This window comes from Pezoporus occidentalis, unplaced genomic scaffold (genome assembly GCF_034315485.1).
Source record: "Pezoporus occidentalis ecotype Australia unplaced genomic scaffold, CSIRO_AGI_Poc_V1 ctg203, whole genome shotgun sequence".
Taxonomy (NCBI): Eukaryota; Metazoa; Chordata; class Aves; order Psittaciformes; family Psittacidae; genus Pezoporus; species Pezoporus occidentalis.
Genome location: NW_026913889.1, coordinates 571,844 through 643,932, shown reverse-complemented (window position 1 = coordinate 643,932; position 72,089 = coordinate 571,844). Strand labels below are relative to the sequence as shown.

The 72,089-nt window shown below is 39.7% G+C and overlaps 1 long non-coding RNA gene across 1 annotated transcript; it reads left to right on the top strand.

Annotated features, from left to right (window-relative positions):
* The first annotated feature begins 35,347 nt into the window (after positions 1-35,347).
* On the top strand, positions 35,348-67,216 carry LOC134163687 (uncharacterized). The gene is made up of 3 exons (XR_009964794.1): positions 35,348-35,406; positions 66,438-66,554; positions 66,905-67,216. It is a non-coding gene; the product is annotated as an uncharacterized LOC134163687 (long non-coding RNA).
* Positions 67,217-72,089: the final 4,873 nt, after the last annotated feature.

The window sequence follows — 72,089 nt, the reverse complement described above, 5'->3', positions numbered from 1 at the left end:
TATGGAAGACCATATCAGTCCCAGTTTAAAGGAGAAAGTCTTCAGGAAGTGGGGGAAGGCTATCTCCAACAGTTTCTGATCAATCTGGGAAAACAATTGGAGGAGATAAATAGGAGAACAGTAGGGACAAGAGCAAGAGGTTTGGATTATCTGATTCACCCTTTCAGATCTGGAGACTGGGTTTATGTTAAGAATTTTTCAGAGATCCTCTACAGGAGAAGTGGAATGGACTGTACCAGATATTACTGACCACCTTTACAGCAGTGAAGATAAAGGAACAACCTGCTTGGACACATTATTCAAGAATAAAGCAAGCACCAGAGCCAGAGAAGACATGGCAGATCGAGCCTTCAGGACCCTTACATATGAAATTGTGTCAGTCATAATTTGGACTCATATGATAACTGACGCACATCTTGGGACCAGAATTTATACCTGAAATTTGTGCAGAATGTTACTAAGGTTTTTAATTGCAGTGACTGTTGAGTGCATGCACAGTTGCCTAAATCAGGAGAAAGCCTGGATCTCCCATTAATTAGAGTTCCAATTCCTAACACTGTTTCATGGACAAATTTTTGGGTGAACACTAGCAATCTGTATTCGAGGGAAAGGTTAAAATTTGGAACAGTTAATCCTAATCCAGGTAATAAATATACCTGTGCATAAAGATGTATTACACCAGGAACCAGGGTAGGAGATCATGCTTCTTTAAATGCCACAGATGTAGGTCACCATTCAAATTGCAATCATACTATTAATATAGATGGTATCATAGTTCAGTGGTGGCCTGTTCCTAAAGGGAAAGGATGGTATTGGTTATGTGGAAAAAATGCTTATAAGACTCTACCCCCCAACTGGAAGGGGTTATGCACCTTAGGTGCTGTAATACCCAATTTTACTATTATTGACAGGTATCCTGTGGGGACCTGGATTAGGAGTTTTGCTAAATGGATTAAATGAGGGTTTAACCCTATTATTGAATGGCACACTGCATTTCATAGTTTTGTAAGAGGGCTAATTCCATTTTTGGGAGTAAGTGAATTAGAGAAGGCAATTGTAAATATCTCACCAACCATAGAGGAAATGGAAAGTAAAAACATTGATATAATCCAGGCAGAACAACAAGAGATAACTAGCCTGTCTAAGGTGGTATTACAAAACCAAATGGCTCTAGACATATTATTAGCATCACAAGGAGGGGTTTATTCCATAATCAATGAAAGTTGTTGTTCCTATATAAACCAAAGTGGCATAATTGAAACAGATCTGGAGGAAATTTGGAAATTTCATGAAATGGCCATGGATGACACCTCCTGGGGTTTTGAAGAAATATGGAAAAAGTTAACTTCATAGTTACCTAATCTCTCCTGGTTGAGGCAACTGGTTGCAGAAATATTGATGTTAATTATTTTAATATTGATTACTTGTGGCATGATACAATGTTCCCTCTGGTGTTGTAAACAATCTATGATAAATTATGAAGATTGGAAAAGGAATGAAATTGAGCACCAAGTAGAAACGGGAAATTATTTCAAAAAGGCTTTCGATAGTAATGGTAAAATGTTGCAAAAAAAATTGCAAAAGGACAGAAAAAGGGGGGATTTGAGACAAGGGGGCACAAAATCACAAAATGGAATATAGAAACCTTTAGAATTAGTTTTAAGTACTGTTAAGTTTGATGGCTTTGTAACAGTAGCAATGGAAAATTACTGACAGGCATGATACATAGAGAAAAAAAATAGAGTACAGCTAGAGAACATACTGAGAATTCTTGTTCAAGATAAATCGTTATAGGTGACATAGTTTTAAAGAAAACAGTCTAGAAGAATAGGACGCAGGGATAAGGAATATCTGGGAACCGCAGGTGTCCAGGATGGGCTACAGTAAAGCTAACAGGTAAGTAAGAGGATAGGAGTATTATTATGTCTCTGGTGCTAACGAACCAATTAAACTGGTATGAGCATCTACTGCACGTGCTTCGAAGGCTGCCAGAAGTGATGAAGATTGTTGGAAGAAGTAAACGACCCTCAAAGACCACCACCACAATTCTGTATGCATGCGGGGAGCTTTCTGGAAAATTATGTAATCCATATGTAACCTCATGAATATGTATGTATGCCCAGTGGCTATATAAGGACGGCTTGTGTAGCAATGTGGGCACACAGGTTAGGAGGAACTATCCCCCGTGTCTCCTGGCACCGCAATAAAGAATACCTGCTTGTCAGCTTGAAAACTTCGTTGGCAAGTTTGTTCCTGGAGTTTTCTCTGAATCATACCTACATTCTAAGTGTTTTAATAATTTAGTTAATACTTTAATGGCGTTTTATGACACAAATGTCATTGTCAGTATAATATTTTAAATGATAAAGCAGGATTATTGCTACATTGCTCTGTATAACTTTATGTTAATTGTTGCGAATTTTGAACAATACTCAAGAATTTCCCAGTGCTTCAAGTTAACTATGTATGTAATTATGCTACTGTGAACTCCGCCTTGTAACATAAATATTCATGCAATTACTCCAAAGGTATACAATATTATAGTTACTATGTGCACACACACTTACAAGGTTATAGCTATCAATCTAATTATTTAATGTTTCTGGTAGCAGCTGGAAACTGTAAACATTCATTCTCAATTACCCTTTTTAACATAATGTGAGGATCTGGGCCCAGGTAAACAAAATATTTTATATGTTATTTTTGGGAGGTATGTTTTGTCTGAAGAACTTTCAGTATTTTAAAACTCTTTAGAGTATTTGTGTGCTAAGTGCAGAACTGGCATTAAAAGGTCAGAAAGCAGGTGCATCTGTAAAATTGCAGGAGTTCCCTTGCATTGGCATTTTGTGGATGTTCAAAATAAATAATGGTAGGGGAGAAAGAAAAGGAATTTGTCAGGCACTGTATTCAAAGATTAAGTAGGTTTTTCCCACTCTATTTCTCCTTTGTCCTCTATTAGATTCTTTCCTTACATGTATTTTAAAATAGCTTCTAAACATCAGATTGGTTTTATACCAAATAATAATTTAGTATTTAAAAAAAAAATTAAATCCAGTATGGAAGTAGTGCTATCAATATTGCATTACCATAAATGTTTCCCTGTTTACGTTATATCATATCATATATCAGGAAATTTCAAACATTTATATCTTAATGAGTGTCTTCAATTTTAATAAACATATTATTTATGGTTGCATAACATCTCTTGGTATTAAGTAATAAAACCAACTAGAATTCCTCCACAAAGAATATATTTTTCAGTTAACACATTATCATCAACTGTCAGAATTCTAGCAGCACTTGGTGTAAAACTTCTTAAAAAAGGATAATCACACAAAACCTACTTTATCCATTATTTTCATAATCTTTTTTAACATCACATGCTGCTTTCAGCCAAAGTATGAACTTCTCTCCAATAGCCATGTGTAATGATGAAAGAACAGTATTTGAAATTGATGTGCCACTGATTGCATGCTAAACTTAAGCAGGTACTTCTGTGGCTGGACACTGTTCTCCACAAAAAGTGCTTAGGGAGAATCCAGCTTCTTTATGAGAATACTTAACTAATGACCAAAAAACTTGATGTCCTTCACAGAAAAGGTTGCTTCTTCAGAAAGATTATATGCTAATTATAACTTCATTAGCCAGTCAGGAAAAAAATACAGACTTGATTCTCTGTGGTTGTGCAGCAATAAGCATGTTAGGTGCATGCGTCTAACCACAGAGGATGTAAAATCGTTTTGCAGAAAATAGGAACTGTCGTTGTAATTCTGTGCAGTTATAGAATGCAGGGAGAAAGCTGTGTGGTGATTTTGTTCATGATTCCTTTTTTGCAATTTAGTTTATATGTAAATTTTTTTAATGCAAACTGTAACACAGAAATCATGTTTTTTTTATTAATTTGGTTTTAGAAATCCTGAGGTCTTGGCTAGACTTCTCTGAAAACTTTCTTAGTTCTTGAACTCATTCTCTTGATGCAATGAAATATATTACTCAGTTAGGATGGAAATTGTGCAATACTTAGTCTATCTAGATAGAAAACAAATATGCAAACTTTAAGGACATTCTCATTCTGTCTAAGAACAAAATAAGAGATAGAAAATAACCAACATTTGCAAAAATTCAAGAATCACTACAAGAATAGAACTGAAGACTTACTTATTTTTGCTTTGTGTCAGAGGAAGCTTTCCTTTAGATAGGATCATAGTCCTGAGAGATCTATATATACAACCAGAGTTCACACAGAATAACAGTACATAGATACAAAAACTGAATGAGCTCCGAGTTACATTTCTAAAATAACGCAGTAGACAAGAAAAATTTCAGACTGCAGAACCTAAAAGAGTACAGTGCCTTCAGTTTGTTCAACAGTAAGTATTATTTTAGAATGTGTGGTCTGATTTAACAAACTGACTTATGGAGCAGTACCCTGTATAGGGAGAAATAAAAATGGTACATGAAACAATTCTTCTTTAAGCAACCCTAAGAAAAAAACAACCATAAAAACAATTCTGACAGATAATTAAAGAAGTTTAAAAAGAAGTATAAAATAATACGTGGGTAAAGAACACATTGTAAGATATCAATCATCTTGTGAGACAGGTTAGTTTTACTCTACTGATGATGTGTTGTTGCAATTGTGATCCTGCTCAGTACGAGAGGAACTGCAGGTTCAGACCCCTGGTGCGTGCACTTGGCTGAGGAGCCACTGGTGCAAGGCTGCCATCTGCGGTCTTATGACTGAATGCCTCTAAGTATCCCGCCTAGACGCTTGTTGTGCTATTGCATCATTGGCCACTTGTGATTGACCCAGGAGATGACAGTCTTGCTGAGAATGCGTGGTTAAAGGTCTTCCTGAATCTTTGTTAGCGAAGTCAGGCCTCCCTCATAGGAGAAGGAAAACTCCTATCTTCAAACCCACGCTGATGGAGCTCATCTAGCCTTGTATGGTGTTCCATCAGAGAAGGACACTCTTACAAAACCTATGACCTGTGGACTTTGCTGTCACCATCCTAGCTAACTAGGCCATGGCAGTTAAACCTGAGGTTTGAAGGGTGGGGCCAGTTCTGCACAAGTTGCACTTCACCTAAAAAATCCACTATGCAGGCTGGAAGGGCTTACTCTCACTTGTCTGTACGGACAGGCAAGGGTCGAAACAGTAGGTGACAAGGTGCATGGGTAGCTGCAGATCCAACCTTGCATGCGAGCGAACGAGCACATGGGTAGCTCGAAATCGCTCAGGAGATGACAGTCCAAGTAGGACACTTCCTGATTACCTAAGCACCCTTTTTTCCAAACAGATTTGAATATCTCACTTGCCCTTGGTCATCGTGCTTGCAGTAAGTGTGGTTAAAGCCCTCCCCAAATCTTCGCTCATGAAGCCAAGCCATCAATAGAAAAAAAAGATGCTCTTTTGAGCATTTAGATTGTTAAACATTAAAAAATAATCTATCACTCAGCACCATTTAAATATAAAATCTTCAATAAAAAACCTAATTTTCTCTTGTTCACTGACAACTCTGCACCATCAAAGGTTAAATTTAAAATATTGTATACACATTTATGTTCCACTGCCCTCAACTAGGTACAAAAATGTAACCCCACCAGGTGGACTGAGATAGAGAAGGCAGGAGAACAAGGAACTGAATAAAAACAAACCAGATCTTGTTCTTCGTGCTACAAATCATCTGGTATTAACACTGTGTACCACTGCATATTCTAGAATAAGATTTTATACAAAATTTTTTTTACCAGTATGAAACAGATCTTTTAGATGTCTGTTTGCAGGGTCACTGGGAAGAGTATGTGTGCTTTTTTTTTTTAACATGACTTACAGGGCTTTTTTAGTGTTTGAAATCTATTTTTCATTCCAGTTTGAGAATACTACGATAATTTGTTCTGAATAAGTAGGGAAGACTTTCAAAGGCCATAATGCTCTATGAAGATAATATCTAGATACTAACTGTCTGGTATTAGGAGTAAATTTTCTTGTTCATGAACCTGTTTCAGAGATTTTATCTTTTTTTTTTTTAATATGCATATATATACACTGTTCATTTTTGGAAATAAGATACTAAAACATTTTAATCTCATGACTAACTTTCCCTTGTTACTTTATATGTAGAAAATGACCACTTTAAAATTTAGTATCATTTAGCATTCCTTCTTTTAATTAAAACAAACAAACACAACCGAGACAAAACAACAACAACAAAAAAACAAAACAGGCTATAACTGTGAAAGGTTTCTGTTTTCAGAACATTCATGAAAATTCTACATAATAGCTAAAGGTGGTAAAGGCCACAAAATTCATAAAACCATGGAAGTTTTCAAAAGTTTTGTAAAGTTCCTCCTTCAAACTTTGTTGTTTAGTCTCTAAATTTCCTATATTATTATTTTGTAGCTTACAAAACCTGACATATATCCTTTCTATTTTGCTAAGTAAGAAAATAATTAGGTCTTGATCAAAGTATTGGCGTATGTCTTTTTCATTTAGTTGTGTAATACTTCACTCTAGACTGGGGAGAGAGAAATAATCAGTAGCATGTAGTGTTTTGTGCAGGGCAAGCTATTCGGGTGAATTACTTTGTTGTTAGGAATGATACTTTGCTGTTAGAGAGTTTGGTATGATCTAGGAGAACGGAGCCAGAAGTTTCTTATGACCCTTCCAAGTTTGACTGCACCTTGACAGTAGTGACCATGTGCAAGTCTTGCGTGATTGGATTGCTTTTATTTGCCATCTGAAAATACCAGCAGAAGTTGAAAGCATTCACAGAAGAGAAAGAGAAGGAAAATCAAAACACCGCAGTGGAAGACTAAAATATTAAACAGCTCTGTTACATGCCAAAGGATTAACTGTACTATACAGAATCACACTCCTCGTTCTGTTCTTCTTCACCCTCACTGCACACCTTATGGTTAAATGTTAAATAAATGAAAGCAACAAATTGGAAAGTCTATCACTATTTGTATTGGTTGCTTAAAGAATTCCGTTTTTCCTGATCTGATTTCCTGATTTCCTTCTGCTTGGCAGGAAAGGAAATAAGAAATCTGACTATCTTGATTGACATAATGAAAACATATCACCTACAAGTGACTAAATGAAATCTTATTTCGCATAAGCACCAAAGTATTAGAAAACTGATTTCTCTTTTATGAAAAGTTATGTTAAAGGTTATTTTATTTCTTTAACAGTCATAATATACTCAATTCACTCCTTCTCTATGCTGCACATCACGTTACTCTCAGGACTTCCATTACTTCCTACATTCTAGTGTACTAAGTTTTCCATAAACATAGGCCAAATCCTCCTCATTTATGATGCTCTCATTCTCAGACAATAATGTTGTAATTGATAAAATTACTTTCAAAAACCAAGTTTTAGAAGCATAATTATAATTACACATTGTTGCTTGTAGCTGAGACTTTGTTTCATAACGCTTTACATCTTCTTTGCTTACATCTTCTTTGATTTACTGTCAAAATCAATTTTGTTAATATTTAATCTCAGGCATCAAATTGTTTCTTTTTATACTGTGGTCTTCCTTGTAGAATCTGATACGAGCATGTGTCTTACACAAGGATAAAACTTTTTAACAAAAATAGCTTATTCTTTTCTATTTTCAAAATTCAAAGAAGATGCACTTTTCTGTACTGATCTAATTGGACTGATAAGGCTTGAAGAGTTCACAAACTAAAATTTTGCATTTAGCTTAAATCTTCTGTTCCCTGTCTTCATATATGGGAAGCTACTGCCCATAAAGCTTATCACAACACTGCACTCTTAATATCTATCACACTCTGTGGCAAAACTATAATCAGGGACACTAATGCCCAAGTAATGCTACAATAATTGCAAGTGCAGCATGCCTGAATTTTGTCTGCTTCTTCTGATTTACTAGTATGATGGCATTCAGAGCAGTATATAGAAATAAATGTCATGCATGCAAAAAATCTGTAACATACTGATCTCGAGAAAAACATGATAAAAACATCTGAGTAAACAAATGCATGACATAATAGAGAATATGCTGGTAAAATACTTAGTTTGAAAACTATTACTTCAGGATTTGAAGCAATCCATAATAACATTTAATTAACAAAATGGTTATTTCATTAATTTTGATGTTTCCTCCTCTTTTTCTCATTCTTTCCCTCTCTTTCCCACTGTTTTGATCTTTCTTCATACTTAAAAATTTTAACTTATAAAAGATACTTTAAGAGACTACATTTGTTTTTATTTAATTTAAACAAGGAAGCTGTTTCTGTTGTTTTGAAATCAATATGTAATATCTTTAGGGAAATAGTTGCATTCCAGGTTGAAAATAAAGTGGTTTTTGGGGAGGAGATTTTTGCACTATCATGCCTTTTCTTCTTGTGGTACTGAAGATTCACTCCAGAGAATTTGCTAATTCTTATTACTTTACTCTTCACCACACTCAAAGATCTCCAAAGATGACACTTATTACTTCAAATGGCACAACACCTCTGCACAGATGAAATAAGTTTAAAGGTAATGACAACAAATTTACTGTGACAGTGAAGTTCCTCTGAAATAACTCTGCAAATGTGTTTTCATTTTTTTAATAGACAGTATCTTTCTTATAAGAAAGGCCAATATACTGTAAATCTTATGGTAAGTCTAGACAGTTTCTTGCTTTTTTTAAAAAAGAAACTAATATGGGAAAAAATGTGCAACAAAGCTACACACAGTATATAGGGAACATGCGCAGAGGAAAACATGGGTTACTAAAAATAATCTGTTATGAAGTTTCACGATGTCAGATATTCTCTCAGCATATTCAAAAACATTAATCCTGTTTGTTGGTTTACTTATTTATGAGCTTTTCAAAATGTGAAATCACTGCTGGACAAAGAGTTTTAAGAATCAAAATGCACAGTTGATATAACACCAGGCTTTTACAGTTTTATGTGCATACTTTTTTTTCCATCTTTTTTATCAACAGCATGCTACTCCATTTGCATGGAATTATATTAATACATATTTAAACTAACTTCTCTTGGCAGCATAATATGGAAGTGTCATTAATCCTGTAAATTTCAGATAGCAAATGACTTTTTCTCACCTAACAGTAGCCATTAACATGGCAACAACACTGAATTCATTTTTCCTCAAATACTGCTGTGCAGTAACCACCTCAATGTTCTGAACTGATATAGTATCCTGCACTGAAGCTTTATTAGAGAAGAGTTTGAGGGCACCTCCTCTCTCTCATCTGCTCTCTGCCTCCCATGCACTTCTACATTCCCTTCCTGTGTCAGGGCAATTCAGAGGCTGGATGCCAATATCCGTCACAGCTCCTTTTCTGCATGTCTGAGTATCTTGTTTAAAGCCCTGCAGCCCTATCAGTGGTAGGACTCCTTTTGTCCAATCAAGTAGGAATAGAGGATAAACTGGGAGAAAAAGAGGAAGTTGTTACCGCCTCCTAGCCTATACCAGTTAAGCCAAGAGTACCCTATAACTGAAGAAGCAGAAAGAACTGGCATCAGGAACCCAAGAAGCTGTCTCGTCACTACTGGAAACAACTCTTTTCATCAACAGTAATCCTTGGTATGCGCTCTCTTTCTTTCAGTTTTATAGACAACTGTGAAAGGAGAGAGCAAGTTATTACTCTATCATTTACCATCAAGAACATGGGCAGGACTTTTGCAAATCTCTAAGAAAGTAAACAACAAAGAAATGAAATTTTTAGAATATGAACTAACACCTTCTGAGAAATGCACTGGCTGAATTCTATTGCAAATCCAATTTGCTAATCTACAGATCGAAAAATAGTATAAAAAATAGGACAGGCATAAACTTTTTTGTGTAATTTTGTGACAAAAATGTGAGCAGATTCTCTTCCTGGACCCATCTGTTCCTCCCAGTCTTTTATTTTCCAGTAATTCTACTTCCCATGCAATCACACATTCTCTTCTTCTACTATACTCAACTTGCTCTCATCTTCTTAGATCCCATTTCCATCTTGCATGTCAGTTATATTGGCTCTTGTGATTGATAGAACAGTTTGATAATAGCAACAAATATTTAATAGCACTTGTACTTAGCTACAATTGACTGAAATATTTCTGTTGGAGCTTTTAACATTAATACTCAGTCCACTACTGCCTATCTGAAAAATTATCCCTATCTAAGAGAAATGGGGCGAAAATCAGTAGTGTTTCTGCAGTGATCCTGCAACACCTTAGAAGTACACATTTCAAGCTGCCCATCATGTCCAAAATTCAGTCCCTGCACTCCACATGGTTGGACACCTTCAGGCTTTTAACTTAGGGAGTGACTGGCATGCCAGCTACCCTAGTAGATATAAACATGTCTTCTGGAAAATGGTTGAGGTGGACCTCTATGGCAAGGGGAACTTCTGGCTGACTACTAAGCAAGGGCACCACTGAGAAGGCAGCCATTAGGAGAAGTTTCTCTTTGCTTCACATAGATACTCTTCTGTATGTATGACCTTAGCTTGGCCTTCTGCCCCTCTTCAACCTCATAAACAACAATTCAGTACATAGGTGGTCAATGAAAGTATTGGACTAGGACCAGGAATAAATGGGAGTTTGCGTAGCGCAGATGAAGTGCAACAGGAATTTAGGGAAGCGCTGTTATCGGTGAAAGCAGATGCACTTGAGATGTGATGTGCTTGAAACTTATTTTGATGGAATGAACTTCCATAAATCAAAGCCAATAGCGTGAATGGGCTGCAGGATAAAGATGCTCAAGCCAGACAGAGGACTTGCATAAGTGTGTGTCCTGGGTTCCACAGTAGCAGTCATGTTTTTCCTTTGTGTTAACTGGTGCAGTGCTGTGTTTTGACTTCCAGCTTGAGAACAGTGTTGGTGAAGCCGATGTTTTCGGTTGTTGCTAAGTGATGTTTACCCTGACCAAGGACTCTGTGAGGCTCATGCTCTGCCAGGGAGGAGGGGAAGCTGTGAGGAAGCAGAGACGGGGCGCCTGACCCGGGCTAGCTGGGGAGGTATTCCATACCACAGCACGTCATGCCCGGGGTGAGGGGTAACTGGGAGTTACCCGGAAGGACAGGGGCTTCCGGGTGGAACTCGTTTTCTTGGCCGGTGGTATCGTATTATCTTCCCTTGTTATTTTCCCTTATCATTGTTTTAGCTGATAGTAGCGGTGGTGATTTGTTGCTGGACTGTTTTTGTCTCAACCCGTAGGAGTTGCACTCTCTCGATCCTCCTCCCCGTTCCTCCGGGAGCGGGGAAGGGGAGAGCCCCGGCACGGGGAGGCGGGGGGGGGGGGAGGGACACGGACCTCGATTGTTGTCAGCTCGGCACCACTCACTGGGAGTGAGTGAACAAGCTACCTGACTGGGTTTAAACCACGACAGTTCTTTTTTGGCGCCCAACGTGGGGCACGAGGGGTTGAGATAAGAACAGATCTGACTGGATTGATAGTCACGCGTCACAATGCTGATTTATTGGCTCTCAAGTTTGTTCCTCTTGATCTCACAGTTTCAGTATATGATATCTTACGTCCATCCGGTACTTGCTGTATTAGTGTTTTTCAAGTGTGGGGCTTGGGCTAAGGTTTTTGTCCCATTGTACTTTATGGTAATGACTTGTAATACAATAGAATCATTGATCATGAAACTGATCTGGCTTATGTTCCCAGTGTGGTCACCACCTTTATACTTTGGGAGGTATATGATGGAGGTGCTTAGCAATTACACATCTTTTTTCTCCTTCTCAGGTGCTCAACCTGTGAAGGAGACATCCTTTTACCCTCCTAGTCGTCCCCCCAGACCATTTACATTTGAGAGTTTTGAATTTTTTGAATGGCCTTTTAATGCTGTTGAGACTTGTTTGCTGATGGTGATGGGAATCACCATGCTAACACGCATACAGAGTGTGTTTTACCCAATACTGATTTCAAGAGTTAAGCAGATTCAGGTTTGGGTCTTGTCTGGGGTCAAACGACGATGTAGGAGGACCGAGAGATTTTCCCTGAGGCTGGACAGCCATGAGTGGCAGGGTGTGTGGGATAGTATGGGCAAGTATCTAGGTCAGTGGGCCCCTCCAGTACTTTGGAATTTCACTACCGAACAACTGCAAAATCCAGAAGAATTAGTAAAACACTTAAATGAGGTGTGTGGTCATTCTGGCCATACCAGAGATGGACAAATCACGGCAACGTGCTGGGGCTTGGCCTATGCTTACAGGGCCTTGTTCAACACTATCCAGCACCTTCAAAAGGAAAAGAATGTCGACGGATCTGAGGGCAAAGCGACAGTCTCTACTCAAACTTTGGCTGCAATGAACAGCACAGCTACCCCAGTGGCAAGTACAGCAGCTGCTCAAACTTCAACTGCAACAGACAGCGCGGTTACCCCAGCTCCAAGCACAGCAGCTACACCACCCCCAGCAACAAGTACAGTTGCTACTCAAACCACAGTGATAATCACTGCAGCCAAACCAGAGGACCAATTCGTACCAATATCAGTTGCCCCTGCACCCAAGAGAACAAGCAAAAAGGAGGCAAAAAGGGTGAAGTGAGATGAAGAACCAATGAATTCACCACCCGGTCCAGAATCTGATCAGGAGTCATCATCACATGACGAAGAAGAAGAAGAAGAGGTAACTTCTCGACCTCGGACCTCAACCGAGCTGCGGAATATGCGAAAAGATTTTACCCGTCAACCAGGGGAGCACATCATCACCTGGTTACTCCGATGCTGGCACAATGGGGCCGATGGTCACAAACTAGAAGGTACAGAAGCCAAGCAGCTGGGATCACTTGCTAGAGAAGGGGGAATTGACAAAGCAATTGCAAGAGAGAAAAAGTCCCTCAGCCTTTGGAGGAGGCTCTTGGCAGCTGTGAAAGAAAGGTTTCCGTACAAGGACGATGGTACGAGTCGTTCGGCCAAGTGGACTACTATAGACAAAGGCATCCAGTCTCTGAGGGAATCAGCCATCGTAGAGATGCTCTATCACATCAAGCCGAATAACGGGGATACACCTATAGATCCAGATGAAGTTGAATGTACACGACCCATGTGGCGAAAACTTACACGGAATGCACCGTCATCATATGCCCATTCATTGGCAACAGTGACCTGGAATGACATAGTACCACTAACAGTGGATGAAATGGTTCATAAACTCCGAGAGTTCGAAGACAATCTCACCCCTTCCATCATCTCAGCTGTGAAAAAACTGTCCCAGGACCTCGAGCAATTGAAGGACAATCTATCTGATTTATCCTGCTCCTCACGTGTACCAACACACGTCTCAGCTATTAACAAAAGGCGTCCTATTGTTCAAGAGAGCAGACACAGAAGGTATACGCCACGGGGTACCCTATGGTTTTACCTGCTGGATCACGGAGAAGACATGACAAAGTGGGATGGAAAACCTACTTCAGCTTTGGAGGAACGGGTGAGTGAACTGAAGAGGGGAGCAAGGGCCAAGACTGATCGTCCCATGAGAGCTACGGCTTCAGTCTCTGGTGAGCAGTTTCCCAGATGGAATGGAAGAGCTGATTTTACTCCAGCTCCTGTGATAACGAAGAATAATCCCTTTCAACACGACTTAAGTGTCCAATGCTGTGACGACCATTAGAGGGGCCCTGCCTCCAGCCAGGTGGAGGTAGGGGACAATCGGATTTACTGGACTGTGTGGATCAGATGGCCTGGCACATCAGTCCCACAGAAGTATAAGGCTCTAGTAGATACCGGCGCACAGTGTACCCTGATGCCATCAAGCTGTCAAGGGGTGGAACCCATCTATATTTCTGGAGTAACAGGAGGATCCCAAGAGTTGACTGTGCTGGAGGCTGAAATCAGCCTGACTGGGAGGGAATGGCAAAAGCACCCTATTGTGACTGGTCCAGAGGCTCCATGCATTCTCGGCATAGACTACCTCAAGAGAGGGTACTTCAAAGACCCAAAAGGGTACCGGTGGGCTTTTGGTATTGCTGCTTTGGAGACTGAGGAAATTGAGCAGCTGTCCACCTTGCCTGGTCTCTCAGAAGATCCCTCTGCTGTGGGGTTGCTGAAAGTTGAAGAACAAGTGCCAATCACGACCACAACAGTGCACCGGCGGCAATATCGCACCAACCGAGACTCCCTGATTCCCATCCATCAGCTGATCCGTAGACTGGAGAGTCAGGGGGTGATCAGCAGGACCCGCTCACCCTTCAATAGCCCCATATGGCCAGTGCGAAAGTCTAATGGAGAATGGAGACTAACAGTAGACTATCGTGGCCTGAATGAAGTCACACCACCATTGAGTGCTGCCGTACCGGACATGCTAGAACTTCAGTATGAACTAGAGTCAAAGGCAGCCAAGTGATATGCCACGATTGATATTGCCAATGCATTTTTCTCAATTCCTTTGGCAGCAGAGTGCAGGCCACAGTTTGCTTTTACTTGGAGGGGTGTCCAGTTCACTTGGAACCGACTGCCCCAGGGGTGGAAACACAGCCCTACCATTTGCCATGGACTGATCCAGAATGCACTGGAACAGGGGCAAGCTCCAGAACACCTGCAATACATTGATGACATTATTGTGTGGGGCGATACAGCGGAAGATGTCTTTGAGAAAGGGAGGAAAATAATCCAAATCCTGCTGAAAGCCGGTTTTGCCATAAAACGGAGTAAGGTCAAGGGACCTGCACAGGAGATTCAATTTCTGGGAATAAAATGGCAAGATGGACGTAGACAGATCCCCACAGATGTGATCAACAAGATAACAGCAATGTCTCCACCAACTAATAAGAAAGAAACGCAAGCTTTCTTGGGTGCAGTGGGGTTCTGGAGAATGCACATCCCAAATTACAGTTTGATTGTAAGCCCTCTCTATCACGTGACCCGGAAGAAGAATGATTTTAAATGGGGCCCTGAGCAGCAACAAGCCTTTGAGCAAATTAAACGCGAGATATTTCATGCAGTAGCCCTTGGACCAGTCCGGACCGGAGCAGATGTAAAAAATGTGCTGTACACTGCAGCTGGGGAGAACGGTCCTACCTGGAGCCTCTGGCAGAAAGCTCCAGGGGAGACTCGAGGTCGACCCCTTGGCTTTTGGAGTCGGGGATACAAAGAATCTGAGGCCAGCTATACCCCAACTGAGAAAGAGATACTGGCAGCCTATGAAGGGGTTCGAGCTGCTTCGGAAGTGATTGGCACTGAAGCACAGCTCCTCCTGGCACTCCGGCTGCCCGTGCTGGGCTGGATGTTCAAAGGCAGGGTCTCCTCTACACATCATGCAACCGATGCTACATGGAGTAAATGGGCTGCACTAATAACACAACGAACTCGAATAGGAAATCCCAGTCGTCCAGGTATTCTACAAGTCATCATGGACTGGCCAGAGGGCAAAGATTTCGGAATGTCACCAGAGGAGGAGGTGGTGCGCGCTGAAGAGGCCCCACCATATAATAAACTGTCAGAAAGTGAAAAGCAGTATGCCTTGTTTACTGATGGCTCTTGCCGTATTGTGGGAAAGCATCGGAGATGGAAGGCAGCTGTATGGAGTCCTGGACGACAAGTTGCAGAAACTGCTGACGGAGAGGGTGAATCGAGTCAGTTTGCTGAGGTGAAAGCCATCCAGCTGGCCCTGGACATTGCTGAACGAGAAAAGTGGCCAGTACTTTATCTCTATACTGACTCATGGATGGTGGCAAATGCCCTGTGGGGGTGGTTGAAGCAATGGAAGCAGAGCAACTGGCAACACAGAGGTAAACCCATCTGGGCTGCTGCACTGTGGAAAGATATTGCTGCCAGGGTGCAGAACCTGGTGGTGAAGGTACGTCATGTAGATGCCCATGTACCCAAGAGTCGGGCCACTGAGGAACACCAGAACAACCAACAAGTGGATAAAGCGGCTAAGATTGAAGTGGCTCAGATGGACTTAGATTGGCAACATAAAGGTGAATTATTTTTTGCCCGGTGGGCCCATGACACTTCAGGCCATCAGGGCAGAGATGCAACATATAGACGGGCCCGTGACCGAGGGGTGGACTTAACAATGGACACTATTGCCCAGGTTATTCATGAGTGTGAAACATGTGCTGCAATTAAACAAGCCAAGCGGTTAAAACCTCTTTGGTATGGAGGACGATGGTTGAAGTATAAATATGGGGAGGCCTGGCAGATTGACTCTATCACACTGCCACCAACCCGCCAAGGCAAGCGCCATGTGCTTACCATGGTGGAAGCAACCACTGGGTGGCTGGAAACATACGCCGTGCCCCATGCCACTGCCTGGAACACCATCCTGGGCCTTGAGAAACAGATTTTGTGGCGACACGGCACCCCAGAGAGAATTGACTCAGACAATGGGACTCATTTCCGGAATAACCTTATAGATATTTGGGCCAAAGAGCATGGCAATGAGTGGGTATATCACATCCCCTACCATGCACCAGCCTCTGGGAAAATCGAACGGTACAATGGGCTGTTAAAAGCTACACTGAGAGCAATGGGTGGGGGAACTTTCAAGCATTGGGATACACACTTACCAAAGGCCACCTGGTTGGTCAACACCAGAGGATCTGCCAACAGGGCTGGCCCAGCCCAGTCAGAACTTTTACATATTGTAGAGGGGGACAAAGTTCCCGTGGTGCATATGAAGAATTTGCTGGGGAAGACAGTCTGGGTAATTCCTGCTTCAGGTAAAGGCAAACCCACTCGTGGGATTGCTTTTGCTCAGGGACCTGGATATACTTGGTGGGTAATGCGGGAAGATGGGGAAGTCCGATGTATACCTCAAGGGGATTTGATTTTAGGGGAAAACAGCCAGTGAACTCAATTGTATGCTGTTGCCTGCTGTGTAATGCTTTTATAGCCCATCAACTAGATGTCTCCAGGTCACCAGCTACTGGCCCTGACTTCCCTCCAGCCATCATCCCAACAGAGAATGAACTTTGAACATCATGGACCGAATGGACTCTGCAGCATTATAGGGATTGGTCCATGCACTAAGAAAATGATTTTTTCCTCTTGGTCTGTATGTATATGGATGTATATATGTGGGAGAGCGATGGTGTATTGAAAATGTGGGATCTGAGCACGACGTGAATGGTATGGAATAAGGGGTGGATAATGTCCTGGGTTCCGCAGTAGCAGTCATGTTTTTCCTTTGTGTTAACTGGTGCAGTGCTGTGTTTTGACTTCCAGCTTGAGAACAGTGTTGGTGAAGCCGATGTTTTCGGTTGTTGCTAAGGGATGTTTACCCTGACCAAGGACTCTGTGAGGCTCATGCTCTGCCAGGGAGGAGGGGAAGCTGTGAGGAAGCAGAGACGGGGCGCCTGACCTGGGCTAGCTGGGGAGGTATTCCGGGTGGAACTCGTTTTCTTGGCCGGTGGTATCGTATTCTCTTCCCTTGTTATTTTCCCTTATCATTGTTTTAGCTGATAGTAGCGGTGGTGATTTGTTGCTGGACTGTTTTTGTCTCAACCCATAGGAGTTGCACTCTCTCGATCCTCCTCCCCGTTCCTCCGGGAGCGGGGAAGGGGAGATCCCCGGTGCGGGGAGGCGGGGGGGGAGACGGACACGGACCTCGATTGTTGTCAGCTCGGCACCACTCACTGGGAGTGAATGAACAAGCTACCTGACTGGGTTTAAACCACGACAGTATGGACACACCCTGAAGGCATTATCACTTTCTGGAGTACTGAGATTGCAATTTTTATTCAATTTTCCCCACTTTTCTTAGCAAGACAAACATCCTTTTCCCTCACTCTGCGGTTTGCACCTAAAGATCAAACATCCCATTTGCAACCTCTCACACTCTAGATGTGTAATTTAGTACTATTATTTTCTTAATAGAATTCAACAGAACACTTTTACAAATAAAAGTTTAGAAGGAAGAGCTCTCTGATGTGTTCCTTTTGAATCCTTTTTTCCAGGGAGAGAGGAGAACAAGCCTTAGGATAATTTAGAAGGATACTTCCTGGACTTTTTGCAACTTCATTTCATGAATGTGCAAGCCCAGCAATATTGACTTCTGCAACTGTTCATTCAGAGTTAGAAATTCAAGCATTCTGAGCAGATGCCTCAATAAATACTAAAATATATTTTAAAAGTATTTCTGGTTTATAGGCTAGGCTAGATGTGGTGCTACTCCCTTTGTGTGTTCATAACTTAAACAAGAAATAAAGTACTAATTTCTCTTCAGTTTTATTCTTTAAACTACCATGTAATATAACATTTTTCAAAGCAATTTTTGCCCAGCACATCAGAATTTCAGTATGCTTTTCATGAAAAGAAAATGTTCTTTTTATTTAGAACAAAATATCAAGACTAACTGATCTGAACAGGACAGTGCAGTACTTGTTTCATTAATGCTTTTCATACCCCCCGCTCCCCCCCCGCATCCCTTATAGTAATATATTTAATATTTTTTTTCCCCTAAGGGAAGTGAGACCTTAATGAATTTATACAGGCTAGTTCAGAAATAATTTGAAACTGAATTTGCTTGATACTGTTTTATTAATATCAATTTTAATCTAGACCAGTAACTTAAAAGTAAACTTAACTAGTATGCTTAAAGCGTGAATAAATTTTATGAGTGAACAATGCTACCATTTGGCTTGAATACTGCATTTGAACTCATGGATTCATTTAAACACTGATTCTGCTAAGCAGATATTATATAAGTGGTCAAAACCAAATGACCAAGATATTTTTTAACCAACAACTCTTGGAAGCCCTTATTACTACCTAGAAAATGAGCAAAAATTCAAGACAGCTCAATTAGGAAAAAAAAGGAGGAGGCTCTTGACTTTAGACTTCTATGTCTTAAGTTTTTACCCTGATCAGTAATTACTTAGAACTGGTCGATCATATTGTTCCATACCTCTCTGTGTGACTAGAAAATACTTCAGCACATAGCATCATCTGAGCAGCTAATAAGCAGTGGCCAGATACACTAACTCCAATTGATTCCAATGCATCTTGTCTTTGTGGTTCTCTTCCTTTCTCTTTGTTATATCAGACTGACATCTAGAAATCAAGTCAGAGTCACTCAGTCCTGCAGAAATACTCAGGAAAATGTCTTCCATATTCGGCAGAAATCCTACAGGAAATGCACTTGTGAATACTTTGTTTATCAAATACTGCTGGGAAAATGGTGTTTTGTGTACAGTCTTCTTTGCTAGGTGTCATGAGTTCAGCAGCAGCAGTCATTTTTTTCCTTCTTAGTAGCTGGTGCAGTGCTGTGGTTTTGACTTTCAGCCTGGGAACAGCACTGATAACACCAATGTTTTTAGTTGCTGCTCAGTAATGCTTAGTCTGACCAAGGACTTTCTGAGTCTCATGCTTTGCCAGGGAGGAGGGGAAGCCAGGAGGAAGCAGAGACAGGACACCTGACCCAAAGTAGCCAAAGACGTAATCCATACCACAGCATGTCATGCCCAGGATGTAAAACTGGGGTCAGTTACCTGGAAGGGCTAGATCATTGCTCGGGTCAGGATGGGTATCAGTCAGCGGGTGGTGAGTGGTTGTATTCTCTCCCCTCATTATTTCCCTTATCTTTATTATTATTGGTGGCAGCAGCAGTGGTTTGTGTTATACCTTAGTTACTGGAGTGTTCTTATCTCAACCTGTGGGAGTTACATTCTTTCGGTTCTCCTCCCCATCCCTCCCAGAGCAGGGTGGAGGAAGGGGGGGAGTGAGAGAGACTGCGTGGCTGACTGAGTTTAAACCACGACGCTAGGTAAACAGGAGTTTTATTTCAGCTACCTCACAGAAGCAACACCACCTCCTGTGACTGAATTATACCAATATATAAAACAAAAGATGTACACTGGTAACTATAAGTTTTAGCACTCAAGAGAAGATTCTTGGGAGAATTTCAAGTAAATGGAACCACTTGTGTAGTTAAGGCTTCTAAATTCCAGGATCAGGCAGGGTTTATTCTCAGCATCCTGTTATAGTGTGGGCATTCCTGCTTACAAAGTATGCTGTGTGTATCAGCCTTCTGAGGTACCATAAATTTCCCTATTTCTGGTTGTCTTCCAGAAAGCCTTAGATAACTTCTGGTTTGTGACTGCAACGTCATTACTAGATGCTCATTTAAGCATCTACTAAATAGTGCTTTGAAGACTCTCAAATCCCTTACTCTGTCTAACCACTTGTCCATGAGGCCAGAGATCAGTGTTGGCTTTTTGGGGTGTTGTGGTTTAGCATGTTTAGCTCATCTCTTCATTTTTCTTATGGCATTACTATTTTTTTTCCCTAATGACAACTTAAATCCAAACAATATTCCTTAAGTTGTGTGCCACTACCTCCTTCTAAATGGATTGTTTTTCTTTCTTTTTTTTCCATTTCCTTTTTTCTTTCTTTACTTATACTTCTAAAGTCTATAGTTAATCTGAAACATTAGAACTGAGATGGATAATTCCCATTCCTGTTAACAGGATGTTTAATGTAGATGCACTCAGGGATTCATATCTGTCCACTTATTGCTGCTTTGTAAGTTTCTGTTTAGAAGGATTTTAGAAACATTCCATTCCACTGCTGTTGAAAATACAGAGTCTCTATGTGATACTATGGACACAGGTTAAGTGAACTAAGAATCTCTTTTCTCTCACTTTATAAGATGAAAAGAAAGGGACACTGTAAAGCTTCTGAAAGATTTCTTTGTGAACCCTTCCCCACCCCCAGCTCAATCTACTTCATAAAGATCCACAGCCTTTTGTGTAACTCACTGCTGACATTGCTGTAGATCTCACTCTGTCCTGGCCTGCTACATGGCCTACTTGAACAATTTGTCTTTTTCAGAATATGGGTTTTACCAGTTCTAGAGGTATACCAGGTTTTGGTTAAAAGCTAACTATAGAAATTCTTCAGTCTACTTTTTTTTATGTCTCCTATTTACGTAAGAATTAAAGTACCTTGATGTTAGAAATACTCTGGCTTTTAGTAGTGCCCTGCAATATTAGAGTAAGAGAAGTATCTATTATGGATATGAGCAGACGCAAGCAGCTTTTTTCTACTTGCTGTTTACCAGAAAGGTAGAAGACTTCAGCTGAGGAGCAGCACTACTCTGGGGAAAGAAACACCCATGCCTTCTGGTACAAGATTAATTTATGTTTAGACAGTTTGGACTTTTGGACTACAGCTATCCAGCTTGTAGGTATGGTTTGTTTCACACGTACTGGAAATATACCTAAACAGAAAATTTTGTATTTAATCAATTAAAAAAATAAAAACAAAATTAAAAATAAGGAATGCTCAAATTTAGGGTATTCTCTCCATCTGGATTGCTCTTACAAAGTATAGCTGCTTTTAAATTAAGCTATGACAGCTTTCCTTAAGTATTCTTGACCTGTATTTCAAAGTGTTTTTGTAATAGGTGCAACTGAACTTTTATTGCAGTGCTTTAAAATTTGAATGTCTGAGAACACATTATTTTTATTTTTTTCTGTTAGTACCTTTTAATTATATGCTCAGTTAAAGTTCAGTGTACACACCTGCATGTTTTCAAGCAAGCTAAAAGTTTCAGATATTCAAAAACTTAGCTGTATTAAGGCATTTCTAAATTAACTAAAACAATGTCTTGGGATACCTTGTGATTTAACTGTTACTTGATGCTTAATGTTTCAATGAATCTTACAAATCTGGTTGGCTATGGCCAACCAGAATTAATTTGCAATTAGTGTACTAAGGTGTATTAGTGTTACAGTAGGTATAAGAATCGGCTAAAATATAGCTATGGGAGACATTATTGTGGGGATCTGTTACAGACCGCCTGATCAAGGAGAACCTGCAGATGAAGCACTCTATAGACAGATAGGAAAACCCTCACGCTCGCAGGCCCTTGTTCTCATGGGGGACTTCAACCACCCTGACATCTGTAGGAAGGGCGGTACGGCCCAGCACAAGCAATCCAGGAGGTTCCTCGTGCTCACGAACAGGGAAGGGCTTCTTGGAAATGTGATGCTTCAGGGCAGCCTTGGATGCAGCGATCATGAGATGGTCGAATTTGAGATCCTCAGGACAGTGAGAAGAGCATGCAGCAAGCTCACTGCCCTGGAATTCAAAAGAGCAGACTTTGGCTTCTTCAGGAACCTGCTTCGGAAGGTTCCATGGGATACAGCCCTAGAGGGCAGAGGGACCCAAGACTGTTGTTTGATATTCAAGGATCACCTGCTGCAAGCTCAGGAGTGTTGCATCCCAACTAGAAGGAAGTGCAGCAGGAGGGCCAGGAGACCTCCTTGGATGGATAAGGAGCTCCTGAGGAAAATTTAATTGAAAAAAGAGGCTTATAGTAAGTGGAAGCAAGGACAGGAGATATTGTCCGAGAAGCTAGGGACAAGGTTAGGAAAGCTAAGGCTCAGTTAGAATTAAACTTTGCTAGAGGTATTAAAGATAACAGGAAGGGATTCTACAGGTACATAGCAAATAAAAAACAGACTAGGGAGAATGTAGGCCCCCTCAGGAAGCTCTCGGGAGAACTGGCTACACAGGATTTGGAGAAGGCTGAGGTTCTGAATGACTTCTTTGCTTCGTTCTTCACTGCCAAAGGCTCTGACTGCGCCACCCAAGTCTTGGAAGGCAGATGCAGGGACTGTGAGAATGAAGACCTTGCGCCCACTGTAGGAGAGGATCTGGTTCGAGACCATCTTAAAAATCTGAACGTGCAGAAGTCCATGGGTCCTGATGAGATCCATCCACGGGTCCTGAAGGAGCTGGCGAATGAAGTTGCGAAGCTGCTGGCCATCATATTTGAGAAATCATGGCAGTCAGGTGAAGTTCCCGATGACTGGAAAAAGGGAAATATAACTCCCATTTTCAAGAAGGGGAATATGGATGACCTGGGGTATTACAGACCAGTCAGTCTCACATTTGTGCCTTGCAAAATCTTGGAGCAGATTCTCCTGGAAGGCATGCTAAGGCACATGAAAATCAAGAAGGTGCTTGGTGACAGCCAGCATGGCTTCACTGAGGGGAAATCCTGCCTGACCAATTTGGTGGCCTTCTATGATGGGGCTACAGAACCAACGGACAGGGGTAGAGCAGTTGATGTCATCTACCTGGACTTGTGCAAAGCATTCGACACTGTCCCACATGACATCCTTGTCTCTAAATTGGAGCGACATCAATTTGATGGATGGATCACTCGGTGGATAAAGAACTGTCTGGATGGCTGCACGCAAAGAGTTGTGGTCAGTAAGTCAGTGTCTGGCTGGAGAGCAGTAACGAGTGGTGTCCCTCAGGGATCGGTGTTGGGACCGGTCTTTTTTAACATCTTCGTCGCTGAGATGAAGAGTGGGATTGAGTGTGCCCTCAGCAAGTTTGCTGATGACACCAAGCTGTGTGGTTTGGTTGATACACTGGAGGGAAGGAATGCCATCCAGAGGGACCTTGACACACTTATGAGGTGGGCTGATGACAACCTCATGAGTTTTAACCATGATAAGTGCAAGGTCCTCCACCTGGGTTGGAGCAATCCCAGGCACAGCTACAGGGTGGGCAGAGAAGAGATTCAGAGCAGCCCTGCGGAGAAGGACTTGGGGGTGCTGGTTGATGAGGAAATGAACATGAGCTGGCAGTGTGTGCTTGCAGCCCAGAAAGCCAACCGTATCCTGGGCTGCATCAAAATGAGCGTGACCAGCAGGTCGAAGGAGGTGATCCTGCCCCTCTACTCTGCTCTTGTGAGACCTCACCTGGAGTATTGTGTGCAGTTCTGGTGTCCTCAACATGAAAAGGACATGGAACTGTTGGAACAATTCCAGAGAAGGGCCATGAGGATGATCAGGGGACTGGAGCACCTCCCGTATGAAGACAGGCTGAGGAAGTTGGAGCTGTTCAGCCTGGAGAAGAGAAGGCTGCGTGGAGACCTCCTAGCAGCCTTCCACTGTCTGAAGGGGGCCTATAGGGATGCTGGAGAGGGACTCTTCATTAGAGACTGTAGTGACAGGACAAGGGGTCATGGGTTAAAACTTAAGCAGGGGAAGTTTAGGTTGGATATAAGAAGGAAATTCTTTCCTGTTAGAGTGTTGAGGCACTGGAATAGGTTGCCCAGGGAGGTTGTGAATGCTCCATCCCTGCCAGTGTTCAAGGCCAGGTTGGACGAGGCCTTGGGTGTTATGATTTAGCGTAAGGTGTCCCTGCCCATAGCAAGGGGGGTTAGAACTAGATGATCCTAAATTCCTTTCCAACCCTAACGATTCTATGATTCTATGAAATACTACTCTCAGGAGAGTTACTTGTTCCTATATTACTTCACTTTTGCATACTAATTGAATTGTGTTTTGTTTCAAAAGTAGAGACAACTTATTTACCCTGAGGATACATTTTATTATCATGTAAAATACAGAATGTTATTTTGCTTTAGGAGATAAAAGCAATTTTCATCTGAATCCCTCTAGAAACTAGTGCATCAGCTTACCTACTCATCTGTAACATCTGTGAGGGCTATCTTTCAAAAATAATTCTTCAGCATTATTAATTTGTGCAAGGCTTGTACAAACTAAATGTTTCATGAAGATGCTTTTTATATTTCTGCTAGAGTTAAAGAAGACTAAATTGCAGCTGTTTTGAATGGATCTTGTCTCACTGGATTTAAAATGATAACATCTTGTGGTAGGTTTTCCCTAGGACAAGCTCCCACTGAGCTGCTTGATCCCTTCTCCCCTTCAGTGCGGCAGAGGGAGCAAATAGGAAGAACAGGAAGAAAGCTTGTGGTTTGACATATGACAGGAGATTGCTACCATCATGGGCACTGCAGGCTTTACTTGGGGAAAATTAACTGATTGCCATCCAAAATAAAAATGTAATTATTAATTCAGGTAGAGGGGAAACAAAAGGGCAAACATTAAAGTGACACCATTTCTAGCAGCATTCCGAGGTTTAACTTCACTCCCAAGTCACCTGCCTCCCCTCTCCCTGTCCATCCCTCAAACCACACAGGGAAAGGGAGCAGCAGTCAGTCCATCAAAGCTCATCTCTGCTGCTTCTCCTTCCTCACACTTTTCCCTCTGCTCCAGTACGGAGTATTTACAGGCTGCAGGGAATAACTGCTCTGATATCAGCACCTTCTCCTTCTTCCGACCTTAGCATTCCCTCTAACATTTCTCCCCTATTTTCTGCCCTTTCTCAAATGCCTGTTCCCAGAGGCACAACTTGTTTGGCTGCAGGGCCCAGCCATGCCCTGTGGTGGCTCCATTGGATCTGCCTGGAACTGGCTGTGTGCGGAACCGAGCCTCCCCGGCCTCTCCTCACAGAGGCTGTCCTGCAGCCCCCACTGACAGCACCTCCTCACAAGCTCTCTAGTTTAAAAAAATACATTAGGAACAGTAGAAGTTGTACAAAACCACAGATATTTCTCACTAGCCTGATTTCTAGCCTGTTAGGGTTTTATTTTCTAAATGCCTGGTATCTTCTGTGAAAAGTCCTTTTGACATTTAAAAAAATCTTATCTGATTTCCAAAGTTTTCATTAGCTTCACAGTCCGTGTGGACCTTAACCAATCATAGCTCATTGCCTAATGGTGTTAATGGTAATTCATTTCTTCTTTTAATTAAACACAGATGTAGATCTAAACTTTAAGAAAATAGGAAAAGCTGTATTCCCTTGCCAACCTCATAATTTCCTTTTTCTACCTCACTGCAGGGTCACTGACAGTACTCCAGAGTCTACCACAGATGCACATTAATTACCCGTTCTCTAATTACTAGGGTACCAGTATAACTGTTCAACCATTCATTAAGCTTTCTTCTCAACTTTCCAAAGCCCCAGAGACGTGTGCAAGAAGTGCACAACTTGGCAATGTTAAATGAACCCTATTAACTCATAAAATGTACAAAAATTGTTAACTATAATTAAAAAATCCTTTTTTAGTTTGTCCACTAAGCCCACAATATACAATCATTTTTGGAGCAATCTATTTGGACATCCAACAACATCGCTGCTCACAGATTAATTATTGGCTGTACATCAACAGGATTAGGGAAGAATCTGGGCTGTTAAATTACCAGTCTAATTCTCCACTGAAGACTTGAAGGAAGGCAGCTAGCTATATAAGCAAATCTAAGTAAGATGATCATCTAGAAAGTTAGAATATTACAAGACACAGCCTGTGAATTAGACCAGAAAAAAAACCAAACTGTTCTGTAATTTATTTCCAGGATCTAACGTGAAGTTCAGTTTTAATGTCTTAAAACATTTTTGCCAACATCATTCAGTATTTAATATGACTGAAAGAAGCACTGTGATATGAATGAATCAGTCACAAAGAATGAAGTCTTGCTTTTAAATATCTGTATTTTTTTCCTGTATCTGCTACTCCTTTGATTTTTAAGGTTCCTTTGTCATAAAGATGTCACATGTAAACATTTTTAACACACTTCTGAGACGTCATGGCAATTCTTATTTGCTGTGGTTTTAGTTTCACTTGCTCTGCACCAGCAGCTTCAAAGTTTATTTTTTCTTCCACCTAATATAGGAACCATTATTACCTGCTAATACAGTTAGTATTTCTTGATAAATATATATTAATTCATTAATAGTTGCTTGTAATCTACATGTTGTTTTCCAGGAGTCAGAATCTGCTAATGGGTTCTTAGAATTTCTTAGCAAATTCCCTAAGTACTCTGATGTCTTTTCAAAGCTCTTATCAATATATGCAGCATGAATATTATGCACCTAGGCAAATTTTCAGTACAGCAGCAATGAAGACCTGGTGTTGTTATTACAGCTATAACAAATAGCCCTTAAAAATTTACAGTTACTTCTATTTGTTAACTATGCTAGAGTAGTCAGTAACTCTTTCTTTCTATTTAGTTAATCTATTAATGCATTTTTAAAGCTTTGAAGTTTTTTAAAGCTTCATAGAATTCCAAGCAAGGAAATTTTAGACCTAAATATTCTGGTACAGGCAATTAAGTTAAACAGTGGACAATCTGAAATACATGCATGAATACTCTGTCTTTAAAGTTATAGTAAAAGTAACTGTTGAATAATTGTCATTAAAATAGATGCCACATCACCAAACTAATGTAAGTGGTTTTCTAGAACTTAATCTTGCAGTAAGTGTAAGTCAAAGCTATAATACTAACACTTTTTACAATAGGTATTCATGTAAATGTGTCAGAAATTATTTTTTGCAGTCTATAACAATTAGCTTAGGAAATCCTTAGGAAAATTGTATGAATTACCATTTAAAAAGGGTATAGAAAATACAAAGGGAGATTCTTCTCTGTGTAGCCTCTATCTGGATACCAGACCACCATGTAGTATCAAATGAGGATCAACTGAACAGTTGCTTTGTACTAATCAATAGAACAGATTAAATCCATGCAGCTGATTCAACTTAAACAAGCATCTGATGCTTACTGCAATTAATCAGGAGAAAAACAAAAGAGAAGACAAAGTATGTTGATTGAACCTGTCTAAACTCATGCAAAAACCTCACCTATCTTTTGCATTTTGAAACAGCACAAGAAATGTGGCAGTGAACTGCTCAGTCTCCTCTCTGGTGTTTAATATTTACTGTTGCTTGTTCAGGGATTTCTTTTTTTAATTTTTTTTTTTCTTTCCTGATCAGCTAGCTCAGGACTACACCTGATTACAGATTAACTTCAGGGTAATCACACTGCCTTTATTAGACTTTTGCTTGATTATTTAAGTGCTAAGATTATTACAAATCTATCCTGTCAAAATGAGTTTCCTTTGCCCTTCATAGTGAAAAAAAAAAACACCCAAACCTGACAAATACATATATTTAATAACTTAAATTGGATCTGTGATTACTGTGAGAATAAATAATAAAAGCACCCTAGTAACAATCAAAATGCTGAGATAATGAAAAATACCAAATAAAATTACACATATACCAGGCAGGATAACAAAAATGGCACATTAGAAAATGTACCAACCAAACTCTAAGCCATACTGGAGCTTCTATAGCAGGTAACTCTGCAGCCAGCATAAGCACAGACCAGGTTTTGGGGAGTATGCCTACTTCTGGCCTCCATCCACCCAGGCCTATATTCCGCCATGCTGCTGTCTGCACGTGAACTGCAACCCGCCCCGCACATTGACCATGTGTGTCTGCATCCCCCAATGGCCGGGCTGCAGGGTAGCTGCAGGGTAACAGCTGGCCTGGGCCAGAGTCTGCCTGAGCCACAGGCTGCCCGGGGGGCTGCGAGGGGTCTAGGCCCACCCTGCCTAAGGTGCGTGCGGCCGAGTCGCTGGCGGTCAAACACTCCCAGAGTAGTGGTCTCACCACATGGCAGCCCAACCTGTGCTCAGCTGTGGCTGCTGAGCTGGGCCCATGCCCCGACCCGTGGCCTGACTTCCCGGCCCAGCACTGGCCCATCCCCAGGGAGGTTCCAGATGCCTGGAGGCTGCCATGCTCCCTGCCTGGGGCAGTGGGAGAGGCCCTGGCTGCAAGGCCCAGCGCTGCCTGTCCTCACAGAAGTCCTGAGGTTGCCGCCGGTTCTTGCTGCGCCCTGCCAGAAATTGGAAAACAAGTACCGTCTACCTGTTTGGGAATACTGTGGAGCTAGACAGACAAGTTCCACTGCCTAAAGGTAGGTAGTACATCTGGTAATTCAGTACTATACACTGTTTCTTACTTAGCATACTTTACTGTTATTAAAATAAGGGGAGAATTCCAACATTTTGAGTTGCTGGAGCGGGTTAGGGAAGGGTAACATAACTGGTGAAGGGCCTGGAGAACAAGGCTTATGAGGAATGGCTTAGTGAACTGGGTTGTTCAGTCTGGAGAAGAGAAGGCTCAGGGGAGGGAGGACCTTAATGCACTACAACTATGTGAAAAGAGGATGGGGCAAGGACGTGCCTGGTCTCTTTTCCTATCACTAACAGGTGATAGGACAAGAAGTAGAAGCCTCAAGCTGTGTCAGGGGAAGTTTACATTAGATATTTGGAAAAATTCCATCACTGAGAGGATGGCCAAGCATTGGAACAGGCTGCCCAGGAAAATGGTTGAGTCACTGTTCCTGGAAGCATTTCGAAACTGTGTAGAAGAGGCCCTCAGTGACATAGAATCACAGAATCATAGAATCGTTAGGGTTGGAAAGGAACTTAGGATCATCTAGTTCTAACCCCCCTTGCTATGGGCAGGGACACCTTACGCTAAATCATAACACCCAAGGCCTCGTCCAACCTGGCCTTGAACACTGGCAGGGATGGAGCATTCACAACCTCCCTGGGCAACCTATTCCAGTGCCTCAACACTCTAACAGGAAAGAATTTCCTTCTTATATCCAACCTAAACTTCCCCTGCTTAAGTTTTAACCCATGACCCCTTGTCCTGTCACCACAGTCTCTAATGAAGAGTCCCTCTCCAGCATCCCTATAGGCCCCCTTCAGACAGTGGAAGGCTGCTAGGAGGTCTCCACGCAGCCTTCTCTTCTCCAGGCTGAACAGCTCCAACTTCCTCAGCCTGTCTTCATACGGGAGGTGCTCCAGTCCCCTGATCATCCTCGTGGCCCTTCTCTGGAATTGTTCCAACAATTCCATGTCCTTTTCATGTTGAGGACACCAGAACTGCACACAATACTCCAGGTGAGGTCTCACAAGAGCAGAGTAGAGGGGCAGGATCACCACCTTCGACCTGCTGGTCACACTCCTTTTAATGCAGCCTAGGATACGGTTGGCTTTCTGGGCTGAAAGCGCACACTGCCAGCTCATGTTCATTTCCTCATCAACCAGCACCCCCAAGTCCTTCCCCGCAGGGCTGCTCTGAATCTCTTCTCTGCCCACCCTGTAGCTGTGCCTGGGATTGCTCCAACCCAGGTGGAGGACCTTGCACTTATCATGGTTAAACCTTATGAGGTTGTCATCAGCCCACCTCATAAGTGTGTCAAGTTCCCTCTGGATGACATTCCTTCCCTCCAGTGTATCAACCAAACCACACAGCTTGGTGTCATCAGCAAATTTGCTGAGGGCACACTCAATCCCACTCTTCATCTCAGCGACGAAGATGTTAAACAAGACCGGTCCCAACACCGATCCCTGAGGGACACCACTCATTACTGCTCTCCAGCCAGACACTGACCCACTGACCACAACACTTTGCGTGCAGCCATCCAGACAGTTCTTTATCCACCGAGTGATCCATCCATCAAATTGATGTCGCTCCAATTTAGAGACAAGGATGTCATGTGGGACAGTGTCGAATGCTTTGCACAAGTCCAGGTAGATGACATCAACTGCTCTACCCCTGTCCGTTGGTTCTGTAGCCCCATCATAGAAGGCCACCAAATTGGTCAGGCAGGATTTCCCCTTAGTGAAGCCATGCTGGCTGTCACCAAGCACCTTCTTGATTTTCATGTGCCTTAGCATGCCTTCCAGGAGAATCTGCTCCAAGATTTTGCAAGGCACAAAGGTGAGACTGACTGGTCTGTAATTCCCCAGGTCATCCATATTCCTCTTCTTGAAAATGGGGGTTATATTTCCATTTTTCCAGTCATCGGGAACTTCACCTGACTGCCATGATTTCTCAAATATGATGGCCAGCGGCTTCGCAACTTCATATATGTATAGAGGCATCTGAGGCGAGCTCCAAATGAAGCCGGCTCATTGGCTGGAGCAGGTGGGATATCTCTACATTGCTCCAAGCATTTATTATAGGTTCTGGCAACTGGCTGGGTGTGTTGGAATGGAATGATGCCCCCCTCCCCCAGCACATCTAGTTTAAAGCCTCCTTGACCAGCCTGGCAAGCCTCCTACCAAAACTGCTCTTTCCCTTAGAGCAGCTACACCAGCCCCCACTAGACCTGGCCTACAAGCTTGGGTCCCATGTTCAAGACACCCAAACCCCTGACTATGACATCACCCTTTTAACCAGTTATTAACCTGGCTAATCCTCCTAGCTTTTTTAAGGTCCTCCCCTGTATCCTGGAGAATTGACAAAAAGACTATCTGAGCTCCAGAGCCCCTAACCACCTCCCCCAGGGCTCTGTAGTCCTTCTTTATGTTCCCCAGACTACTACTACCTATGTCCCTAGCACCCACATGTATCACCAGGAGTGGGTAATAGCCCATGGGACTTACTAGAGCAGGCAGCCTTTCTGCCACATCCCTGATCCTTGCCCCTGGAAGGCAACACACCTCCCTTGAGACAGGGTCTGGCCGGCAGACGAGTGCTTCTGTCCCTTTCAGTGTAGAGTCCCCTACTACTACAACCCACCACTTTTTCCTGGCAGCACCAGTAGAGATCTTCTTTAGCAGTGCATCAGCCGGCTGTTTCTGGCTTGAGTGCACTTCCTCATTAGCCCCCTGCAGGACAGCAAAGCGGTTCTGTGTGGAGACAAGGGATTTAGGGGGAAGCCCCTTGCTTTTGGTTGTCCTTTTCTTTTTTTTTTTTTGTTGTTTTTTTTTTTCTCACTAATTCCCAGCTTCCCAGGTTAACGGCCTCCTTCTTTCCTTCATGAGGTAGAGGTGAAGCTCGAGGCCCCTGCACAGTTTGGGCAGGAGCAAGCATTCCTGCTTCCTCTCAGCTTCCCTGACATCTCGCAGTCTATTAACAGCATCCCGCAGCTCAGCCACCTGCTGCAGGAGCACCTCCACCAGGGAGCACCGAGTGCAGCCCTGCCCATTGTGCCCTCCCCTCACAAGACCAGTGCAAGCACTCTCTACACTCAGAGCTCTGCACTGCAGCCTCCCCTCTCATCGGCTCTGTCTGGGTGCCTACGCTGGCCACCGCCGGGGCAGCCAGAGCAGAGCTCCCGGACAGGGTCCTGGTCAGACGACGAGTGCTCACCATCCCGCTCGCCTGCCCGAGCAAACTGCCTCGACCCGCTCTGTTAGCAGCGCTCCGGGTCGCTCGCTCTCCCTGGGGCAGGTTTTCAACCAGTCAGGGTGGGTGCTGCTGCTTCAGGCTCCGCCCCGTGTGAGTCAGCTGCTCGCTCGCGTCAGCTGAGCTGCCGGCTCCTGGGCAGGTCCTGTCGAGGACTTGAGGCTCCTGGACGCTGATCTCCCCCCAGCTCCGGTGTTGAAGGCGTCCTCTCTCGAGCTACTCACCTCAGCAATTGACTGACTCCAGATCTGCTGCTCTGAGGAGGACCAACTCCACTGGCCGTCTGTTTGGCCCCATTTATATACTAGTCTGATCTGTCATGTTAGCCCTCATCATCTGGGGGCCTCACCTGATGCCACACAAGAGAGCCCATGTAGACCTGGCAAGGGTTAGCTCTACACAGGGGGCAGGCAGTGTACATGACCATTTCCAGAATTAGGCATGCTCACATTTGGGTCCTGTAATCTCAGGTTTAGTGGTTGCCCTGGGAGTCCTGGGGTAATGGTTGGACTTGATCTTAAAGGTCTTTTCCAACCTTGTTGATTCTGAGTGTAAAGACCTGGCAGCTGAAATGTGTTTAAGATTTGCTTTGTAAGTAAATGTTTTCACAGTTCATATTGTATTTATATGTATTTATATTTTTCCATTTTTCTTTGGCAGCAAGCTTCTTTAAGGTTTACAGTAAATTTCTCCAAGGTTTACAACCCACCATCCAGTATCCCATTCCTTTGTGCAGCCTAGCTGTGTGACAGACAGTGTCTTAATACTGTTTTCATAGGATTGCCACTGACCACAGCAAATTTAAAAGCATGTTTGAGCCTAAAATTGGGAGGGAATAGAAAGATGGCAAGAAGGAAGGGAAGACCTATTTAATATCTTCAGTTTCTGATTAATGCTGCAGTGAACTATGTGATATCACTATAGATGTTTTGATGTGAAAACCATCTTTTAATTAGATATTTAGCTGAGCTGTTTTATTATTCTTATTAAATTATAGCTGTATACATCACTTTATGTGTTAACATCCTGTACAAGTTCTTCATTTGCATTTAATTAGTTTCTGTCTAAAATGATTTCTGTTTTTGAAATTATGCTTTTTTATATTACAGAACAGTCAAATTATCAGCCTCACTGCCAAAGATCAGTTTGGAACTCTCAGAAGTGTGATGAGGTAGGTTTTCCATCATTAAAATTCCTTACAAATTCTTCAGCACTGTCAAAATGTCAATGGCTATTATTTGATTTGTTTATGACCAGCAGGAGTAAATGGGACTGTTTAGTAAGATGGAATTTTCAAGGAAGTTAATATTTCAACAAGTGGAACGTTTTGCTGAAAGTCTAAGAAATCACTGGAATAAATGTCTGTATTTTTTATAAGTCTTTGCCTCCCTAAAATGCCTAGTTTTAAGATAGGCATACAAATGTTACAGGGATTCTAATTGAAACCTGATGGATTCAAATATCAGTGAAGTTTACCTTTAGTGTGCTGGATTGCAAAACAGAAAATGTTGAGAAAGGAAGGTTGAAGCTTAATTTTGCCCCCTGACTCTTATGAGGGCATTGCTGAGGATGGCAAACTGAGACTAGCATATTGGAATAGCTGAGTGGTCTCTTATCCTTTATGAGTGGAACACAAATATGCAAACATAGATCAGTGAAATTACACTGTGACTGCTTTTCACACACATATTTCTGTCAGAAGTGCTAAGATATAGTTCTTAACTACTGAAAATACCATCATATCCCCTGCTACTTTCTGTATACTGGGGGACAAGAGGAGAATTTCTCTGCCTGATTTCAGAAGATGCTGCAATTCTGTCATTTTTTCAGAGAGCTAGAATACAAACAGGCAATGCTAGAAATGTGTTAACACTGATTTGTAAGCTTAAGTGCGTCTTCCTTCTCAAGGGAACAGTTAGGAAGTGTTGCTTGTAACGGGCATATCCTGAGCTTCTGCAGTCTTAAATAGCTAATACAGATCATCATATTAACCTAGTCTGGAGCTGTACATGAGTATTACTGCAAAACACAAACTATTAATGACTAGCATGTTTATGCTGATTGCAGAATGAAGTAAATGTGAATCTCACGCTTCCTGGGGAAATAAAAAAGTTAAAAGAGAAAAAACTCTTGCCACTGCCTTTTTTTCCTGGACAGTGGTTATTGCATTCCACCATGCAAACCTAGATTTTTAGATCAGGAGACTTAATGTCTTTGTGTCTTAATAAAAACAAAAGCTTAATTCTGAGAGGCAGCAGCTCCTGGCTCTCTGTTCTGTTGAGATTAGAGATTTGGGAGTTGGGAGCTCAGAATCTGCCCACAAACCTGAGATTGCTAATAGGGAAATATGCCTTTGATTCTTTTCTCTTGCATGAAGAAATTACTTATTCTCAGGATATCTTTACCAATAACGAACCACTTAGAAATACAGTGGTGCTGGAAATTGATGTATTTAGGATTTCTTCCAGTGAAGCTGAACTGGATGGACACTATGAGGAAGAACTGATTTTACAGGATTTAGCTGATAGACACTGATGGTCATACATACAGCTTGTTCATGTCTTGTGACAGGTAACATGGTCCCACTTTTCATCTTCTTTGCCTTTTTGGTGGTTACTCAGATACTTGGAAAAGAAGTTATTTTCAATAACATTTTTAGCTCATTTTGAGCACACCCCTTAGTAAATGGTTTCCTATGGATCTTTACTGTTAAAAATTATGCCTTATTTATAGGTGGATTTTTTTCTAATTTCAGCTTACAGCCACTGGATATTGTTATGCCTTTGTTTAGTAGATTAAAAACCCTTGCCTTTGAAAAGTTAAGCAAATAGAGCTTTTTAAGTCTCAAACACCAAACCTTGAATCAGTCTTCTCAGGCTTGTCTGAACCTTTTCCAATTTTTTTATTTAAACTTTCTGGAGACTTAGTCAGACTAATAGTCTCTCTAGTGATGTATTCAGAAGAGATACTACCTTTGTATTTCTTCTTATATCCATGCATACTGCAAAGTACCTCTTCTGATGGGATTTATTTGGATTTCTGTTAACTCTTAATGTGACTAATGCTGTTTACCCTGTGATTTTGAGCGCCAGTATTATGATACAGGGTGCTTCAATGACTCTTTGAATGACTTACAACAAACATAGGAACATGTAAGAAAGGATTTACTTGGGCAACCTAACCAAATTCTAGTTAATTAAATATCTGCAAACCTATTAGCTATATTTTTTTTCTCAGCTAGGTCAGGTTCATTATAATGTCTGAGAGCACAGAACTGAGGGTTTTACCTTGCTCATACATATTTTTGCTTCTAGTATTAATGGGTATTCTAGAGTTTACTTCAAGCAGTAACAGCATGGTAATTTTATAAATTGGCTGCACTAGTGTGCAAAGGCAGTGGGGACAGAGGATGGTAAATATTCTGCTGATAGCTCATGTGGTCATTCAAAAGTACAAAAATCTGTTTGCAGCATGAAAATATCCCCGTGCCACCCCCTCCCCCCCCCGAATTGTAAGGAACATAGGGAAATAGTTCTCCTTTGTAATGTAACACTGAGTAAAACAGGCTATTGTCAGCTTCCTACTTCTCCTTTGAATCAACAGACGGCAGAAGGCAACTTGCTGTGCTGGTGGCCTGATCTCCTAGGTCAGCCAAATCAGGTATGTTCTCATTCTTAGAACTCCAGAACTATCTTTTTTCAGTCTTACTTGTAATCAGGTCATCTTCTTTGCCTATTTTCAGTGATTTATGCTTGTTTAAAGAATAGATACTTGTATGCTCCAATATCTTAAAAAAGTTATGTATCCATACCAGCCAGATAACTTATAAACATGGAACAGCCAACTGCAAAGTGAATTGAAGCTGCAGCATGTGCTTCTGGGAACTGGGAATTAGCATTGAAGAGGCAAATGCAGGCAGATGGCCAGCTGGTCTGCTGGCTGGAGAGTGCTGCATGATTCCAACTGGGAGTTTCTGCTTAGAGCAGATAGGGCCCAGCACATGGAGTTTCAGGTCTCCCTGAATGTTCATTTTAATTTAAGAGAAGATTCTTTGACCTGGGGTTGCATGGGTTTGTATGGCCTTTAAACAATTTTTCTGCTGGGTGGGGAAGACTTTGCAGTAACAAAATGGGACTTTGTGATAGTTTGTCAATGGAATTTTAGTAAAGCTGTTTCTGCTTTTACTTTTGAGAAAGAAAGTGAGGAAAAAAAGCAGTAACTGCTGCATTTGCTGCAAGTGATCTGTGTTGATTAATCCTTTCCTCATGATTATGTCTTTTCCCCTTTGTTTTTAATGGAGAAATGAATGGTCAGAGCAAGAGGATTTTATTCCCCGACAAAGTATAAGCTGTAACAAAGTAAAGTTACTGCAATAAAGGCTTTTAAAAGGAGATACTGAATTTATTAAGTCTGTGGTTGAAACTGTCTTTGTAGATGGTAAATCTTTAATCAATCATATGGCTGTATTTTAAAAGGCTCCCTTTTCAGTTCTGTTGTCAAGAGTGGAAGCAGTCCTCAGATGAGGAACTCTCACCTCTATACCTTTTCTTGCTGAAGGACCTAAGATAAAGCAGATTGTTGTATGATACTCAGCCTTTTTCATTTAGCAGAGTGCACTAGTGAATTATGCTGGTGATGGCTTGACTTCGCGAACGAAGATTTGGGAAGGGCTTTACCCACGCTTACTACAAGCATGCTGTTACTAAAAAGGCCAGTGTGGGATAGGCAAATCTGGTTGCAAAAAGCACAGCAAAAAGTCTCCTTGGGTGGTAGAGATGAGATACAATTCTTTCCATGTTGTCTTTTCTCCTTGGGACTAATTCTGTATGGGTTCTCAAAGGAGACAGTATCATTATGTATGGTGTGTCTCCAAGTCTCCCAATTGGAGGCCAGGGTGGACCACTGATGGTAGTCAATATGGCCAAGGCTGAGGTATTGTTTCAGGGAGTCCTTAAATCTCCTTTTTGGGGCACTTCTCTTGTGGCAGCCAGTGGCGAGTTCACTGTAAAACACGATCTTAGGGAGGCGGTGATCCTCCATCCTGGAGACGTGCCCTGCCCAGTGCAGCTGCAATTTCAGCAATATGGTCTTGATACTGGTGACCCCTGCCTGTTCAAGGACAGTAACATTTGACACATAGTCACTCCAATGGATGTTTAGAATTGTAAGGAGGCAGTGCTGATGGAAGCATTCGAGGAATCGCAGGTGATGGCGATAGATAACCCATGATTCAGATCCATATAAGAGAGTAGACAGTACAATGGCTCTATAGACACTAATCTTTGTACTTTTCTTCAGGTGTTTATTGCACCAGACTCTTTTATGGAGTTTTCCAAAGGCTCTATGTACCTTTGCTGTTCTGTTATCTATCTGTCGATTGTGGCATCTGAGGAAATAATGCCAGATAGCTGAACTGCTGAACTGACTTAAGCTCTGACTCGCCAGTGGTAATGTGGGGATGATGGCTATCTTCTTGTCGTGCAGGTTGGTAGAGAACTACTGTCTTCTTCAAGCTGACTTCCAGCCCAAATAGCTCAGCTGCCTCTGCAAAGCAAGATGTTAAGCGCCGCAGAGCTGCTTCTGTGTGGGCAATGAGGGAGGCTGCGGCGGCAGCAAAAAGCAGTTCACAAACAAGGTGATTTAGGGTCTTAGTGTGGGCCTTCAGTCACCTTAGATTGAATAGGCTCCCATCGGTACGAATTCAAATATAAATGCCGTTTTGTTTGTCGAGGTCTACTGTAGCCCTTTGGAGCATCATGCTGAAGAAGATTGTGAATAAAGTTGGTGCGAGAACGCAAACTTTTTTCACACCACTGGTTATTGGAAAGGGCTCAGAGAGTGCATCACCATATCTGACTTGGCCACGCTGATCCTCATGTAACAGAATAATCATTTTGAGGAACTTGGGTTATGCACTTAAGAGCTACATAACATAGTGGTGCAGCTATGAGCCATTTTGTTGTGAGTAATCCAAAGTTTAATTAGAAATTGGTTGGGTGATAAAAAATAATGGACAAAGTGACCATCAAGAGAATTGCTGGTTTGTTCAGTAACTTAACAAATTGTAATCTACGTATCTTTATTCTGAACCTGGTGTACTTTTGGACCTACCACCTTTTGGTGGCAGGAGGCTTTGAGGTGGTTTACTGCTTGTTCTGTCTCCAGGAACATTTGGTAAAATAGCCACATTCAATGCAGTACTTAACCATGACAGCAGTCAGAATTTCTGGCTTTAATGTGTGGCTTGCTAAACTACATTTTGTTCATGCAGACTCATGATGCAGGTCTGCATGGTTTTAAGGTCTGGAAGCAGTGTTTCTTTTTGTTAGGCAGTGCAATTTTTGTGCTGTACTTATGTTTATTTACAATTCTACAGTTTTATAGACCAAACAGTGGGAGAAAAATTCAGCTCACTTATAAAATCTGAATGTTATGTGAGAAACCTTAGGTAGCTTATTCTCTGGTTTTCAATAAGTCTTTGAATGAAGGAAAGCACTAATTGTTTAACTGCATTCAAGGTGGTAACAGGGATACTGCAGAAAGAAAGAAAAACTTTGCGCGGAAACTAAACTGGTACTTGCCAGTAGCCCAAGAGATAGATACAGATTGATTTGTATATAAGCAAAAAACAGTGGAGATTCTGGGGCACTTCTATTTTGAGTACAAGTTGGTAGTGCTTGGTTAAGATATTTCATGCTGCAGCAGCACTATTAGGCCTGAAAAATAGACTTACTTGGGTGATCTGAGGAATATTTAAGAATATTTAAGAGTTTGAAATTCTCTCCATGCATGATAGAACATGGTTTCCTTACCATGGAGATCAGTAGGAAGCAGGAGCTGAAGGTACACTTGGACTCATCTGTTCCCCACAGGGAACATGTGGGCTCAGAGGTGCATGCAAGCATGTGTCATAAAGGCCATAGCTCTTCCGTTTCTAATAGTAGCGGTGAGACATCAGAAGTCAGCTAACAGCTAAATTAATTTCTGTGTATGTGACAATCGGTTTGTGGTCCGCATGATTATAAAGCAAATGGCAAAATGGCAAATGTGCCATGAGTCATGAGGTTAGTAGGGGCTTTTGTACTTTACTTTTTATATTGTGTTCTGGATGGAATGTGTACTGGGGACTAGGTAACAGCACAGCAGCTGGTCTGTTGTATTTGCAGGATGAGAGAGAGTAAACTCCCAGAGCACCAGTGATCTATGATTAATGATTTTTTTTTTTCGAAAAAAGTCAGTGTGTGTGTGTGTGTGTGTGTGTGTGTGTGTGTGTGTGTGTATAAATATATATATATTAAAATTTCAGAAAGATAGTTGACCACTTCAGTATCTGGAGGACCTGCTGCACCTTACTAGGAGAGGCCTGGCAGCATTCACTGTTACAGGTTGCCAGGTTTTGTCAAGAACTATGGGTTTACTTGATGTGAAAGTACTAGTGGGAAAAACTGAAAGATTGAGATCTAAGATAGTGGACACAAGCTTGCTCTTGAATGTCTTCAGAGTTTGAAGTTCAGGGGTATTACTGGTATTTGTAGTTTCACAAAGGAGGCTGTCCTTTAACATATTTTAACAATATTTATTGTGTCATTAGGAGTAAGCTAATGACACGACAACATTACAGAACAGAATTTATGTGGCTAGATAAAATTTTGTGTAGGAAAATGGAGACACTGAAAGAGACCTAGAGAATCAATGCTGTGGGCTGTATATTTTTCTGAAGCAACCCTCAGAAAGTGCATGCCAGTCAAGAGCTTACACATTATATGTTGCTATTGTTATTGTGCATACTTCACTGTCTTGATACCTGCAAAATAAAAATACCAGAGTTTTATTATTTCTATAACAGTGTTTCAGAATACACAGTAGGAAGGAAAATATATTTTCAAGGTGCCCATTTTCAAGAAAAGCAGCCTAAATTAATTCTGATCTTTAGTTATATAATTACATAGTCCCATCGTATGAGGTATCATACTGAGTTCTGACTTTAGAAGATTTAATAATGAATTTTTCATTCAGATTGCTGATTAACTTTTCTTTTTTTCACAGATCTTGGACATTTTACCAATCTTACACAAAATCGCTATCTATGGGCAGTATTATTTTGGTAGGAGGTATGTTGCACTGTTATTTTCTGAAATATAAGCATATAATACAGTGTTGTCAAAGTATAATATTTCCTGGGTCTAGGTTATAAGCAAAGAATTAGTAAATTTGAAATGCAGGTGAAATTGCCAAATAGTTTTTAGAAGGATGAACTTACTGCCATCCTAGAGAGGCTATTTTAATGTATTTATTGGTATTCTTTTAGATACTTACATATGTTACTTGTATTTAATAGATTTGTAATCTATGCTGTGGTTAAAACAGCAAAAGCTATGTCACTGAACTGAAATGTTTGGGTTTTTTTGTTGTTGTTTTTTTCTTAAAATATTTGAAAAGCAAAGGAAGCAAAGGCAAAAAAATGTTCTTTCAGCAAATTATTTTCTTATGACTAGGAAAATTTTAGGAAAAGATTAGTATTCTCTCTAACAAAATATATTATTGTAGTCTGCATTTCATTGGGTATTTACATAGATGAGAAGCTGATAACTGAGAAATAGAATTGTAAGCTTCTTGCTGAGACACATGGTCAACTTAACTTTCTTCAGTAATAAAATGTACTTATTTCATTTAAAATAAAATAATAAATCTGTCTTTAGAATAGAAAATCAAAGTCCACACCTCTCTGGGGTAGCTGATGGCCTTAATGGATCGCAAACAAAGATATATTCAATATGTTTAAGAGTCATGACTGCCAAAAATTAGGATTTTTTGCACATTTTCTGATTGAGAAAATAATTCTTGTGGGATTCAGAAATGTTTTGGAGGTTTAATTGTTTTATTACTGTAAACTGTGATATTTTGGAGGATCCAAATCTCTTGCCATTTTACCCATTATCTTCCTTAGTGGGGGGTGTCCCTGCCCATGGCAGGGGGGGTGGAACTAAATGGTCTTAAGGTCCTTTCCAACCCTAACTATTCTATGATTCTATGATTCTATTTGCATAACCAGCTCTTCTTTTCTTTAATGAAAGAAATAAACATGCCATTATTTTTTTGAGCTGTTCAAAGGTCAACAATCTATTTTGTATCACAAACATAATAAATTGTCAGTAACTCTCACTATTACGGCTGTCCTTCTGACATCTGCCATTAAGAGCAGAGGCTTCTGCCATGAAGCAGGAGAAGTATATGCTTAGCTCTGTTAATTTTATTCTTTATCAGAAGACCAGAATAACTGGAGTTTTAGGCATCTTTGTTATCTCTATTAAGGTCTTAAAATTTGTTGTTACATAGCCTAATCTTTCTCTTGGGGTAATCTAAAGTAACCATCAAACAATTTTCAATATAGAAGGAGCATATAAAGGCAGTATTCATGTAAATATAACCTAGTCTTGTTCTTGGGGTAGTCTAAGGCAATCCTCAACCACATCTAATCATAGATGGGTCATATGAAGGAAGTACTCATTTAAATACAGCTGACAGGTTCACAGATAACTGGTAGGTCATCTAATTGTGCTGCTGAGATAGTGTAGACCGTAGGATTTCATCATGAAGCCGAATAGTATAAAGAAAAATGCCTTCTAGAAAACAATCCAGTCTTCATTTATAGAAATCAAAAAATCTGTTGCTCCTTCAGGCATTTTGGCCAACAGCTTCATTTTCTCTGCTGTACAATGCTTTAATTTGGTCATATTCATCAACTTTATATGAAATGTATGTCTTCTGGGATAATGTTTGGTTTGTTGTTTGTTTTTTCTTTTTCTATAAATAAGATGTTACAATTGAAATGAAATAATGGTATGCTATGGTGGTTTCTTAAAATAGGCTGCAATATGTTCTGCCTGGTAAACAGCAGAGCCCTTTCTTTGTGTTGTAGCTTCCTAGATAAACAAAGCATGGGCTATATAAGTCTAATTAACTCATAAGGTGCAGTCACATATCCACTGGTTGAGGGATGAGGTAATGCATCTTTTCTGATTTTTTGTTTTAGTTTGGTTATTGGATCACAACACATAGTAACACCCTAGTTGGCAAGTTCTCCAATATTTTTCTTTGCATTGTAGAAAATCTTTGATCCTTTGCTTAGATTTGTGAAAAATAAGCTGTCATTGTTTACTAGAAGCTCCAAAGGCTGAGAGAAGTCATGTGTTGGGGAACAGAACAGTTTAGGATGCTACATTATTTATGGCTCTAGCCATATAAGACTGATGATAGCTCTGTGCATATTTCACCATTCAAATTTGTTGCATTAACTTTATTTTTCTGTTTAAAATTAAGACTCTGATTGCAGAATTAGGCAACAGACATATTGCCTAGTGAACATGAGCAATGCTAATCTGATGTCTTTTCACAGTCTGTACTTATCTTAAAACTTGGCAAAGATGACGGTTTTGGCTCACTTGTTTTTGTTTCTGTAATAGAAATGGAAAAACAAAGACTTTGAACATCGTGGAGCATGTGTCAGAAGAACATCAAGAAAAAATCTAATATGTGTGGAGATCTTAAAGAAGTTGGCCTTGTTTACTCTCCATATAAAATTTCAGGATGTCACTTCCAATTATTAAGGTGTTTTCTATTTATTTCTTGAAAGACTGAAAACCTGACAATGGGAAAGAGAAGAGAGGTTTCTGAGTTTCTAAATGTTATGAAACTGAATGGGAAGTGATTTTAAACTCCCTTGGTAATCTTTCATGTACCCATAAATACATCTTAAAGAATGCTTTCTGTAATAAATCGCTATGATATAGGCCTTATTTCTGTCTTAATATTACAACATCTGTGAGCAAAATAGATGTGAGCTTGTAAAGGGATTCACATAAGAGACTGTCTTCATAAGTGAAGTCTGGAGTATGCAAATGTAATACTTATAGCTGCAGCATTCATTACAAAGATTATGGGAAGACTGAGCAAAATACAAAATTGTCCTGATACTCTTAATGTTGGTTGGCATAGGACTCAAGGGGTGTTAGATGCATGACATTAGAAGCTATTAAAACCCTCCTAATTTTTATTATGCTTAAATCTTTAATTCACTAGTCAGGAAGTTTTTCTACCCTCAGACTTACTTTCTCTGACTTTAAACACTTAGTAGGCAATTTTTGTGTAACACATTGGAAATATAAAGAGGAAAATACAAATGTAAACAGTTGTCAAATGGGTTCAGAAAAAAATAAGGCATACTAGAATCACTAGTAAACTTTATTAGTTTTCTTTTCATAAAGGATTTGTAAATAATGAAACCACTGCTGCTTCATGCCATCCAGAGGGACCTTGACACGCTTGTGAGGTGGGCTGGTGCCAACTTCATGAAGTTTAACTGTGACAAGTGCAAGGTCCTCCACCTGGGTCAGAGCAATCCCAGGCACAGCTACAGGGTGGGCAGAGAAGAGATTCAGAGCAGCACTGTGGAGAAGGACTTGGGGGTGCTGGTCGATGAGAAAATGAACATGGGCCAGCAGTGTGCGCTCGCAGTCCAGAAAGCCAACTGTATCCTGGGCTGCATTAAAAGGAGTGTGACCAGCAGGTCAAAGGAGGTGATCCTGCCCCTCTCGTGAGACCTCACTTGGAGTATTGCTTACAGTTCTGGTGTCTTTAACATAAAAAGGACATGGAACTGTTAGAAGAAGTCCAGAGAAGGGCCACGAGGGTGATCAGGGGACTGGAGCACCTCCTGAATGAGGATAGGCTGAGAGAGTTGGAGCTGTTCAGCCTGGAGAAGAGAAGGCTGCGTGGAGACCTCATAGCAGCCTTCCAGTACTTGAAGGGGGCCTATAGGGATGCTGAAGAGGGACTCTTCATTAGGGACTGTAGTGACAGGGCAAGGGGTCATGGGTTAAAACTTAAACAGGGGATGTTTAGATTGGATATAAGGAAGAAATTCTTTCCTGTTAGAGTGGTGAGGCACTGGAATGAGTTGCCCAGGGAAGTTGTGAATGCTCCATCCCTGGCAGTGTTCCAGGCCATGTTGAACAGAGCCTTGGGTGACATGGTTTATTGTGAGGTGTCCCTGCCCATGGTGGGGGGGGGGGGGGGTGGTGGAACTAGATGATCTTACAGTCCTTTCTAACCCTGACTATTCTATGATTCTATGGTTCTATGATTCAGTTTTTTCTTCTCTCCTATTTTGCTAAAGGGCCTCTAACCCCATTCTTTCAGCTCAGGAAGAGATCTTCATATATTGCGAAGTTGCTGTTATTAATCTAGCTATTTTGTTTTTTTTTAAGCTTAAACACTTAGACATGAGTGAAGTGTAGGTATTGCTGTTAAATGACTGTCAATCCCTGCCATATCATCACTGTTTTTTTTCCTAGGTGTTCAGAACCATTTAAATACTGCCATAATACAGAGCTCCACCGTAGAAACTGCTGCCTAGTTAGAACAGTGTCTTAAGGGTACAGAAATATAACTGATTTCTAGTGTATTTTGCTCTGTCCCCTCCCACTTTTGTTGAGGTAATGAAAAGTTAAAGAAAAATACCTCCAGTGTTGAGCTAGGTGAAAAATTATGTAGAATTATTTAACAGATAGTTTACTTCATTGTTTTTTTCCTCATCACCTTAAAACATGTTTGTCAATTTAGTACCGTTAAATTAGAATAGTGAGAAATTACATGCAATATTTGGCACAAACAATAATAGAAATGAGTAATAACAACTTAATGTGTCATTAGCTGGCAAGTATGAGGCTGTGTGTGTGGTCAGGCTTATCAGATGGAAAAAGAGCCAGACTGGTATTTGTGTGGGGAAGCCAGAGTGTGCAGTACCTGTGAGAAGAGCGTTCATGTGTCTGTTTGCTAGCAAGCACCGAGCTGGAACAGCCAGCCAGAGAATAGGGTAAGGGAGAGGGAAGAGGGTCTGGCAACTGGTCAGAGGTGTTGGAAGGATAGAGGAGACATGTCAGTACTTGAAGGATCTCCTGAAGTGCATGTGTATGAATGGAGAGTGTTGAGTGTGTGCTGTCTGTAGTGAGCTTCAGACTGTGCTGGCCAAAGAGGAGAAGGCAACTTGACTTTCTGTGCTTGTGTTTATGTCAGGCCTGCATGTAGGTGATGTTGAAAGCAGCACCTTCTCTGTGGCAGCCTGCTGAAACAAGGGGGCACAAAATCACAAAATGGAATATAGAAACCTTTAGAATTAGATTTAAGTAATGTTAAGTTTGATGGCTTTGTAACAGTAGCAATGGAAAATTACTGACGGGCATGATACATAGAGAAAAAAAAATAGAGTACAGCTAGAGAACATACTGAGAATTCTCACAAGAGAAATTGTTATAGTTGTGACATAGTTTAAGAAAAATATTCTAGAAGAACAGGACACAGGGATAAGGAATATCTGGGAACCGCAGGTGTCCAGGATGGGCTACAGTTAAACTAACTGATAAGTAGGAGGATAGGAGTATTATTATGTCTCTGGTGCTAACGAACCAATTAAACTGGTATGAGCATCTACTGTGCACGCTTCGAAGGCTGCCAGAAGAGATGAAGATTGTTGGAAGAAGTAAATGACCCTCAGGGACCACCACCACAATTCTGTATGCATGCGGGGAACTTTCTGGAAAGTTATGTAATCCATACGTAGCCTCATGAATATGTATGTATGCCCAGTGGCTATAAAAGGAGGGCTTGTGTGGCAATGGAGAGACACACCTTAGGAGGAGCTATCCCCCGTGTCTCCTGACGCCGCAATAAAGAATACCGGCTTGTCAGCTTGAAAACTTTGTTGGCAAGTTTGTTCCTGGAGTTTTCTCCGTATCACTGCACAGCTGGCTGTGTTGGTGTAGTGTGTGTCTGTTTGGGATACATGCTAAGCATCACTGCTTGTTGAACTTCCAAAGCAGAAAGCAGCAGCTATGTCCCTTGAACTGGGATGCAGATCTCTGGGTCTCTGGGCTGGGCACCAGGGGCTGGCAGGAGAGTTACTAGGCCCCAGAGCTGCTGGAGGCAGTACCCACTTCTGAAATCCCTTAAGAAAGTGTAATCAGAATACTTAACAACCAGCTCCTAATTTTTCCTGTTAATTTTTGGGTTTCTTCATAAAAAGGAATTACATTGATGAAAATCACATTAATCCCCAAAGATTGTTACTCTTTTACAATTTTATGCTATCATACAGCCATACATATAAAAAAATTCCTAAAGATCTGTTAAAAAAAAAGTATCTTTGATGAAAACACAATAAAGTAACTACAGAACAAACTAAAAAAAAAAAACCAATCCCACACAAAAACATTAATATTGTTCTGAATAAAAATCAAGGTCAAGTTTATCGTGAATATTAATTAAAGATAACATTTCCACGAGCTAAAATAATCTTGCAATATTCTTCTCTAACATAATGATACTGTAATCCAGTAAGTCACTGCCTGTTCCTATTACAAGTATATGAAAAAGTCATGGGGTACTTCATCCAAATGGAAAATGATGCCACTGGTTCACTAGTTGTGCAATATTTAGAGCTCATGTGGAATTCCACTGAAGTTTAGCAGACTTGGTCAACATGCAGATTTCCTGTTTCAGTTTGGTTTTGGGGTTTGGATTTTTTTAGGAGAATTAGAGCATGGGAATATACCATAGTAAATAATAAGTGACAATTTTCAAACATTCTTGTGTATATTTAAGTTTATATAAGCTCTAATTGGCTGTGCAAAAAGAAAGCAGAATTTTTGCTAAGAGCAGCTATTTCACATACCAGATATTAGACATGGGTTTAGGTGGCTGTTATGAAAGATACTCGGAAGTTTACATTACAGATAATGATAACATTTATTTGCACTAGTTTTCATCCTTGATATACTGCCCTTTAGCACCAATAATTACTAGTGAGGTTTAAATTTCTATTCACATTACAAAATTGCTGTATGGCTTTCTTTGGTGCACTGACTGCTTTTTGTGATTCTGTGGTCAGACTTTTTCTGTGGATATCACAATTCTCCTGAACCTTGAATAAGTGAATCACAGAATGGCCCATGTTTGCAGTGATCTCTGGAGACAGTCCTGCCCTGTATGCTGATGTAAAGCCACTCAGAGCCAGTTGCCCAGGACCATGCCCAGATGATTTTGGGATATTTCCATAGATAGAGAGTCCACAGCCTCTCTTGGTAACCTGTGCCAGTGCTCTTGCACTCTCACAGCAGAAGAGTTTATCCTGTGTCTAAGTGGAATTACTTGTATTTCAGTTTGCGCCTCTTCTCTTTTCCCTGCATACTCCTCAGTAGAGCTTGGCTCAGTTTTCTTCATAGCCCCATGTTGGTTATTTATACACATTGGTTAGATCTCTCCTGAGTCTTCTTCAGGCTAAATAGTCCCAGCAGTCTCTCAGTCTCTCCTCATATATTGGTACTCCAGTCCCTCAATGTTCTTCATGACTGGTGAATTTGCTATAGTATATCCATACCCTGCTTGTATTGAGATATAATTCTTATAGCAATTCCTTTTGCTGTAGGAATTATGTATCTGACTTTTGTGCTAAGCAGTAGGATAATATGCAGAGTAATTTGTTTCCAGTACACAAAACTGTGAAGTGGCCCAAATCATTATGTCTAAATCTGAATTTCTGGTAGTTCAAAATGCAACAGATGTGCTAAAATCAAAAGTTTGACCAGTAATCATGAAACTACTAGCCCATCAACTACATTTTTATTTGATGAGAGCTCAGTAATCAGGGGGTGGGTAATATAATTCCGCAAATAGGCAGTTCACAACTGCCAGCCCAGAGAAGTGAAGATCGTAAGATGTAACATGAAAACATTCGTACTCATTTAGATTGAATGTCTGTCTCACTCAGCATCCTGTCTGGATACATAGGAAAAAATGTGAGAATAATACAAAGCTTTCGTATGTTCTTTACAGTTTTTCTGCTGTTGGCAGTTCAATGACTCTCTAAAGACAGGAGACCTTGCATTTAGTAACTGATGCACTAGTTGCAGACTTCTTTTTCATGTTTTCTTTTCTAGAGTGTGAAAGGGCTTTATAATCTAATAACATATCTTATAAAGAGCCACTGCATTAGTATTAGTTCCAAAAACTTATGTAATTTCTGATTTATTATAGATTAAATTCACTGCCTAAAATATGTGTGCATCTTATGAAATAAACTGAAACTCTCCAATTTTCTTGCAATCTCATAAGCTTATAGGATTTGTAAAGCTAAATTTGGTAATTAATTGCTTGTTAGCCATTCTCTTCATAATGAACAGTGTAATATAAATTGTTAGCAGAAATATCTCTAATCTAGAACTGCTTAGAGAATGTGATTTTCCACTTGGGGTAGCAGGGGAGGAAAAGACTTGGCAAAAACTTATATTGAAGTGTTTTTTTCTGAATCTGTTCTAAACTGATTTAAATATCCTGCTATGGAGAAGTCATGTAGGCTCTATAGTACAGTATCCCGATTGTGATACTGAGTGATGTAAAAAGCTTCATGGTTGTATGCAAGAATATCTAAAGTAGATAGTAATGTAAATATCCTGGGTAAATTAGCCATAGTAAACACTATCTTGAGCTACAGTAACTAGAAGCTGGCATAAGACGTGTATAATTTAACTGTTTTCCACCCCCCAACACTTCTTTCTATTAAATTTATGTGGTTTTGAAAGTGCATGTCCAGTCCTTTTCTAAATCTTTTTTATGTTCCTTTCTCAAGTGCAGTGCTTTAATTGCTTCAATTTCCTTTCAATCTCTTTTTCTTTTAGGAGATAAGAACAGAATATTCTGCATGTTATTGTTTCTGTGCTGTACTTATTTTACCGTGTGTCCTCTTACTGTTCTCTTTTATAAGATTTAAAAGTCCTAGGTTTTTCAGTTTCCTTTCATGTGAGACCTTTTTCGTCTCCTTAATCATTATCGTTATCCTACTTCACACTGTATCTGGTATTCTTCTATAAACTGAGTGGTAATTTTCTTCAGCTACTGCAGTGAACCAGAGTTTCAGCTACATTTACATACCTCAGCAAAATGGCAACAACAGTCATTATGGAAACTGTGTCTACCATACAAGGTCAGTTTTAACTGATGCTTCTATTTAGGATAATCAGCTCTGCCTCCATATAAGTAAATGGACACTAGTGAACATCCAGAACTGAAGCTCAACTATCATGTAAATAGTTCAGGACCTCATCCTGCATAAGTGTCATATACATTTATTGTTTATTGAGTTAATAGGTGTTGAGGTCATTCACTGGCACTTAAAAGCAGGGGGAGCTTATTCCACATTAATTTATGTTTACACTTTGTTTTAGCTTTAATATTAAAGCATTTTAAAGGAAGAACTAGTAACCATAACAACTGCAATTTGCCATGTTTCAGTTGTTTTATTTCTGTGTATAGTGTAATATCTTTAGTTTTTCAGTGGTTGAGCACATTTGATTTAATGCTCTGTGTAGTGAGAACAAGAACTAGTTTTGATCTGGTACCTCAAATTTACAAGTCCAAACTGCTGGAATTTCATACAGATAAATATTACTAAAAGCATTTGAATGGATGAAAAAACAATTGGGAGAGTATGAGAAAGTCAAGCGAAAAGGTCAAAATCTGGTACAAAATGAAATAGCTATTGTGATTGCTGATATAGATTGATCTTCATTAAAATCAATGTTTTCATTAACACAAAAGGAGTAAATGCAAAATGTAGTTATATGGAATATAATGACAATGTGTTTGAAACAAACTTTTTTTTTTAAGAGTTAAAAGAGGCTAATTAAAAAAAAAGAAACTGCATATAAATGAGAAGAAACAGACTAGTTAGAATTAAAGAGCAAGGAAAAGGGACAAAATACTTGCAAATGCTACACCAGCTGTTTAAAGACATGTTCTGGTTTGGAATAAATTATAGATAGAAATGTAATCAATGTTTGAAATAGTTTGACATGGATATGTGTATGTCTTACAATATAGTGTATGTAATATGCATAAACATAATTTAGATGTAGTAAATATTTAACAGCATAGATACTATGCATATACTCTGAAATATGTAAATATTAATGTATGTAAATATAATAAAAGTCAAAGAGTGAGCAAATATTTGTATTAAACAACATAGAGAAAAAACTACTAGATAAAAGAATGTAACAACAAAAAAGTAACGTTCAAATGCTGTTTGTTATTGCACATAAAATTTTAATAAAGCAGAAAGGATAAAAGTTAACTCAGGCTTTTGCAAATACACTACAATCAGAAAGTATTCCAGAGACTTTGAGAAGGTAGGTGGTGATAAACATGTAAAAAGGCCACTTAAAAATATAAAAGCATTAAAAATATAAATATAAAATATTAAAAATATAAAAAAAAATCTGCAGTGTACATGTCCTGGGTTCAGCAGTAGCAGTCATTTTTCTCCTTCTGAGTAGCTGCTGCAGTGCTGTGTTTCTGACTTTCAGCCTGAGAACAGCCGATGAGCTAGTTGCTGCTTAGTACTGTTTACTCTGACCAAAGACTTTGTGAGTGTCATGCTTTTAAGTACTCAATAAAAAATTAACTTTGTGACCTGAGAGTCATGACATGCTTGAATTCCTTGAACAGGAAGATACAGAACATTGCGTGGTCTGCCAGCTGTCATCTGGTTTAAAGAAATTAATCGCTGATAGAATAAAGGAAATTTAAATAGATAATTAAAACATTTGATTTTTTTACCAATTAGTTGACTGGGATAATTACCACACTGAGCTTTCTTATGTGGTGTCTTCTCTACATGTACTTTAATCACATGGTTGTATTTGGCTGGCAATGATTTCCTAAAAAGCAGTTCATAATATTAAAGTGCAGTTAATTAGAGATGGGAGGTAATCTTGCTAAGCTCAGCCTAAAGATGTTCTTTGATTTTAAAGGATTGACTTCTTATCTGAATTTGACAATTGGATTATGTTGTGTTTTAAACCCAGTCAGGTAACTCGTTCACTCACTCCCCCCCTTCTTTCCCTCCCCCTACTCCCAGAGGGACGGAGAGGAGAATCGAAAAGAATGCAACTCCCACAGGTTGAGATAAGAACAGTTTAGTAACTAAGGTATAACACAAATCACTACTGCTACCACCAATGATAATTATGATAAAGGAAATAACAAGGGAAGAGAATACAACACCTCAGCACCAGCCAACCAATAACTCGCCCCCCAAGCCCGACCAAGCTCCAACCGATACCTCCTCCAACCCTGCAGTCTCCCAGCCCTTCCGGCTAACTCCCAGTTGCATCCTGGGCATGACGTGCTGTGGTATGGAATACCTCTTTGGTCAGTTTGGGTCAGGTGTCCTGTCTCTGCTTCCTCCTGGCTTCCCTTCCTCCCTGGCAGAGCATGAGGCTCACAAAGTCCTTGGCCAAACCAAAACATCGCTTGTTATCAGCTCTGTTCCCGAGCTGAAAGTCAAAACACTGCACTGCACCAGCTACCAAGAATGAGAAAAATGACTGCTACTGCTGAACCCAGGACAGATTATTTAAATTTATATTGACTTTTGTCAAACTTTAAATATGTAGCGCGTAATTTAACTTACAGTTGTCCCAACTTGTTAAAACAGATTTGCTAAGATGATGAAATAATCATTACATGTTCTAACAATAATGAGCTCTGAGTTAGTGTTGGGGTAGATGTTAGAAGCTGAGGTGGATATATAACTTCCTTTTGTGCTTGGCTGAATAATTCTGAAGTAATCTTCTTGGCTGCGAAATTTTAGCTCTTTGCTGTTCATACCTTCTGTCTCATTAAAGAAAAGCCATAGGAGAGCTTCTAGGTAGGGCAGAAGCAGGAACAGAAGCACTCAGTGGTATGTAATTTAAAATTTGTTTGCTCAAAAAGATGGATATAGGGGGTGGTTTGGGATTTCTTCTCCAAAGCTTATCTTTTTTGGCAGTTGCACTGCAGTCTCACACAGACCTCACAGGCCCTAGCCCTTCTGGTCCAGTGCTGACCAGCACCATAGACCCAGGCAACAAGACATTCACTCCAGCTCCTAAGTGTTTTTATGACCTGCCTGGTGGCCTGGCCCCTAAGTGTAGTGCTTGCACCTCTGATGCAGCTTTTTGCAGAATCTTGGGAATGAAAAGAGGACAGCTGTTTTAAATATGTGTTGCAGTCTAAAGTAGACTGTTGGCAGAAGCTGGCAGTGGCTTGGCTGGTGGTGTGACACCAGGATAGTCTTGTTGACATTCTCCACACCGAAGGTCAATGAATAATTTCCATAATTGTTTTTAACATGTTCTGGTCTCCCATCCCAAGTGTGGCACAGAAGTGATGGGTTAGCAACACTTTCATAACAAAGTTTATCTGTTTTTTAATTGCTTTTCCAGCTTGTACTGAATTAGTTTAGTGAGTCAAAACCGGGCACAGGTTGTAAAGGTCTCACATACCTGCGGCTTTACTCCATGACGTGCATCCGTGGCACCTGATGGTAACGACAAATAATTAGATCTAAAGGGCTCTACTGTTCTTTGCATCACTATATAAGAGTTCTAGCTCATGCATATGGGCTGTGTATATGCCAGCAGCTGTGGGAAAAGCATCTTTGGGGCAGAGATTTGGTGACATAAATGGAAGTTGCCTTACCAGTTTTAGCATAGCATCTGCTATTTCAAGTCCAATGCAAATATTGAGAGGCTCACAGTCAAAGGGTGAAGAAAGGAGTATACATACGGGAAGCTGATATGATGCTTATGTCCTCCTATTGATCATGCATATCTGTGGGTCAAATCTTTGCTCAACAGGTACGTACATTCATATTCCACAGAGCGCCGAGTTCATAAGGACAAAAGAAAAATACCTTCTAGTGGATAAATTACACCTTTTCTTGAAAACTAAAATTTTCTGAGGAATTAACATATTCCTGCATGTTTTCCAATTACTTTTTTTTTTTCTCTGTAGGTGTATTTAGTTCTCCTTAAGTAAACTGCCATAACATTTCATCAGAAGCCTTTGCCATGAATGACAAAAATACCATATTGCCTAAAGAAAAGTAAGGTGGTGAGGCTATTTTATAGTGAGACCATTAAAAGAAATCTTAGCTCACTTGTTTGTCTGTCATATTGGTTGAAATTTCCTGCCTTTGATTTTCACTTATGATTCTAGTGTTTGTTGCATCTGTCATTCAGCCAATTAAATTCACATTGAGAAAAGCACTGTGAGGGAAGAGAGTGTCATTCTAATGAGCTCCCATTATTGTTTACATTCTTGTGTGCTAAGTGGGTTCTCAAGAAAGTTTTGGAACCTGACAGCAGAAGGAAAGCATTCTTGTTAGTGAAAACTAAGATGAAGACACTGTTGTCTTTCTGAGGTGCTTGGATTTACCTTCTCAAGCTGTGAATTTAGGATCTCCTTTATGTTCAACTCTAATTGCCAAATCTGTTATTTGTATTGACATTTTGAATGAATGTAGTCAAATTGATATGTCTCAGTGGAGTTGAATTTTTAGAAGTAAATGATGTGTACAGGGTGTGAGAATGATTGGTTTAGGCTTGATTCAATGTAATGCTCAGTGAGAGTTACACTATTCATTTCAATTATGCTATTCATTTAAAGCTGTGTATTTAAATTAAGATTATTTCTTTCTAAATGAAAAGTTTAAAATCATTGACTTTTGTAAATTGTTGCTACAATTACAAATGACAAATTAATGTCATATTCCACAAACAATACAATCTTTTACTTATGTGATAGCAATCCCATTGGCTGACAAGTTGGGAGACTGGACCAGATTTAGAAAGAAGCTGCTATTGCTTTTATTAAAAAGCTATGTTTCTACTGACAAGAACTTCAGCAGTTCATGTTTCTGCTGAATGGCAATCTCCAACAGAGTCCTGGGTAGAAGCGTTTTCTCATGCTATTTGAACTTTGAAGATTTGAAATTCTTTTTTTGCTTTTGCACTGAAGCAAAACCAAACTTTTTGAAACATATTCAAAGTATAAAGTAGTAAGGCTTAGAAAAGGAGGAAGGAAAAAACGTTACCAGTAGTCTGATGGAAACATGCCTAACTTGATGTTATGTACCTTGAACTGTCATAAATATGTGGAAATGCTCTGATTGACAGCAGAAGGCCATTCTTGAATAGATGTCTGTACTGGAGAGAGATTCCTGTTATATTAAACACATTGATGTTTATGTGATAGACTTGGAACTTCTCTTTTCCAAATTCACAGAAAAGGGTCATGAATAGAAGATGACTGGTTGTTCGGAAAGGGTCTCCTGTAGCAAACTACACTGTTCAACTGAGCAGCCTTTTTCTACCTATTCATGTTTGCTAACAGAAAGCACTATAGCCCACGTTTGTATATGCATGTGTATGCATCCAGCCATTAGTACATCTGGTATTGCAATATGTTATTTCATAAAGCAGAAGAAAAAGCATTTTGTGTACAAGCTCATTGCAGAGTTGCTTTTTCTTTGTTTTACAGCCAGATTGTTTTTTTTCTTTTCAAAACAGAACAAACTTTAAAAGCTAATGTAGTGTTTACAAGTGCATGAAAGTATTAAATGCTTCCTTTTTTCTTGCTGTGAAACTATTTATGTCCACAACACTTTGTAGAGTTTCAAACTTCTGTGCTTAACTTTGTCTCAAATTATTTAAGACAAATGCATGACTCACAGCACTTCTATTGATTCAAAGGAGCCTACAGTTCTAGTGAAAGTCATGATATTATGGACATAAAATCTAATCCACATCTATTGAACCACAATCAAGAGAGAGTTTATGTCTCTTTTTGTTGTGCGGAACAGAAAATCAGGAGATCCTGTTGGTCCTTCTGATTTTATTTTTATTAATCTATAGCTACATACTGTCAGCTGAATTGGAAGAAGGGCATATGTATATGTGATCATATAATTTTGCAAGGCTTACTGTAAGTAAATATTACAATTAAGAGGGCATTCAACAACTGACAGCACATAAAAATACCATACTGGCTAGATTAAAGGTATATCTTGGTTCTCTACAGCAAGTAGTAGATGGGAAAGCAAGTAGCAGGTCTGACAAACAGCAGGTCCTTTAGATTTCTGTAGAATATTCCCATTACAGGTGGGTACCCAGCTATCCTCTTACTGATCGTCTGTGATATAGTACTAAAACAAGAAAAATTAAATCAAAATCAAACTAAACCACCCAGACAAGCGAACAAACCCCCAAGCCCTACAGTACAAGAAAGAGGAGGAGAGTAAATTTTATTGTTTTCCCAAATGAACTTAAAAACCAGTTTAGGAGTGTTCTTTTCAGTTTTGGCCATTTCTTCCTCAAGTATTAACACTTTTCACAGGCCATCTCTACAGAAGTAATAAGAGGCTTAAATATTTCCAGAAGGTGGTTTACAGAAGTAGTTGAGTCTGCATTGACCACGATGATAAATGGTGAGGGATCTCTCCTATATCAGCCTTGCAGCCTTGACATAACAACCCTTTTGTTATATTTTCTCTCCCTTTTTCAGCTGGGGAGGAGAGTTATTGAGCAACTTTGGTGGGCAGCTTGTGTTCAGTCAGGGTCAACCCACTACAACAGACTATAAATTAAGGTTCATTTGCAACATGACCTTGGATAAATACAGAATGACAGAAGAAGATATTGTTTAAAAGAACTTCAAAATTGTCAGTGAGGAAAATCTTCATGTATAGTTTCCCTAACTGTCAACTTTTAATTTAATATATAGTTTAACAGCAATTCTGTGTTTAAATGACCCAGTTTCCACCGAGTGTTTCAATTAACTCATGCACAAGGCAATGCTGAAAGGGATGCAGTTTTTAATAAATGCAAATTTGTATGCTCTTATGAATTTATATTTGCCCCCTAACTATTACAACAAACATAAAATCTTTTAAGTTTACTGAACATTCATGAAATGCACAATCCTTTATCAGATATTCTGTTCTTTACTATTTTGGATTTTTTAAGAAATTATAATTTCATCCATATAAAGGCACAGAGATGAAAATGTGCATCTGAATGCAGGCAAAAGCTTTCTCAAATGAATCTGAAGAAATATGTGTGAGCTGTATAAAGACTGTGATCAATAGAAAACAGAAGAGAAGCATGAAAAGGAAGATAAAATCAGGGATGAAGGATCTAGCCTGGGAGCAGGGAACATAGTTAAGGATTGCTTTGTTACTCGTCAGAAACACAGGATCAGTAAGGCCATTGCTTAACTGAAAATAAAAATTACTTGTGTAAATGTGCTTTATTATTCTGGACCTCTTTGATTATGTGGTTTAGACTTTTTCTGCTGCTGTTCAGTTCTGCCTTGCTTATTTTTTTCTTGTAGAATTTACCAATCTGCTTGTTTTGTTAGGTTGTTTATTAGTTTGGTTTGGGTTTGTTTTTTTTTCCTTTTACCCAGGAAAGCCATTTCGTACAGCTTAAACCTATTTGTTTACTTGTATACACTTATCTGTACTATTTTATAGAAATATGAAATATAACTGCGCATGGGGGAAAAGAAAACACCCTGATATTCAGTCTGTTATAGTTCCATGTATCAGAAAACAAGAAAGATAACTTTGAGACAGGATACAAGGCAGATGTTGACATCAGTTTAATTGGAGAGAGACATAATTCATGTAGTCTCAGACTACCATTTGAGCTTTCCCATTTTGTAGGAGACTTACTCAATTTAGAGGGCAGCAGTAACTGCTGATACTCTCAGTTCTTAAAGATTCATGTTAGATGGATTGTATTGCTTAAAGGTGACAAAAGTCAGCTATAGGCCATGGTTCAGCCTTTCGCACCCAAGAAGCTGTGAAACCTTGAACTCAACACTAACTCAGGAAAAAATGTTGCATGCCAATCATACTGTAACCATAATTGTGAAGAGAATGCAAACACTTATGTGAGATATATTTTGATTGAAAAGAGCCTACTAAGAGGTCAGAAATGCTACTTGTGAGGTGCAGGAACAAGTGAACTATGCTTTTTTTTTTTTTCTTCCCAAGATTGAAAAAATACATAATTTTTTTTGTTTGATAATGGCTTGTTCTTAAGAGGTAGGAAAAGAGAACCCACATGCTTCTATAGTTCTAAAACTTTTCAACTATTCTTTCTTTTTTTTTTTTTTTCCCTTCAGAGTAAGGCCTTTGGCTTTTTTTAATATATTCAAGAATCTAGGAAATGGATGCGAAAAAATAATGAAACAAAGGCTGCAGATCAAAATTAGAAAAAGTGTACTGCTTCAGAGCAGAGCAGTCTAGCAAATCACAAGGTTGATCTTTACAGGCAGTCAGGGTTGATTTAAAGACTGTGTCTTTCTAACAGCAATGTGGTGAAACAGTGGCCTCTGAATGTGACAGAAAGAATCTGTGTGGTTCCCTGAAAGACAGTAGGAGCTGGAAAAGGGTCATCATCTGTGCCAAAAGCTCTTTCCATCTTTGCAGATAACAGGTCAGCTTCACAGTGACTTTGACTGGCTGATTGCTTGTGTTAATGATGTGCTGTCTGGAACTTCCTTTTCAAGTACTACATCAAGAAATTTTTGTTGAATCATGTCCAATAGGAAGATAGTACTTTGCATTGATCTTACAAAACATAATTTTCTCCAGTGTATCCAGCAAGTGAAAAAAGAAATTATTTAAAAGAACAGGGTTAGTCTTAGAAAACTTTTGATGACAGACTGGATGTGAACATTTTCAAATGATCCTCTGAGGAAATATCTTTTGAAAGGTTAGAGGCCATGTCAAACTGTTGAACTCAGTACTGTGAATCTGCTCGTAATATTAGAGTTTATTCACGACATGTATATAATGAACATATTTGTAGAGGCATTGAGGAGGAAGGGGGGCTTGTACACCTGTAGGAACAGTCAGAATGAACAAGATCATTCTGTGTCTTTTGCTTATTCATGTATACTAGCTTTTCCTAGGGTGAATGAGCCAGATTCTTTTGTCTTATTCCTTCTTTTAAAGTGATTAACAATACTTTTCTAACACCTTCTCAGTCTGCAAAGAAAAAAAGAAAATAATTTGCTCAGAATGATGATAGAGGGAAATGAGAGAGGAACAGCCTCCCTTATTCTAGATCTACTCTTTAATAATGGATCAGTCACCCTGCATTTTCTATCAGTAGATTTTGTAGTGTGGCAGATTTAACCTTTAATAAATAAGAAATTATTATCTTAGGACAGGAGCATTTTTCATTTAGCAATGACTGATCTTTGTGGAATAAATTCAGTTAGTGGTACTGGACAGAAACTACTTAAGCTTTTCAGAGTTGGTTTCCCACCCCTTCCAATTTAAATCTCTCCCTTTCCCTTTAAAAGCAGATTATGGTTTCTTTAAATAAATGAGAAAATAAGTGAATAAGGGAAATACGAGGAAGTTAAGCATGGCTCTTTGTACTAGATTGAGCTCTTTTCTGATTTAGCTTTTATAGTTGAGTAGCATTTTGTAGTTATTATGTATTATTGTGCTCATATTATACAAAAGATAATTTTCAAGTGGGATTCTTGTGTGTTAAATGAATATTTGATTTAAAAGATTGCTGCTGGAATGTCATGTGCATTAGATTTAGCAACTCCAGCTATGGAAGCAGAATATCTGAGGTACTAGAGCTCAAGAGCAAATGTAAATAAGAGGACCCTTAACCTAACTAACCAACCTGTCAGAAAAGTGGCTGCAATGCAGAATCTCTTAACATTAGATAGTTGCCCTTGAAAATGTTTCTGAAATATTAAAACATGTATATGAGCAACCATGTGAATTACTGAAGCAGAGGATAAAAACCAGTAAACAGTGCAGTTGTTGGGTTTTACTTTTTAAAAAAAAGGTTTTCTTCTTTCCCCTCTAAGTCCATGTGGTAAATTTGAAGTTCTTTTTTTTTTCAACAAAAGGCAGTCCTTGCAAGAACAGAGGGAAGAGGATTTTCTCTGCTTCAAAAGGTTTCCTAATGTTTTCCCAAGTTAACAGTTAAAAGTGCTTCTTCTGAGGCTTGAGGAGAATGTTAAAATTGGAAAGACTAAGCATCTGTCCCTTGTTTTAGAATTTGAAATCTAACCCAATGGACCAAAGGCACCGTAACACGCTTCTTTGGTATAAATGTGCCAACAACTCAAGAGGGTCAAACTTTTTAATTAGTCTAGTTACTCCAGAAATTCCACTAGCTTTTAATCAGAGGTCAGCTGTGAAAGTGTGCTTAAAGTGCTACATTTGCACTTTAAAATTACACAGAAAGTAAATAGAAATTGAGCTGTTAAGATAAATTTGTCAAGGACCAGCTCCCAGAAAATTTCTAAACTAGATATTACAGAGTATATTATGCTGTATGCAGCAGAAAGAAATGTAAAAGAAATCAGAATGAGTGATACTATGTGACAACTATTAAGAAACACAGTTTTAGTAGGCAGTGATCAACAGGGTATATTCGGTTGCCTGGGAATGTTTATTAACTGAATCTAAAAATTTCACAGGCACATTTTACCAAAGATGAAATTATGCTTCTGCTCTCATTTGTATACACAGGGCACCATCCTGAAAACAGAGCTGGTAGGAAATCGTGTCTCAGAGGAGCTTTGTTCTTTTTTTTTAATCATCTGTCTTTGCTAAAAAAAGGGAAATGTCTGTAGCACTTCTTGGTCCACAGTAAATTACTTTATGTGCTGATTAGCCATTTAGAAAGGCATATTCAGGCCTAGAGAAACTCTTACCTGAAATAGCTAGACCTCTCCAATGGTCATTCAAGACAGAATTAAAAAAAAACTGTACAGGAATATAAAGCTGAAAAATGTCCTAGGGTGGTGTCTTAGAGCAACAGCTATGTAACTGAAGTAAAAAAAGAAAGAGAGCTATGGAATCAGTATATTTTTTTTCAGAACTATTTTTACATGTGTTAAATGTACTAGAAGTGTGCAAGCATATAAATCAGCAGACTCCTTCCATTTCCATGTGTTTTAGGCTAGAACTAAACTAGATTATCGTAACGGAAATGTATAAAATTCTGAAGTTCACATTGGTTGCAAAGCTGTTGCTTTGCATCACAGCCAGTGAAAATTTCAGTACCTCTGTGTGGTTTTCCTGTATGAAATGAGAATATTAGGATAAAAATTATATGAATTATCTTGAAGGTAACTCATACTGCTGGACTAAAAAAATACAATATCAAACATAACAACTTAATGATTAAAGCCATCAATAAAATGTAGCTAAACATGGATAAGCTAAAATTAGGAATCTCCTTATAAGGAAAATAGAATAAGTAAGAAAAGTTTAAACATAAAGCATGTAAAATGCAAAGAACTTTGATATAATTTGGCTTATTGTCAGAATAACATAGTAAAATCAAGAAAACAGTCATGATTTAAGAAAAATAATCACATTCAAAATAGGTGTCAGAAGCACTTTTTTTTTATGCAGACTATGATAAATGTGTGAAGCAGCTGTCAGGCATGGTTGCTCAGGCAAAAACACAGGGGTCATATTGAGAAAAATGAGATGCCTTCCAAAGGGGAGTTTAATACTAAGAATTGATGAACTTACAGAATCACAGACTAGTTGGAGTTGGAAAGGACCTTAAGATCATCTAATTCCAACCACCCTGCCATGGGCAGGGACACCTCACACTAAACCATGCCACCCAAGGCTCTGTCCAACCTGTAGTACTTAAGGTGAAATGAACTTTCTGAGCTGAACCAACCCCAGGTGGTGGTACAGAGTTGACCTTAGTGATCTTGCTTTCTGGTAAACTGAAGCATTTCCTCATGACTAACTTACACTTCACTGTAGTTACCCTGAGGTAAGAAGAGCTTTCTTAGCAGAGGGAAAGAGAAGGGTGAAAGTGCAGAAAGCATTGCTATGTCCACAGAAATTAAAATTGTTAAGGAAGGGCTTAAGGGCAGCCTGTGCAACTGTCGGACATTGAAAATACCAGTAATTTGCATTTAGCTATTATATAGCCCTGACACAAGAAGACAGTGCATGATTCTATTTCTGAGTTTCAGGACAAGGTGATGGTCATGAGAAAAAGGAAATAGGTAGCGCAAATATGGCATGCAAGGAAGGCTTAGACATGTTGATTGTGACATGGCATATTACTAAAGAATCTGATCCTGGTTCATCAGTCAGTGGTAAAATTACTGTAAACTTCAGAATGAATAAGATGAAATATTTCACCATGTTGAAGGTGAAGTGCATTTGCATGACCTTTTCACTTTCTCATAGTTTTAAAAACTGCATTTTAAACAAAGCATTCACAATTGTCATTTTTTTCATATTTTAGGGGTTAATTAGATAGTTTGACATTCCATATACTGTTGTGCTTTTCTTTAAATATGATTTACAAATCTGAATGTCACCATTAACATAATGTTTAGTTGCGAGCATCTGCATTTGAGCAGTGGATTGCCATGTTTCAACTCCAGCAGGCAAAAAAATATGTAAATATTTTAGTATTGATAAACAAAAGTGATTAGCTTCAAAAATGCAAAGGGGAGACAAAGGGAGACAAAGAGACAGGGTTTTTTCTTGAGTCTGCACGGATATAGACTAAATGGCATCAAATCAGCTGTGGCAGTTACTATTAGCCTGCAGCTATAGCAACACCTTTTCCCCAGCAGGAACAGTTGTAGAGCAAAGAGTCTTAGCAGTAGTAGCCACAGGGGTATACCTGGAGAGAATATTAAGAATGTCTGTACCCAGCATTGTCATTTGATGGTGAGTACTGAAATGTAGAATGATTTCTCCAGCACAAAAAAAAACCAAACAAACTCTATTAAAATTAATTCAGAAGTACCTCTGGGATAGATTTGGTGTTGAAGAATTCTACAAGAGGTGCAAATACTTTCAGCTTTGATAAGGGAGTTTATTAAAAGCCAAGGGAATGTGGGTAACCAGAAAACAAAATGCCACAAATTTCTACCATAGTCCAAGACAGTGTGAAAACATATTTACCGTATCATTTTTTGTAAACTTACTGTAATTTTAATAAGGAAAACCTCATAGCAATTAGCAGATTTTTGGTTCAGTTTTATGGCCATCTGTTTAACACCTAACAGACTGTCCAGTGCAGTCTTCTAGAAATATAATGAACCACTGGGGATAGTCTATATAATATCATAGGTAACAATGAAACAGGTAGTGTTAACATTAGGGTTAGATACCACCTCAGTGCTTTTAAATACACCTCAAGCCTTCTCTGTACATCAGGGGAAAGGCTAGACATACTGTACTGTTAACTTCCAGCACTGGCAGTTATGCCATGTAATTATTTAGGTTCACAAGTCATTTGGAGAGAAACATGCAAAGCAGGACCCACGTTATGACCAACCCAGAAAATTTCTGATAGGTGTTGGAAAAAAAAAAAGAAAGTCGACTGTAAAAGAAAGTAAAATAGAAACTGTACTAATGATAAAGTAGCAGCTCAGACTCTTGCACACTATACCACTGAGATCATGTGTTATTTGGGCCATGACAAACATTGCTTTGGTTGCAAATGGCTGGTGCAAACAGTGCTTAAATTCAGGTTATATATAACTAAATTTGGAAGTCTTGGTACTGTATTCAAGAGAAGAAAAATAGATAAAATTTGATTAAACTGCTTATCCTCTACCACTTTGGGAATGTACATTCTAAAAAAGATTGAATTTATATAATTACCTTCAGTTCCTTTCTTAACACAAATCATAAAATGCAACTTCAGATATTTGCACATATTAAACACAATAATTGTTTGTGGTTTAGAATAATCTCTAGTATTTCAGTAGTAAAAATAACATTATTTTCTGATAGTTGAATGCTACAATAAAAATGCTGCTACATTTGAAAACATGAGATATTATAGAATCATAGAATCATTTAGGTTGGAAAACACTTTCAAGATCAAATCCAGCTGTTAACCAAGTACTTCTAAGTCTACCCCTAAGCCATGTCCCTAAGTGCCACATTTGCACATCTTTTAAATACCTCCAGGGACAGCCCTTTTGGTGAAGAAATTTTTCCTAATCTCCAGTCTAAACCTCCACTAGCACAACTTGAGGCCATTTCCTCCCATTCTGTCAGATGTTACTTGGGAGAAGAGACCAGCCACCTCCTTGTTCCATCCTTCTTTCAGGTACTTGGAGAGAGCAGTAAGGTCCCCCCTGAGCCTTCTCTTCTCAATACTAAACAACCCCATTTCCTTCAGCTACTCCTCACAGGACATTCAGATGCTCAGAAATACAGCACACCATTGTTCTTTGTTAAGCTAAGTAATTCATATCTCAATATGTGCTAATAAAAATACAAATATTTTAATTATAAATATACATAGGAGTGGTATTCATTTATGTGAATATCCACGTATATACAGTTTTTATAGGTATTCAAGTTTTTACAGATATACAAAGTTTCCATATTGTCAGATGAAGAATTAAAATAATTCTCTATAAAATTACGGTAAATAGAGGTAGGATCATGTCCTTGAATTAGTGAAACGCAGCTGGAAGTGACACATGAGAAGTCCAGTTAATTGATGCTTTTCTTTCCAAAAGCGATTGAATATTTCAGTTTACATTTCTAATGTCAGAAAAAGGGACAATTTTCAAAAAACATTGATTATACTCCCTCTAAAATTCAAATTAATTAACATGTTTAATGTCAGCCATACAGAATAGAGACATTCAAATTCATTAGTCATATTTGAAATCCATGGCTGTTATTCATGAAGATTTGTTAAATCACTAACAACAACTTCACTTAATTATTCTTTTTATCTAATCTGTTGCATTCTCAAATCTTCAATCTCTTCTTATTTTGCTCTGGTTATGAAGTACTTTGAAGTGATTTGAAGTTATTCCTTTGGATGAAAGGAACTGTATTATTAAAATATCTCTAAAGTTAGTGAGACATCAAACATCCCATTTCAGTTATCCTCATCTCCTTTTCTGGCTATGCAGACAGGGAAGAAATGTAATTTACTACACGTGGATGTCTCTGCCTTTTCCAAACCACTGCCAAATTTAGGATTTCAGATCATTGCTTAGAACTGTGGGCTATATAAACCATTCTGAGTTGAAACCAACCCTACATCTTCTTATAGTAGATAGAGTTATTGTAATTTTAACAAAATTGATTATCTCACCTAAACTTCTGTAGTCCTAGAATCCATATTTGAAATTCACAGGGTTCTGTCAAAGCACTAGGGGAGGAGTTTAATGACATATGAACGCCTTTAGAAAGGAATATATATTTTTTTTTATCACAAGGTAGAAAACCTTTATTTATCTTTGTCTTCAGCTCCACGAATAAATTCTCTGAAATTAGGTTGTGATTATGAGAACTCTTCACTGAGGACATACATTGAGGACTTCTTTCCCTTTCCAATGAGGATCATTCTACTTCATTATTTCATGTACAACTACATATAGAATTTGCTTGAAACATAAACTAAGAAAGTATATGATACAGAGAAAAGACAAATGCTAATAGCATGTAATTAAAGTCTCCTTTGGGCCGTTTCATGCATGTAGGCAGGAGTTTGATCAGTTTGAAATATTTAGATTTTTCACTAGCAGGACAAATTGAGTTATAACTACATGAAAAAGAACACCACAGGTTTGTGCATATGCAATTAATAGCAACAAGGCCTTTTGATTTTAAATCTGACAACAAATTATGGTGACATAATGTGGTGGGTTGACCCTGGCTAGACACCAGGTGCCCACTGAAGCTGCTGTATCACTCTCCTCCTCAGCTGAACGGGGCAGAGAAAATGTAATGAAAAGCTCATGGTTTGAGTTAAGGACAGGGAGAGATCCCTCACCATTTACAGACATAGCGAAAACAGGTTCAACTTGGGGAAATCAGTTTAATTTATTACTAGTAAAATTGGAGTAGGATAATGAGAAATAAAACCAAATCAAAACCATCCCTCACTTCTACCTGGGCTTAACTTTACTTCCAAGTACACTACCTCATTCCCCCAGTGTTGCAGGAGGACAGGGAATGGTGCCTGTGGTCAGTTCCTCTCCTGTGGTCAGTTCATCTCATGTTGTCTCTGCTGTCACTTCCTTCTCAGGGGAGGACTCCTCACACTCTTCTGCTGCTCCAGTGTAGGGTCTCTCCCACAGGAGGCATTTGTCCATGAACTCCTCCAGTGTGGCCCCTTCCCATGGGCTGCAGTTCTTCATGAACTGCTCCAGTATGAGCCCCTTGAATGCTGGGCAGCCCTTCAGGAACAGACTGCTCCAGCATGGATCTCTTCCACAGGGTCACAAGTCCTGCCAGAAGCCTGCTCCAGCCCAGACTTCCCATGGGCTTACAGCCTCCTTTGGACATCCCCTTGCCACCAGTGTGGGGTCCTTAACAGACTACAGGTGGATATCTGTTCCACCGTGGACCTCCACAGGCTTCAAGGGGACTACCTGCCTCACCATGGTCTGCACCGTGGTCTGCAGGGGAATCTCTGCTCTGGTACCTGGAGGACCTCCTCCTCCTCTCCACTGACTTAGGTGTCTGCAGAGCTGATCCTCTCACACATTCTAGCTCCTCTCTCTGGCTGCAATTGCTCCTGACAGTAATTTTCTGCCTTTCTTACAGAAGAGTTTCCACCATTACTTATGGGCTCGGCCTTGGACAGCAGTGGATCCCTCTTGGAGCCTGTTGGCATTGTCTCTACAGGGTATGTGGGAAGCTTCTATCAGCTTCTCACAGAAGTCACAGAAGCCTTATAGGCCCCTCTGCTACCAAAACCTTGCCATGCAAACTCAATAAACATAATCATTTTAGTTCAAATTAGAATAAGTCATTTATTGTTGCCCTAGAAGTGTTTGGGAGTAAAACCCTATATATTTCGAATCTCAGTGAACTACAGTACTACAGTCCTTCTCATCCATTATGAACCAACAAGAACATTTTACTCCATCATTTGCTTTTATATGCATCAGTGTCATGGTTTAAACCCAGTCAGCCATAAATCATGCAGTTGCTCTCTCCACACCCCCCCCCCCCCCCCCCCCCCCCTTTCTTGCCCTCTCCCTGCTCCCGGAGGGATGGGGAGGAGAATCAAAAGAATGCAACTCCCACGGGTTGAGATAAGAACAGTTTAGTAACTAAGGTATAACACAAATCACTACTGCTACCACCAATAATAATAATGATAAAGGAAATAACAAGGGAAGAGAATACAACAGCTCACCACCTGCCGACTGATAACTCGCCCCACCCTGCCCGACCGAGCACCAACTGATAGCTAGTCCAACCACGCAGTTCCCTAGCCTTTCTGGGTAACTCTCAGTTACCTCCCTAGGCATGATGTGCTGTGGTATGCAATACCTCTTTGGCTAGTTTGGGTCAGGTGTCCTGTCCCTGCTTTCTCCCAGCCCCTCCTCCTCCCTGGCAGAGCATGAGATTCACAAAGTCCTTGGTCACAGTAAACATCGGTGTTATCAGCTCTGTTCCCAGGCTGAAAGTCAAAACACAGCGCTGCAGCAGCTAAGAAGGAGAAAAATTGACTGCTACTGCTAAACGCAGGACAATCAGCTATTAACATACATCAATAGACTATCATAGTTATTGATAGAAAGCAACAGATGTGCATAATTTTTCTTGTTTAAATAGGTTGTTAAAATGTAGAAGTAAGTATTTTGGTGTAGCTGTGTGACATATAGCAAACAAGAAAGACTAATATGTGGGATGGTGGCTTTAGCACTATCCTGTGAATAATCCCAGCACTTTTCAATATTGCAATCTAATACATCTTTTCCTTAAATGCTTTACTTATCTCATGCAGGTTTTGGACTGGCTACAAACTACATTACAGATTTCAGATAGCGGAATCGAGAAGTAATCAGGACCACTTGATAAGGAATTCATAGAAATTAGTAGTCAAAGCAGTTTCAGATGCATAGTAAGTCAGTTTGAGTTCTTCTCAAAGCAGTGATCATTCATAAATACATTATAAGTTAATGGGAACTTTGGCTACAAAGTTGAAACTAGCAGTATTTTTAATCTCAAACAATAATGCTGTAGCAATAGAGTGGTTATAAAGTGGCTTCACAAAGCTTCTCTTTGTAAATCATAGGCAATAACGAGGGGAAACCTTTATACTCCAGAATATGCAGATTCTTAGCAGATTCTGCTTTGAGGGCATTTATGTTATAAACTGCTAAGTGAAGGAATAGCCTATACTAATGCTATTAATTTTCCATTGTAAATATCTTTGCTGTTTAAAAATTCCCTCCCCTTTTCTTTCCTCAGGGCTTTCTGGCTCTGTTCCAGATTTATCCATTAAAAACTGACAGATTGACACTTTTCATCTTGTGCATGTTGCTATATAGACTGATAAACCAGTGGCTTGCTACCAAAACACTCAGAGCAGTGCAAAGAAATGCAAACGCTCATCAACTATTTTCTGTTAAGATCGGGGCATCTGAATGCTTCATTTGGCTTTTCCTGAGGCTTCCTTTATGTGTTTTTTAATTAATAGAAAATAGAAAAATAAATTGGAATATACTTTATATAAATTACAGTTCTTTAAACATAAAAATAAATGTGATAATGACAGATAAATGTTACAAACCTGAACCATGAACTCATTATGCTTCTGTTCCACATGAACCAAGGGGAAGGCTGGTTATCACTGTACTTATGAATTGCCAATGATTTAGTGACTGCACTAATGTAGGAATGAGTACAGAAATGTCTTTCATAATAGGATAAGCTATTTGCTTCAGTCTTGAAGTACTGGGAGGAAATAATGTTGAGCTGTAACAGAGATGAACTTGCAAAAATCTTTCTGGTTAAGCATTCTTACTTTCTCTTCTTATGAGCGTCATCCCAGGAGGATGAGAGTATGGGGAATGAGAAAACACTAGAAGTTGGTATAGTTTCTTTAGGCAGTTTTTTGGGCATTACAACGAGTACAAGACTGATTCTAAAACTCTGCTGTGATTCCTGATTTTGGAGGCATACAAACTCACTCAAATTTGTTTTTACAAAATGTATACATATGGAGTGTACACACCTAAAAGTGCACAGAAAGGTTTTTTTAATGTATTTATGGAATTCAGGCAGGGGTGCTTGAGGTAGCATCCCTGATAAAGAATGGTGATGATACATAGCAGTTGAGAGGATGAGAACGGTTCCTCTTCCATATAAGAATTGTTAAGTCATTTTAATAGAGGGAAGCAGCAGTTGTCAGTATAGTTTGCATGTGTAAGGACCCTGAGCACATCCCCGGCATGGCCTAGGGCACCCCCATGCCACTGGTGGCTGTGGGAAGAGGTTCTGGGTCTCTCTGTGGGGAGGCTGTGGCCAGGGCTGACCCCTGCCCATGGGGCACTGTCACTTGGTCCTTGGTGGAGCCACAGCCCCCCTGAGCAGCCAAGGCCCCTGGTGTAGGCTTAGATCCAGAGGGGCTGATGTCTTGGCCTGGCCTCAACCTGACCCCATCCTAAGGCTGTGTTGAGCATCACCAGGCCTGATGCTGACCCCCTCCTGCAGGCTGATGTTCTGGCAAGCTTTGGCCTGTACCCAGGGATATGCCCAATGCCTGGGGCTGGGACTACTCCCAGCTGCTCCCTGGCAATGTGTATATTTGTCTGTCTAATTTGAACACTTAGGACAATTGTACACTTTTGGAAAGTGATTATAGATATAGAGTAATGAATCTGAAGCAATATCATAGATCTAAAAGAGCTACACATGTCGTTTTCCACACTTAAAAAAATTTGAAATGCAGTATGCTCCTCTTGATAAATGTCTACACCTTTCCCCCATTGTTCATGCTCCCTTCTTAGTCACTGAAGTTGCTTACAAGGAATAACTCTTTGTTATTATCACTTAAGTGCTTGTGTATCCACACTTCAACTTTGTGAACTCATCCCAGTTTCATCAGTGGGGCAGATGCTGTTCTGTGAAGGTGAGTATTTGGCTTCACTTTATTATGACCTGTACTATGAATTTAATTTGAAAGTTGAATTAGGCTGAAATGACCAGATGTCCTGGTTTAGCTGACACAGCTGGGAAAATCAGTCCTCCTGGAACACATTTCTGGGCACATGAAGGAGACTAAAATGATTTGGATCAGTCAGGATAGATTTTCCAAGGGTAAATCATGCCTGACCAGCAGAATTGCTTTCTGTAGTGAAATTATGGATTTGTGGGTGACAGGAGAGTGTTGGATATCATTTACATCAACTTTAGCAGGGATTTTAACAGTGTCTCCCACAGTATTTTTTAATAAAATCTAGAACATTATGATGTGAGTGGGTATGCAACTACATTAAAAATCTGTCAGAATAATCATCCTCAGAGGGTAGTGTTTAATAGGTCATAATCTGCATGGAGGCCTGTGAAAAATGGGGTACTACAGAGGCTATCCTGCTACCTGTCCTGTTTATCACCTTCATCAGTGACCTGGAGGAGCTGAATGGAGTGAACTATCAAGTTTGCAGATGACACCAAAGTGTGCACGTGCTGTGTGTGTGTATTTGAGGGGGGTAATGAGTTGCTGAAATATTTAAGAGGAAACGTACCATTTAGAGGAACTGAGATGTTGTACAGTCTTGATCCTTGGAGGTGTTGAAGGCTGGACTCTATCAAGCCCTGAGCAATTTAGTCTTACCTCATAGCTGACCCTACTTAGAGCAGGAGGATGGACTAGAGACATCCTAAGGTCTCTTCTAATCTGAATTATCCTGTGATACTGTGGTGCAGTTTAAGCGTCATTCCTTATGCTCTGGGAAAAATCTTTAAGTCATTTTGTAACCTTTCACCCTCATTTTTGCTGAGGATTGAAGGCTTTATCCTCACATACGCAAAAAATGGCATCCTGAAAACTTAGCCATTCATGGCATAGCACAGAGAAACACAGCTTCTGAGCTCTCTGTGACTTCTTTTGCAATCAACACAATCTTAGGGAATTGCCTTTGGCACTGACAACTGCATCAGATAGAGTAAGCTAATGTGGAGGGAATGCCTTTTCTGATGTGACCTATCATGAAAGCATGCTCCCTGTGTCTCCATAAATTAAAGCCACTTCTGAGAGTGAATTCAACTGTGTTTGGAAGGAAACACAAAAGGGATGACTCCTGCCTGTAGAGAGAAAAGGGTTTACAGTAATGAAAGATAAGAAGCTGTTGTGAGTAAGATTATGAAGCAGTATAAAATGCCCTACTAGGTCAGACAGGTGATCCATCTAGCTCTTCTGGCTCACACAGTGCCTAGAAGATGTATGGTTTTGGGTGAGCATGGCATCCTAGGCACTTTCTATGGTCTATTCCCCTTTTGTTGCTCTTGTATTAGGATATTAGAGAGTACCTTTGTAGCTTGTCCTTTTAGTATACATTTATGGATTTTTGTGCAGGAATTTTCTTCTTCCTGAACTTGCTAATATTCCTTGTCTCCACTAGAGACACCATCCAGAATTCTGCTCTTGACAGCGTTTTGTGAAGTACTTCCCTCAATTTTTCAGAGATCTTCTACTAGCCTAGACTGGCCTATGGTACTGCAGTAGGGCATTTTGTGAAAAGCAGTACTGCATTCAGGTTATTGGTTCTAATATATACATATTGTAATATTAGAATCTTTAAAATATTTAAGTTAATGAACGTTTTTAATAGTAAGGCAGGAATATTGTCAGATGTGGAAAGCTGAATAAGAATTTGTTTGGTAAAGAGAAACAATGAAAAAAGTCTGCAACCTCTGAGTACTGAAAGATTCTTAAATTCTTAATACTTCCACCCACAAGATAAAATATTAAAACACAACAAAGAAAAAAAAAAATTGTCATAGAATGTATGAGCAACAATTTACTGTCCTAGTATCAGGAATAAGAAATAATAGTCTTTTTTTTGGGTTGTTTTTTTTTTTTTTGGTTGTTTGGGATTTTTGGCCAAAAGAAATTTTTGACTGAAACAACCTGAATAGGTATTTTGCATTATTCTAACAAATCCTACTACAAGTTAATTTTCCTATGACTGTTGAGAAGAAGCAGGGGTAGTACTGCTTCCAAATTGAAACACTTGCAAACTACAAAAAATTTAAAGCCTCAGGTAGTTGTAATAATTTTGTGTCAATGACAAGAAAGTTTCAATTCATTATTCTGACACATACTTGTCCTCATATTTTGTCACTGCTCTTCTTCCCAGTTCATCTTAAAATGCAGTGTTAAGAAATGGTAAAGTATCATCAAGAAATTTTATTTAGCCATCAGTATAGAATTTATATACTGATGGCTAATTTCCATTTTAGAATGCAGAAATAATACATTTAAGATCTTTACTGCTCTTAGAATTTATTGTCCTACTGTCTTATGGCAGGTAATAAAACCTGCTTGTATAGTCCATAATACTGTAGTCTTATATAATTATCACAAATAATGGCTGAATGATGCAGCTAAGTATTTGTCCCTCACCAAAATAGCTACAACATCTGAGGACATGCATACATTATTTTTTAACTGATAATGTGTAGAAAAGGCCCTAGCTGGAATGTGGCAAACTAAGGGATTCCCAAATCTGGTCTTGACTCTTAAATTCATACTGTACCTTATAGTCATTCTCTACTCTGGTGAGATTCCACCCAGAGTACTGTGTCCAGCTCTGGAGTCCTCAGTACAATTTTGTGTATAGATACAAACTTCTTTATATATATTGTATACTATAGAGTGACCAGTGTGAAAACTGTGAAAGAGTGGAATGCTGCTAATACAGCTAATAAGCTCTTCAGTAAAGATTCAGAAGTCCGCAGTGCTATGTAAGATATGTGTCTTTAACTCACATTCTTTAACTCATATTCTTTTTTGCCTAACTGCTGTCCCGTAGAAATGGTCCAGAAAAGACTCCAGCAATAAGAAAAAAAGGGAATTAGCATTCTTGCATTTATTTGCCGCCAAGTACATTGGGTATTAAAAAGAAGAAAAGTCAGAACAAAATTCTGATTTCACATAACCTGGAAGACATTGAACAGATCAATAAAAAAACTGCAGAAGTTTATTAGATAATGTCAGATACTGGTTTTTGTAAAGCTATAACAGACACGAGTGTGTTATTTATGAACAACAGAAAAGATTCAAGGTAATATTTGTATTACAAGGTTTAAAATAATATTTCTGTGCATGAGAGAAAAATACTATTAGCAGTACTTAGAGATGTGGAGTTATAGTTATAGGTAGAATCAGAAAGACACACTTCAGCCACTACTACTGACTTAAAATTAAGAATGCAAAAACCATAACATTTCTTGATTTCTTGGAAGTTATTTTTATGTTAAACTCTGTTATTAAAAACTAAGGGAAAATAAGATCCCTTTCAGGATCATTAGACCTTCAGCAAAATAATGAGCCCAAGAAACTTTGGTGTTGTAAAATGCATCCTTTGAAAGATGATACCATAGTCATGTTCCACTTAAAACTTCAGAATCAGAAGTGAACAATGTATGC